The sequence below is a fragment of the Lepidochelys kempii genome, chromosome 5, assembly GCF_965140285.1.
Source record: "Lepidochelys kempii isolate rLepKem1 chromosome 5, rLepKem1.hap1, whole genome shotgun sequence".
Taxonomy (NCBI): domain Eukaryota; kingdom Metazoa; phylum Chordata; order Testudines; family Cheloniidae; genus Lepidochelys; species Lepidochelys kempii.
This window is the reverse complement of record NC_136384.1, coordinates 22,244,609-22,316,697: the sequence shown is the minus strand read 5'-3', so window position 1 is coordinate 22,316,697 and position 72,089 is coordinate 22,244,609. Positions and strand designations below refer to the sequence as shown.

The window sequence follows — 72,089 nt, the reverse complement described above, 5'->3', positions numbered from 1 at the left end:
TTCACCCTTCAGTGCAGTCATTTGTCCTCTGATACACAGGCATGCAGTGTCTTAGAATCCCAAGAGATTATTGCTACTCCCACGCAGCCAGGACATGTCCCTTACTATGTGTATGCACAATAGGGCTCTCATCTCCGTTTGGATCTCTAGCTGCTACTGTAACAAACAATATTTTCAATTTTGGTTGGCCTGCTCCCTAGTCATGGCATAGTGAATTGTAGAAGTGCATCTCTTTGATGATCTTCACTCTCTAGTAGCTCCCTGTCTGATTTCACATCTGTTACAAGCTGTTGATCTCAAACAGCTTGTAGCTGACCAGGCCAAAGCTCTCAGAAAACTACCCTGAGATCTTTAATATCCTGAGCAGAGAGGACGTTCATTGTTAACGTCTCATACAAGAGACCCTACCTATCGTAAACTCCAGAGAAAATCTACAGAAGGAAGCGGTCTAATCATCTCTGCTAGAACTGGAACCTTTCGTTCTAGAGAATCTTGGTATTTTAACACTGACACAGACTGGGATGAAGGAGGGTCAGAGAGTAGTGGAGGACTGGTACTGCTGAACCTCTATGCAAGTGCTTACAGCACCCATGAAACACAGCACATTCTATGCATATTATGAGTCTAGGGGGTTTTTTATGCACAAATTTGCACAGATTTAATTAAAACAATGCAAACCCTGTGTGGACACTATTCCAGTTAAAGAGCAGCTTCTTTCAGTTTGGTTTAGACATGTTCCAAAGTGACACTCTAAACCCAAATAAACCTGGTTTAAACCAAATAAGAGAGCCTCCTCGGCCTTTTGCACCGGTTTAACTAAAATCAGTTTAAAAACTGATGCAACTCTGTACATAGACAAGCTCTGGAAATCATTTGAGGGCTAGACCCAAAGCTGAGCACAGATGCTTGGGCGAAAGCATCTTCTAGCTCCCTTATCAGTTGGTCACTACAATAAGCAAGGGTCAACATGGGCTTGGAATCACTGGGTGGTGGAACATGGGTTTGGAAAAAGATGAGATGGACTGAAGACATCGGTTCCCTGATATTACCTGAGAGAAGTGAGCATTTAGGGCTTCTCCAATCTACCCCAAAACAGTCTGTGCATCTTCCCCTTTGAAGGATCAGTGTAACATTGTAGACAGTGTTTGAGATAGGCATATTTATTTTTAATGACCTGTACTATACATGCTATACTCTTCCTACAAAACAGGTGTACAAATCCACTGTATTATCCCACCATTCATACTCAGCCATCATGAGCATCACATTATAAACTAGCCTTACTTCCCGTCCCCCTCACTTTGTGACTGGTGACTGTAGTTGAGATGAACTTGAGACTCCATACAATTGGATCTACACAGAAGGATCAGGGAGACACTTCACTTACTGCAATTTGAAATCTGTCACTATCATACAGCTAACAACGTTGCTCAGGGGTGTTGATTTTTCACACCCATGGGTGATGCTGTTATACTGAAGTAAGAGTGTAGTGTAGACCTGGCCTCAGTGTCGAAATACAGTTTATGGCACTATCAGATAGTACTAGAACCCTGCTCTGACAGCTCTCAGTCCAGGAAAGGATTTTCCATCCTGCTACTTAACTTTGTGGCTATATTTCCCCCTCTTTTTAAGTCTGTAGTACAAGGGACAAAATCTTCCCAAAAGCAACAATTTTCAGACTATGGCTCATAAGTAATTGCTATAACATCTACTAATTACTAACAAAACATAAAATTTAATATTTTCAAAGTAAATGTGATAAATGGGACCTTATTGCTAGCAGGGAAAAACCTCTAACATTCAGCCACTAAGTATTCTCAATAGCAAAGAGTACCCTCTCTACTGCAAGTATTAAATGATATTAAATAGACATTAAATATAAAATGATTTAGTCACAGCAGCAAGAAAACATTCTCCTAATGTGAGTTTCAAGATTATTTTGGTATGAAAACCAGCTAACATATACTTAATTTACCTCTGTTACCAAGTCAACATTCGGGGGATGCAGAAAATCTAAGAAAGAATTTAAATCTATGCCGTGCCCTGGGAGAAAAACAAGTGCACACAAGACCTGAATTTCTAATGGGTGGAGAAAAAACAAACAAACCAAAAAAACCCTTTCAAACTTCTTTTTACAGCAGAATGAAACAGCAACAACAATCAAAAGGGCACAAGCTCATTGTTACCCTTGCACTTCACTTTTAAGGGATGACTAAAAATGTAGGACATTAGGGTGCAATCCTTATTCAAACAAGACAGACTTCTATAGAAAATTTATGTAAGGGCTGCATCATCAGGCCTAAATCTTTCAAAATGTCACATTTTGAGGTCTGTCTATAAATGTGATCAAATCTGGTAATGCCTCATTTTCCCATTTATGGGATTTTGACCTATTTTACTTGCCCTGATAAGTCACTCAGTATTAACAAGTGTGATTTTGTGAATACAACTGGAGCACATATCCAGAGATAATATAAAACGTAAACACACAGTACTAAATTGATCTTGATGAAGGTGGAGCATAGAATCTTTAAGATAAACATTATACTGATTGTGACAAAATTATAACTGATAGATATAGTTGCAGTTTGTGTGCAAATATTTTCCTTGCCTTTTTTTCTCTCCACAGAAGGCCATCAGTTACCAGTTTTAGGATTAATATATAAAAAAAGACGGTACTGTATTTCCTGTGAAAAACTGAATGAAATGGTTTCACTGTTATTTTTGAGGAAACAAATCAAACTTAAATTGTTTTGATTTGATTTTTTGGGTTACCCCTACCAAGTTTTTCAGTGGGGGAAGGGGAGAAATAAAAAAAGGATTTTTATTCAAACTGAAATTTTTTTTATTACAACTGGATAGATTGAAGGAAACAAAATGAATATTTTTGGATCTTTTGAAAAGCCATTTTTCATTAAAAAATTCTAATCAGCTCTATTATTAACCCACCTTAGTTCTGCCTCCCTCCTTAATACAGAAATCCAGTAGCTTCATAACATTCATACATTACTGTGTCAAAGTTTGCTCCAACTTACAACCTGGAACCCAAACTAAAATCTACCCAAGGTGTCAGTGTCCAAACGGATCTGGAACTGAAGATCAATTATTTGTATTGGGGTAGGACTTACAGGTCCCAGTCCCGTTGTTTCATGTGCTGTATAGACCTAATGGAAAGATGGCCCCTGCCTCAACAAGAAACAATAGTGGATAAAAACAAATGGAATAGCTGCAGCTTTCTCAATCAAGTGGACAGTAGTTGCCAAGAGGCATAGAGGAAGGCGCTTCTCTATGCCCTGGTCTACACTAGGACTTTAGGTCAATTTAGCAGCGTTAAATCAATGTAAACCTGCATCCGTACACACGATGAAGCCCTTTATTTCGACTTAAAGGGCTCTTAAAATCGATTTCCTTACTCCACCCCTGACAAGTGGATTAGCGCTTAAATCGGCCTTGCCGGCTCGAATTTGGGGTACTGTGGACACAATTCGACGGTATTGGCCTCCGGGAGCTATCCCAGAGTGCTCCATTGTGACCGCTCTGGACAGCGCTCTCAACTCAGATGCACTGGCCAGGTAGACAGGAAAAGAACCACGAACTTTTGAATTTCATTTCCTGTTTGGCCAGCGTGGCAAGCTGCAGGTGACCATGCAGAGCTCATCAGCAGAGGTGACCATGATGGAGTCCCAGAATCGCAAAAGAGCTCCAGCATGGACCGAACGGGAGGTACGGGATCTGATCGCTGTTTGGGGAGAGGAATCCGTGCTATCAGAACTCCATTCCAGTTTTCGAAATGCCAAAACCTTTGTCAAAATCTCCCAGGGCATGAAGGACAGAGGCCATAACAGGGACCCGAAGCAGTGCTGCGTGAAACTTAAAGGAGCTGAGGCAAGCCTACCAGAAAACCAGAGAGGCGAACGGCCGCTCCGGGTCAGAGCCCCAAACATGCCGCTTCTATGATGAGCTGCATGCCATTTTAGTGGGTTCAGCCACCACTACCCCAGCCGTGTTGTTTGACTCCTTCAATGGAGATGGAGGCAACACGGAAACAGGTTTTGGGGACGAAGAAGATGATGATGAGGTTGTAGATAGCTCACAGCAAGCAAGCGGAGAAACCAGTTTTCCCGACAGCCAGGCACTGTTTCTCACCCTGGACCTGGAGCCAGTACCCCCGAACCCACCCAAAGCTGCTTCCTGGACCCGGCAGGCAGAGAAGGGACCTCCGGTGAGTGTACCTTTTAAAATACTATACATGGTTTAAAAGCAAACATGTGAAAGGATTACTTTGCCCTGGCATTCGCGGCTCTCTTGGATGTACTCCCAAAGCCTTTGCAAAAGGTTTCTGGGGAGGGCAGCCTTATTGCGTCCTTCATGGTAGGACACTTTACCACTCCAGGCCAGTAACACGTACTCGGGAATCATTGTACAACAAAGCATTGCAGTGTATGTTTGCTGGTGTTCAAACAATATCCGTTCTTTATCTCTCTGTGTTATCCTCAGGAGAGTGAGATATCATTCATGGTCACCTGGTTGAAATAGGGTGCTTTCCTTCAGGGGACACTCAGAGGAGCCCATTCCTGCTGGGCTGTTTACCTGTGGCTAAACAGAAATGTTCCCCCCTGTTAGCCACGGAGAGGGGGGAGGGTTGAGGGGGTAGCCACGCGGTGGGGGGAGGCAAAATGCGACCTCGTAACGAAAGCACATGTGCTATGTATGTAATGTTAACAGCAAGGTTTACCCTGAAAGAGTGTAGCCTCTGTTTTATAAAATGTGTCTTTTTAAATACCACTGTCCCTTTTTTTCTCTCCACCAGCTGCATGTGTTTCAATGATCACAGGATGTTCTCCTTCCCAGAGGCTAGTGAAGATTAGAAAGAAAAAAAAAAACGCACTCGAGATGAAATGTTCTCCGAGCTCATGCTGTCCTCCCGCACTGACAGAGCACAGACGAATGCGTGGAGGCAAATAATGTCAGAATGCAGGAAAGCACAAAATGACCGGGAGGAGAGGTGGCGGGCTGAAGACAGGGCTGAAGCTCAAATGTGGCGGCAGCGTGATGAGAGGAGGCAGGATTCAATGCTGAGGCTGCTGGAGGACCAAACCAGTATGCTTCAGTGTATGGTTGAGCTGCAGCAAAGGCAGCTGGAGCACAGACTGCCACTACAGCCCCTGTGTAACCAACCGCCCTCCTCCCCAAGTTCCATAGCCTCCACACCCAGACGCCCAAGAACGCGGTGCAGGGGCCACCGGCCAACCAGCCACTCTGCCACAGAGGATTGCCCCAAAAAAAAAAGAAGGATGGCATTCAATAAATTTTAAAGTTGTAAACTTTTAAAGTGCTGTGCTTAAAGTGCTGTGTGGCATTTTCCTTCCCTCCTCCACCATCCCTCCTGGGCTACCTTGGTAGTCATCCCCCTATTTGTGTGATGAATGAATAAAGAATGCATGAATGTGAAGCAACAATGACTTTATTGCCTCTGCAAGCGGTGATCGAAGGGAGGAGGGGAGGGTGGTTAGCTTACAGGGAAGTAGAGTGAACCAAGGGGTGGCGGGTTTCATCAAGGAGAAACAAACAGAACTTTCACACCGTAGCCTGGCCAGTCATGAAACTGGTTTTCAAAGCTTCTCTGATGCGTACCGCGCCCTCCTGTGCTCTTCTAACCGCCCTGGTGTCTGGCTGTGCGTAACCAGCAGCCAGGCGATTTGCCTCAACCTCCCACCCCGCCATAAACGTCTCCGCCTTACTCTCACAGATACTGGGGAGCACACAGCAAGCAGTAATAACAGTGGGAATATTGGTTTCGCTGCGGTCTAAGCGAGTCAGTAAACTGCGCCAGCGCGCCTTTAAACGTCCAAATGCACATTCTACCACCATTCTGCACTTGCTCAGCCTATAGTTGAACAGCTCCTGACTACTGTCCAGGCTGCCTGTGTACGGCTTCATGAGCCACGGCATTAAGGGGTAGGCTGGGTCCCCAAGGATACATATAGGCATTTCAACATCCCCAACAGTTATTTTCTGGTCTGGGAATAAAGTCCCTTCCTGCAGCTTTTGAAACAGACCAGAGTTCCTGAAGATGCGAGCATCATGTACCTTTCCCGGCCATCCCACGTTGATGTTGGTGAAACGTCCCTTGTGATCCACCAGAGCTTGCAGCACTATTGAAAAGTACCCCTTGCGGTTTATGTACTCGACGGCTTGGTGCTCCGGTGCCAAGTTAGGGATATGGGTTCCGTCTATGGCCCCACCACAGTTAGGGAATCCCATTGCAGCGAAGCCATCTACTATGACCTGCACATTTCCCAGGGTCACTACCCTTGATATCAGCAGATCTTTGATTGCGTGGGCTACTTGTATCACAGCAGCTCCAACAGTAGATTTGCCCACTCCAAATTGATTCCCAACTGACCGGTAGCTGTCTGGCGTTGCAAGCTTCCACAGGGCTATCGCCACTCGCTTCTCAACTGTGAGGGCTGCTCTCATCTTGGTATTCATGTGCTTCAGGGCAGGGGAAAGCAAGTCACAAAGTTCCATGAAAGTGCCCTTACGCATGCGAAAGTTTCGCAGCCACTGGGAATCGTCCCAGACCTGCAACACTATGTGGTCCCACCAGTCTGTGCTTGTTTCCCGAGCCCAGAATCGGCGTTCCACAGCATGAACCTGCCCCATTAGCACCACAATGCATGCATTGGCAGGGCCCATGCTTTCAGAGAAATCTGTGTCCATGTCCTGATCACTCACGTGACCGCGCTGACGTTGCCTCCTCGCCCGGTATCGCTTTGCCAGGTTCTGGTGCTGCATATACTGCTGGATAATGCGTGTGGTGTTTAATGTGCTTCTAATTGCCAAAGTGAGCTGAGCGGCCTACATGCTTTCCTTGGTATGGCGTCCGCACAGAAAAAAGGCGCGGAACAATTGTCTGCCGTTGCTCTGACAGAGGGAGGGGCGACTGACGACATGGCTTACAGGGTTGGCTTCAGGGAGCTAAAATCAACAAAGGGGGTGGCTTTACATCAAGGAGTATTTCAGGCAGGACTTCACGGAGGGTTCCAATAAGAAATGGTGCACCTAAGTTATTGTTCTTATTGGAACAAGGAGGTCAGTCTGGCCTCTGATTGATACATGGCTAAATTTACCTCGCTGCACCTTCCCTGTGAGTGACTGCAGTGTGACTTAGAGGAATGAGTCCCCTAGACAGGGGAGGAGGCAAATGAGTACAAAACAAATCTGGTCTATTTCTTGTTTTGATCCACTCCATCTATCTTTTACATCTTTGGCTGGCAGCAGACGGTGCAGAAGGACTGCATGCCATCCACATCTCATGGCTGCTCGGCAGAAGATGGTACAATACGACTGCTAGCCATCCTCATCTCTTGCCTGCCCGGCAGAAGATGGTACAGTACGACTGCTAGCAATCCGTATTGCCTGCCTGCTCACCATAAGACGGTTCAATAGGACTGACTGCAGGACTAAAGAGAATGACCTGGTCAAGTCACTCCAAATTTAGTCCCTGCGCCCACGTCTGCCCAGGCGCTCCCAGCCGACGTGGCCAGGAGCACCTCGGACACGATGATGACGGCTACCAGTCGTATTGCACCGTCTGCTGCCAGAAGGCAATGGGTTGCTGCTACTGTGTAGCAATGCCGTACCGCGTCTGCCAGCACCCAGGAGACATACGGTGACGGTTACCTGAGCGGGCTCCATACTTGCCGTGGTATGGCATCTGCACAGGTAACTCAGGAAAAAAGGTGCGAAACGAGTGTCTGCCCTTGCTTTCACGGAGGGAGTTAGGGAATGGGGGCCTGACGATATGTACCCAGAACCACCCGCGACAATGTTTTAGCCCCATCAGGCATTGGGATCTCAACCCAGAATTCCAATGGGCAGCGGAGACTGCAGGAACTGTGGGATAGCTACCCACGTGCAACGCTCCGGAAGTCTACTCTAGCCTCGGTACTGTGGAAGCACTCCACCGAGTTAATGCACTTAGAGCATTTTCTGTGGGGACACAAACACTCGAATATATAAAACCGATTTCTAAAAAACCGACTTCTATAAATTCGACCTTATTCCGTAGTGTAGACATACCCTATGATTAAGGATAGGAAGCATCCTCTCCTCACTAAGTGAGGCATTAATAAGGCCTATCAATAGTGGCACTTATGCAAAACCACTTGCTTTAAGCAGTCAAGGTATGTAAGGATCAGAAATGCAGGTGGCTGGCCTGAAGTAACTCAGATGACTATGGGCATCCACACTAGAAACACTCTAAAGCAACCAGGGCAGACAGCTCATTAATAATCTATACAATAGGTCTGAGCACACCAGCCACATGCCAGTGTGGATCACCCATAGAGAACATAGATTTGCCAGTGTGGTTAACCAACAAAATTATAAACCAACCTAACAGCATGAGGCAGTCTGGATCAAACAGAACTGTACACCACCTAAAGAGGCCAACCTGGCCTAAGGCCATGTCTACACTTACTGGTAGATCAGCGCTGCTGCGATCAACGCAGCAATGTCAACTTAGTGGGTGTAGTGAAGACCCACTAAGTTGATGGCAAAGTCTAGCACTCCAGCCTCCCCACCCCGAGAAGGGTAAGGTAAGTTGGCAGGAGAGCGTCTCCTGTCGACACAGTACGGTGTAGACACTGCGGTAAGTTGACCGAAGCTATATCAATTTCAGTTATGTTATTTACTTAACTGAAGTGGAACTGAAGTGGCGTAACTTAGGTCAACTTACTGAGGTACTGTAGATCGGCTCTTAGTCATAATTCTTTGTAAGTCTAAATAGGTGTATTGTACAGAAGATCAGACTTCATGCTGCTCCCCAGCTGCCATCTCTCCCGTCTGTACTCCATCTACTAGAAATCACTGTTCAGTATTACAGTGCTCTCCAGACCAAAGAAACAATGGGGTCCGATGAGTGGTCAGTATGTCAAGAGCCCCTTCTAATAGCTCACCTTCTCATCGTACACTATCAACAACCTGATTGACAGTCAGACTAGATTGCATCTTTTTTCCTCCTGTTTAAAAATTACGAGTATAGAGATCCGAGAAAAATATTATTTTTCAATATTTCTCAAGGTACAATGTTAACCTCAGCACAATAAAAGAAACAGAAGGTGCAATAGGATTTATTAATGTTGGAGTCTATACTGAAACAGATTAACTCTGGTGCTGATATAGCAGTGGGTTATTCCCTGCATTGAAACACAGTGAGGAGATGATAGGCCTATCCAAAACGGTGACCCAAGAATCCAAAATATCTAAACCAGATACAAAGACAAGGTCAAGCAAATGGCCAGTTTTATGGGGGATCCTCCTTGACCTTCCGAATACAGTTCAGAGAGACCATCACCTCCAGTGAGACACACGCAGGCTCTTTCAAGCTCACATCCATATGCATATAGCCCTGGGGGATTTTTCAACAATTTGTGTGGATTCCAACAGAAGTGCTCACAGCAGTTCAGATAACTTACCTGTTAAATCATCCCTAAAACTTGGTGGTCTATATACAAGCAGAATGATAATTTTTACCCCTGCCATAGCAGTACGGTTAACAGCCATATGCTTGGGTTAACATATATGGTAGACCAACTGTCACGGTTCCTCCCCCACTCTGAACTCTAGGGTACAGATGTGGGGACCTGCATGAAAAACCTCCTAAGCTTATCTTTACCAGCTTAGGTCAAAACTTCCCCAAGGTACAAAATATTACCCCCGTTATCCTTGGACTGGCCACTACCACCACCAAACTAATACTGGTTACTGGGGAAGAGCTGTTTGGACGCGTCCTTCCCCCCAAAATACTTCCCAAAACCTTGCACCCCACTTCCTGGACAAGGTTTGGTAAAAAGCCTCACCAATTTGCTTAGGCGACTACAGATCCAGACCCTTGGATCTTAAGAACAATGAACAATCCTCCCAACACTTGCACCCCCCCTTTCCTGGGAAATGTTGGATAAAAAGCCTCACCAATTTGCATAGGTGACCACAGACCCAAACCCTTGGATCTGAGAACAATGAAAAAGCATTCAGTGTTTTACAAGAAGACTTTTAATAAAAAATAGAAATAAAGAAATCCCTCCTGTAAAATCAGGATGGTAGATATCTTACAAGGTAATTAGATTCAAAAACATAGAGAACCCCTCTAGGCAAAACCTTAAGTTACAAAAAAGATACACAGACAGAAATAGTTATTCTATTCAGCACAATTCTTTTCTCAGCCATTTAAAGAAATCATAATCTAACACATACCTAGCTAGATTACTTACTAAAAGTTCTAAGACTCCATTCCTGTTCTATCCCTGGCAAAGACGACCAACAGACAGACACAGACCCTTTGTTTCTCTCCCTCCTCCCAGCTTTTGAAAGTATCTTGTCTCCTCATTGGTCATTTTGGTCAGGTGCCAGCGAGGTTACCTTTAGCTTCTTAACCCTTTACAGGTGAGAGGAGCTTTCCCCTGGCCAGGAGGGATTTCAAAGGGGTTTACCCTTCCCTTTATATTTATGACACCAACTGTTGCACTGGAAACTGGGTGCAGCTAATGGATCACCAAGTACCCAAATGAAAGCATTGTGGAAAATTGGACATGCAGCATCACCCAGAAAAATATCACTAATATGCACATATTAGATGGTGACACTCCCTGAAATATCACAGAATGTTCCATTCCAGCGGAAGATGATTTGAAGAGCTCTGTGTAGCTCAAAGCTTGTCTCTTTCACCAGCTTCAGTTGGTCCAATAAAAAAAAATTGCCTCACCCACCTTGACTCTCCCATTCCATCTAAGCCATTTCAGTACTTCTCAATGAAGGATTTGTTTGAAAAGCTCAAAATAGGCACCTGCTACCAAACCCAAAAATTACGAATTCCCTTATGGAGTGTCAGCTAATGAATAATCTTCAAATCCATTATATCACAGCTCCCTTTCCAATCCAGTTCATCCATCTTGTAATGTCCCTACATGGACTTACTTGCCATTCCCCGTTAACACAAACAAAAAAACCATGACAACAAAACTCCCCTATATCAAAAACAACTCAGAAAACCAGACGTTAGCACTGAAGACAATTACATAAAGTTTATGGAGAGGCAAATAAATCCCAAGTGTCAGCAATAAACTGAAAAATGAAACTCCTCAATAACTACACTGCTTGCCGCCCTCAAACACCGAGTCCTCCTAACCCTTCGAAGACTATGTGCCATTTGTTATATTTCTACATCATTATATTGTATATTAGATGTATTGTATATTGTATATATAGATGTATATTTCTACATCATTATATTTCTACACCATGATCACAATAAGAAAGCTATATTTTAATCATTCTAATTGTTGAGAAAACAGCTCAGTGGTTTAAGGGACACGAAAGAAATAATGCTACTAAGTATTCAGTCGTAGGCTGCTTTTTAGCACTGCTGATTTTAACAGAAGGAGGGCCATTATTGTTTTAATACCGTACTTTTGTAGAGGCAAGGGATTAAAGCAGAAGTAAAAAACTCCTGATCGGGGCGGGGTGACAACCTCATGCTGTTTTTTAATTTCCCTGGCATTCTTTCTGCAGTTTAATAATTGCTGGTTTATTGAAGATACAACATTAACGTTATCAAGCAAGGAAAGAAAAACCCAGAAGTTTCACAGTACAAGACAGGTATTAGAGGAAATGTTAGAGTGGCACGTTGGTCTTTTTGTAATATTCTTATGATATAACATGATAGGAAGAGAACAATACACTAGAACAGGAATATGTAATCACTCTCTTTGTACTGTATTAGTAGTATCACCCAAGTACATACAATGCTTTTAATTTAGCAATTTACAAATATTAATAAATCCTCAAAAGGCCTTTGTGAGGCTTGAAAGTGTTAGCTCCATTTTACAAATAGGAACACTGAAGCAGAGAGTTAATGGCCTGATTTTCAGATAGGGGATGCTCAGTATCTCTGAAAAATCAGACCGTGTCTTGTTCAAGGCCACAATGAGAGTCCATTTTAGAGCCAGGAATAGACTCATAAGCTCCTGGCTTTCAGTCCTTTACTTAGGCAACTAGGCTTTTCCTCCCATAAACCAGGAATGGGAAGAATTGCTAGCAGAGAGGTCACAAAGTAATATCTTTTCCCTCTTCAATACTGCTCAGGGCACAACTATATTAAGTTGCTAGATTAGACATTTAACCATTGTTTTTAAGTCAGGTTCTGTAAATAAAGCCTATAATTTGGATAAGTTCGGACCAAAGAATTTTTACCACCGAGTTCCTTAATTGGCCAGTTTTACAGTTAAGTTAGCCAGTCTCCTCAGTTTATAAGTAACTGCCTAAGAGCATATAAAATAAGTAAATTTAAATTATATAATTAAACAGCCAACAAGTTTACTCATTACTCAATTTATTTGGATGAAACAAAAATAAGTTTGCACATCTTTGCGTAACCTGATAAAGATTTTGGAACATTTGAAATATATTAGTTTTTCCAATAGTTTTAACTTCAATCTTGGGCAAGGCCTTTTTCTTCTTGTTTTAGGATTCACGTTTCAGTAATACATATGCTCCCATTACTGCCAAAAGAGCATACTGTGAAGAAAACACACAAAGAATTATTACAGTCTGCCTTCTAAAAGATTTGAAACAGTTAGATGCTATTTCAGAGTAAGTCTCTGTTCAGTAAAAAGAAAAGGAGTACTTGTGGCACCTTAGAGACTAACCAATTTATTTGAGCATAAGCTTTCGTGAGCTACAGCTCACTTCATCGGATGCATACTGTGGAAAGTGTAGAAGATCTTTTTATACACACAAAGCATGAAAAAATTCTGTTCAGTGTTAACAACTCTTGGATTGGCTTACAACTGTAAGAATTAAACATATTTGAGATGCTATTGGCACATGAAAAAGAGCTTCAGCTGATGAATAGTTTATTCTTATTTTTATTTCTATAATTATTTAAATTATAAATTCAAATCTTAGATCATAACACTAAATATGCATTGTAATCGCATGCTTAATTACACATAAATGTGAGGCGACGGGCTAATTGATTAAATGTTACTTAATTAACTGAAAACAAGAAGTCTACATGAAAATATGCCATATGGCTAATTTTCCCTGTGGTAACCAAATCCATATATACAAATCTATTATCAGTTAACTAGGTATTTTACATAGGTGTAGAAATTGCTCCTTTATCATGTAAATACCAAATTACAAGCCCTAACAAGTTAATGTTCAAAATAATGTTGACTTACCTTAAATTTTGGGTAGTCATTCATTATTATGGTAACCATCCCAACATAAGGCAAAAAGCTAATTGACAAAAGTTAAAGCAGACAAATGTGAAATAATTTCAGAGTTAGAGATACCTAAATATTTTCCAAAATATACATGTTAGAGCTAGACATTTAATTGAAAATGTATGTTCCATACAGCAAGAGCTTTAAATTAGGATAGCTCCAAAGAGCATGTATTTGAAATACAACCTAGGAAACGTGGACCTCCCTCTCCCTTAATCAAATAAAGGCTTCATCCTTCTGCATGTTACTTAAAACTTGGTAAGGTAGTCAAAAAAGAAAATAAGATTGACAAGGTTTACACATCCACCTTCTTATACAGCTGCATAAGCAACATAAGTTACATCACTCACCAATGGTGGACTAAGTTCTAGTAGTTCACTTTTCATATATATATTTCATATAACTTAAAAACAGTTGATTTTGAATGCTGAGATAATGACTGAAAACCTCCAGCAATACCAAAGATTTTTCTCAAAAGAGGCATTATCTATAAAGTCAGGAAAAAAACCTCTATGGCAATGGCAAGCCAGTTTCTGGCCATTCTGAATAAGGCAAATCAATTCAGGACAGTGGGTGACACTTGACATGAGAACTCTACTTCCACCAAGAGTTTTCTTGATGGCCCAAAACACAGCCAGGACTCTTGAGCTGGCAGACACTTAGGTGACTGATCCAAAGTCCACTGAAGTCAATGGAAGATCTCCCGTTGACTTCAGTGGACTTTAAGTCAGGTCCTTATGTAGCTTTAAGCAAGGTTCCAAATAAGAATAGTGAAATAACCATAGACCTTAACACTCTCCACCACTACATATTTTTGACTGAATACGTTGGGGGTCTTTTAGAGACGTTCTCAGGCAGTTAGTATTCTGACAAAGAGCTAATGTGATTCACCTGAAAGATAACTAATTCTCGAGGTGGGTTTGTCTCTTTATGATCAGAGGATTTGATACAGTATTAATCCCTGTGCTTCTACCAACACTGATCCCAACCTAGAACTCAAAATACTTTCTAGCATGTACTTTCTATATTACTGAGGCAGGAAAAACATAGAAAAGTACTGCTTACCCTCTCGCTCTTCCAACAACATCCTTCTTTTCTAGCCAGTTCTGACCTTCTTTGTACAAGCCTCTATCATCAACTTCATTATTATCACCCTTAGTCAGAAATTTGATGTTTCCATTTTCTCTGGAAGGCAACAGGGTGACAAATTAATTTCTACTTCATTTAGAACCTCACTAATTAATATTTGCAAAGCATATTGAAGATGAAAAGTAAAATACTGTAAGATTAGATACCAATCTGTACACGCAGTCCTACTTGTTTAATAAATATCATCAAGGCATTTATGGTTTTCACTGACACATTTAGTAGATATAACAAAGTTTTTACATCAACCATTCAACATTAGAGAGATGTTTTCCACCAGGTACAAGTATGTATTTGATAGCAGCCTTCAACTACCTGAAGGGGTGTTCCAAAGAGGATGGAGCTACGCTGTTCTCACTGGTGGCAGATGACAAAACAAGGAGCAACAGTCTCAAGTTGCAGTGGGGGGAGGTCTAGGTTGGATATTAGGAAAAACTATTTCACTAGGAGAGTGGTGAACCACTGGAATAGGTTACCTAGGGAGGTGGTGAAATCTCCATCCTTAGAGATTTTTAAGGCCCGAATTGACAAAGCCCTGGCTGGGATGATTTAGTTGGGGTTGGTCCTGCTTTGAGCAGAGGATTGGACTAGATGACGTCCTGAGGTCTCTTCCAACCCTAATCTTTTATGATTCAATGTAACTTTTATTAGCATCAACAGCACTTATATGCATGTGAAGCCCTACATATTTACAGTAAAGTATACAGTTCTAAAATACCAAAAGTGGCCCTACCAAGAAAAATGCACTACTGATTTTGAAAAGGTCTAGGGTATGTGTATGTGAGAAGGATAAAGAATGCAACAACATCCAGTGAAGTATCAGATATATTGTCTGTCAGGGGATTAGAGGATTGATCTTACTCCCAATGAAGTTAACAGAAGTTTAATCACGTGTTCCATTGAAGGGAGGGTCAGACCTTGTATCCTGCCTCTTGGTAGCAGAATGGGCTTGATAGACTAATGCACTAGGTAATTTCCATCTTTAGCTTCCATGGTCTTGTTCAACTCACAACCATGATTAACACAGATATTATATGTTATTTCAAAGAAAAATATGATAAAATGGCTCTTTTTGATTAAAAGAAATATTGATGCGCTTTTAAATCTGGAGAAAAGATACAGCTACATAAAAATCAAAAACACTGTTAATAAAATAGCAAGACTGCACTGGAAACAGCAGTTAACTTTTACGTGGCTTTGTATGTGCTACAATTCTTTTCATCCAGGCTGAATCAGTTATGTTAGATCTGTATCATTTTGCACATGATAAAAGAGTGGTATATTACAATTATGTTTTGTTAAAAAAAAAAGCATCTGAAGCACTATCAAGCCAAAAGGGGCTTTCACTGGGTTTCATGGAGATACTGCTCAGATGCAAGACCTTTAAGGAACACCCAGGAGCTACAGAAGTTATATTGGTGATTCAGTAGGTGGCACTCTTCCCTCCCAGATAGAAATGAACAATGCCAAGCATAATATTACAGAGGACCATAGTGCTACAGATGCCAACTTTCAGAAAAGACACAAAAATGAAGTCCTGACCACTTCTGAGCATCAAAAAGCCCTTGATTCTTTTTGTAAGAGCAGGAGTCTTAAGCCCAGTGACTTGGCCAAATTCTATTGTGGATCATTACATTCTGCCTATCTAAATGTTACCTGTAGTTTCAAAGGGAAAAGATATTCTTCGCTTTGTCCTGAATGTTGCATATTTGTTGTCTGTTGTTAAACAGTTGCCATGTTTCACCCTAGAGATGGCTTCATTTCAGCAGTGGGTGAAGTGATATCATGTATAGTAGAAGCGTATATAAAGCACTTTGGATCAGGATTAAAACAAATGTAAAATGATTAACTTTACAACATTCACAATGGCATGGAATTGCTCACCCTGCTTCCACATGGATTTATAGAGATATTAAGACTGAAAAGAAAAGAAAATATACTGCTTTATCTGATGAACTCTGTGGTCTTCCAGAAAACTGTCTAATCACAGAATCGTAGAAATGTAGGACTGGAAGAGATCGTAAGAGGTCATCTAGTCAAGCCCCCCGTAATAAGGGAGGACCAATTAAACCTAGAACATCCCTGACAGGTGTTTGTCCAACCTATTCTTAAAATTTCCAATAATGGGGATTTCAGAACCTCTGCAGGTAACCTATGCCAGAGCTTAACCTATACAAGAGCTTATAAAAAGCTTTTCTTAATATCTAACCTACATTTCCCTTGCTGCAAACTAAGACGATTCCTTCTTGTCCCATCTTCAGTGGACGTGGAGAACAATTTATCATCCTCTTTATAACAACCTTTTACATATTTGAAGACTTATCACGCCCCCTTCAGCTCTCTCTTTCCTAGACTACGAAGCCCAATTCTTTCAACCTCTTCTCTGGAGAATTGAAATCTGACCTGCCCCAGCACCAAACTACGATCTGAAAACCATCCGGCTGCACCGGAAAACAGATCATACCTTAGCGTAAAGGGGTAAACCTCAATCTCTGCCTGTGCATTGCTTCCTCCCAGTCATTAAAACCTCTTCCAACCCCACAGCACAATCCTACCAAACTGACTTTCACCTCCATCATACAGGCACAAATCCTCCCACATCTGAGACAAAGAGAAAGCCTTTCGATTTTTGTCAGAAGCACAAGGCATGCTGGCACTTGAGCCCTGTTGTGTATTAAAGACCTGCTCTACTTTGAGGCAGTGGATTAAGCAGTCTGTTTGCAGCTCCTCAGACCTAGGGAAAGTTACCCGCACAGGTACAGGGCATGCACATCAGCTGCCCTGCAGCAGCTAGGCACGCAGTACAGCTTTCATACTTCCACAGCCTAAAACAGCAAAAGGCTTCTGTGTCTACACTGATACTTTTGTTGGTAAAACTTTTGTTGGTCAGAAGTATGAAAAGAAAACCCACCTCGACAGACAAAAGTTTCACTGACAAAAGCACTAGTGTGGAAAACACTATGTCGGCAGGAGACACTCTCCTGCTGACATAGCTAACACCGCTCATTAGGGGTGGTTTAATTATGCCAACAGGAGAGCTCTCTCCTGCCAGTATAGAGTGGCTACACAGGAGACCTTAGAGCGACACAGTTGGTCCGTAGTGTAGACATAGCCTAATTGTGCTTAGAGATGTGTGGAATCAGTGCCTCCACTGCCCCACCCCCTTTCCAGCTAGCATCACCCACACCTAGAAAGGGGGGAGGAGAGAGGTGATGGTGCTGTGACTTGTTTTGCCTTACAGAAAACTTTCTCTTATTCTTCCCACTACCAGGGTGCCCTCCAGAAGGCCATGCTGAATTTTAAGCAGTTCTTCAAATTAAAGAAGGTACTTGGATATATGAATATGCATTAAAAAAGACTAAAGAATGGACCTTTCATCTGGAATCATAAGTTAAATAGATATGATGTGGGGGGAAGAACCACCAACATCTTTAGTTCACCACGTATCAACTCACAGACGGACAACTGGATCAACACCTGCAGCATCAGTGGAAGATTTCTGCTGTTATGGAGTGAGGATATAAACCACTTACATTCTTTTTGGAAGAAGTTGTCCATCATATACAAGGATATGGTGTCTGCTTTTTTACACATCACTCTTCAGTTATTCCCTTTAAATGTGTCAGATAACATTCAAAGGTAAAACATATCCACCTGTCAGTAGCTCTATTATTGTTTTTAATAATGAATCATCTTTGGGATTGTCTAATCTGTATTCTGACAAACTCCATTTATCGTTTGGGATGGATTTGACAGAATTGTAAATTAATTCTTTATACTGCTGCCTTCACTCTACCATTTTTAAAGATTAAGACTTCTGAAGGCTCATGCGGTAAAAGTCACTCTCCTAGTAACAAAAGCCCCAATTTTGCAACAAACACTATGCGGGTGGGCTCCTAGCCCCACAGAGAGACCCAGGACTTCAAGGATCAGGGCCTTTGTTATCAGAATAGTCTTTGGGTGTGTACATGTACCTACACTGAAGTCAGTGGAGCTTCACACAGGTACAGGGGTCTGCCTGCAAGGAGCCTACTGCAGGATTAGAGCCAAAAATGTTTCTTTAAATAGTGGAAATAAGGTTTCTCTTCCAGCGTACCATATTTGCCATTTTCAGGAGACAGTATTAAATTAGAACATATCTGAAAATACAGAAAAGCAAAAGCATACTTAAAAATAAAAAAAAAAGTTTAATTACTTTTCATGGATTTTGATTACTCTGTGAACTATTGGGATATCTCTGCCCTCAACTTTAAAAACAACTATTTCACCAGCTCTAATAGGGTCTTCTTGGAAATTTGTTAAAAACAACAGGTCTCCTCTATGAAATGCTGGTTCCATACTGCCACTACAAACAAACAGAGAAAGATTATACTGGAGGTAAAATGATGTATGCAAGATGAACTAAAAAGAAAAGTAAAAACAGTATTTAATACCTATACACAAATCTGTGATTTTAATTGTTGCCCGAGTTTTGCACTTTCATTAACAACACTACATTTAAAACTATAAAAAGCTATTTAAACTTGACCTGCCTCTGAAAGATCCAAGTGACTGATCCTGTGAGACCCCAGTCTCAAAGAACAAGCTAACAGATTGATTTCATTAAATAGGTTCTATAGTGCTGTCTGTTATAATGAAGAACAAAGGTTTTACCGTAGTGGATCAGACTTTTGGTCCATCAAATCTAGTAAATGTGCCACCAGCCTTATATTTCAATACCTTATGTTTCAATGACAGGCCAAAAAATATCATAATATATTATGAAACAAAGCTGTACATAGAAAGGGATAATTCCTGCAGGTAAGTCTCATGCTTATGGAAGCAGGATATCTGATTATTAATCTTCAATTGCATAATTACACATCAGAAAAGTTTGCAGCCATTTTTCAAAGCCAGACACAGTTTTTGACTCAGTGGCAGCAACCTATATAGGAGATAAAGACTCCGAATCCCATTACCAATCACTTGAACAATGTAGAAACATACCTTTGCCAGTGTCACTCTAACATTTACTACAAAAACATGAAGCTCACTGGCTTGATATGAAAATATTTTGTTTTAAAATTTGGAATCAGTTTGTTTTGACTGAAGTGCTACAAAAGCAGGGTCATCTCTCGAATGTTTTGGGTGGGCACCCCAGAAGCAATGAAGGATTCCAACATATATTTACATGGTTCGTAAATTAATATGCTGCTTTACAGCTGTATTGCTCCACTGCTCATGGAAATAAGTTTACCATGTCGGTTGGTCAAAAGCTAAGAAGAGATATATGTACAATAAAGTAGCACAGGAGCTGATCATGGAGAAAACAGATTTCTCCCGTAAACATAGCATCCTTTGCAAAATAGCTTAATCGAAATTGGATCTTAAAACAGATATACAAAAAGTGTTATTTAAGGATTTGCTAAAAGCTAACACAGAACTTTGGCTGTACCCTAAAGCCTCAAATATTCCCTAATAAAAGTTCTGCTATTACATAGTATCCTTATTGATGCAATTTCGTAGGACCCAATCCCTTGTGTGCTTAACTTTACACATTTGACCAAACCTAATAGGTTTGCAGAAAGGGGCCCTTATACAGTAAAATATTACATTAAATGTAGTCATTACTGAGGGAGGTGGAAGCTGCGCAGACTTTTATAAATAGTTGTCCAGAAAAGGAGTTTTGCCACAATTACTGCCCAATCTTATATCAATATAACGTGATCATAAAAAAATCTGAGTGAGAAAGATGCAAAACATTTTGATGGTGAAAAATGTAGAGAGGCAGTTGACAACTCTGAATATTTATAGCTAATATATATAATCTTTAAATATCTTTTCAGTAGGCAAAATATGCCATAATTTAATTAGCTTCATAATTCTCCACTGGAACTAACATTTTCACACCTGGTCCCTACATTGGGCTTCTGCTCCATGACTAGACTTCCTAGGCATTCTGGGAAAATAATAATAAAGTTAGGCACCTTTTCCGCATTCAGGCATATAACAAAAACATCTGGACTTTTGAAGGTGCTAAGCACCCAGAGCAGTCACTGACTGCAAGAATTTGGCAGCCCTAAAAACCAGACTATGTTTTATTTAGATACCAAAATATGGATTGAGAAGCCTAACTTTAGGCACCCCAGTTTGAAAATGTTGGTCTGGGTGCTTATTTACCCCTTGTGATAAAATTTTACTATTGGATAAGAAATAATTTGAGGAATATTTGCACCAGAAAAAGTTATGTTCTACTGTTATAACAAAACAAGTAGTGATTTAGACAGACATACCTGAGTACCACAACAATAGGGCTTTCACTTCCCGTGATGACAATCAGACCTTTCCATATCATAAGTGCAGAAGACACAATCATGGCAAAATTTAATACTTGGTAATATAGCTGCAAAGACACAAACAAACCAAGCCCCCCCCATAAAATAAAAAAGTGTCTAGTTAACAAGTACAGACTAGAGGTACAAAAGTAGAACTGCCTGATACAAACAGGTTTTCATTAACTTCACCGTTTTAATGTGGATTTCCTTCGCCAAAGTCACAGCTGGACACTATGAAAGTTTAACCAACTCTTAAACCTATTTTATTTTGCAAAACAGAGCTATGTGATGTATGAAACATAGATGTTTTAGGGGATACAACGTAAATGCATAGGGTAATTTCCGATATTTGGAACACCTCTGAAACCAGAAAGCAGAACTGGCTTTTCTTTTTAAAAAAACGTTGTGCATTAACAGTCATGATAGTGGTACAATGGTCTTGATGCTGGCATGCTAAAGTAGACTACGGTGAAATCTTGGCCCCATTGAAGTCAATGGGAATTTTACCACTGACTTCCATGGAGCCAGGATTGCACCCTGGGATGACATCCTCACTCCTACTCTGGTCTCTTTATACCACCGGAAAAGGCCAGAGCAGCATAAAGGGGCCCTAAAACCCCCCATAAGCAACTGGGGGAGGATTCTCCGGGCACAGACAAGGTGGAAGACAGCAGCAATGTAGCCTCCTGAGGACCCCTTGCAAGCCCTGGAGTAGGGGAGCATATGGTGGGCAGGGATGAGGGTATGTCAGGGAAGGGCCTGCAGCACAGTGAAAATTCGAGCAGCAAAGTGGTCCTTAGAGCAGCCTGGGGAGGCTCCTGTAACTCAGACAAGCCCCAGGGATAATAAAGGATCAGGAAGGCAAGATGATGGCTTAAAACCATCTTAACCCCTACCTTGCCTGTGGCTGCAAATTTTGTGCTGCACTGTAGAGAAGCAACAAGTTCTCAGACCTTGTGATTAAAGCCTCAGTTCTGCACTGTGACCTGCACGGGTGGACTTCTGAAGCCACACAGAGCCCCAGTGAGATCAATGGGACTCCATTCAAGTACTACTCCTGGGGGAAATCTGCACCAAAAAACTAGAAATTCTGCACACAATATTTTAAAATTCTGCATATTTTGTCAAAAATAACACAATATAAATCAGGCCAGTTTCAATTATTTTGGTAATTTATTTCAAAATACCTGCCAAAAAATACGGCTGTAACAATACAGACAACATAAAATATTCAAGAAATGTTTTTTGACAATAGATTCCTTACTAGGCATATTAATACAGAATTTTGAGTAAGTGGGTTGCTGGGTGTGGGTGGGAAAAGTATGGAACAGGTTGGGTTTTTTCCCCTGGGGGCGGGGGGAGGGGGGAATTATTAGGGAGCCTCCTCCTTCCAGACCCTGGCTGACCCCTAGCCTCCCTCATTCAGTCAGGCACATCTGCCACTGTCCCCATGTGTCCCTGTGCCCTCACTCAGCCACCTCCTAACACCATATAGCCCTGCACCCCCACTCCCATTCCACCCCCCGTTTGTCCCCCGCCCCCATTAGCCCTTCTGAACTCGGTCTGTGTGACCTCTCAGCAGTCCCATGTGCTCCACGCTGTCCATCTCCCAACCCCCTCCCCCCAATATCCTGTGCCTCCTTACCAGGCCACAGGGGCAGGGCACTGTGAGAAACGTAGCCTCTTCTCTCTAACCCCACTCTGCAGCTGGCTGCTCTTGCCTGGCAGCAGCTGCCCTCTGTTCTGGTACCACAGCTGGCCCTGGTGGGCAAAAGGTGTAACTGCAGCGCCTTTCAGGCAGAATGTATTTTCTGCAGAGAAAAAAAATTTCTGCAGGGGGACATGAATCCTGCTAGTGCGCAGAGGTGCAGAATTCTCCCAGGAGTAAAGTACAGCTGCTCCATGATTATGGAGATCATAATGCAAGATCAGGCTTAAGTTTCCCCATATCTGTGCCAGTGCACTTCAGTTGTGGCTTACAACACCTCTCCTGGATCTCTTTTTTGTCAACACTTCCACTGACAAACCATGAGGTGGTTTTGTAATGAGGAGAAACAGAAAAGAGAAAGATATGCTCTTTAGGAAAGTGCTAATTCTCTCCTTGATTGCACTTATATCACTCCTGTTACTGTTCATGAGAGCTCCTTGCACACGTACAAAAGAAATTAGGCCCTTTACTGTGAACCTATCAGCATTCAGAGCCACTGTACTGTAAGCAAGTGGTACTTTTGTTCAGCTAGAATATTTGCGAGTTGTGTATATCATTCTCTGTTAACCTCATGTGTGAAACTCACAGTTGCAAAATATTGCAGACATTTAGGTTTAATCTTGGTGGGAAAAAAAAGCAATCCTGATTTGGTATTCTTGGTAGGATACTTTATTTTTTGGGAGGGTGGGGATTGGAAGGGGGAATACCTCACCAGGCAATTTTTACTTAGGGATACTCTAATTAGAAATCAGCAGTGACCAGACGCAACTCTCTATATCTATTGGCTTACTACAAGAGACAGAGTGGTCTAAGACTAGGCACAGGACTCAGAGTCAAGAAGTCTGAAATTTCTGACAGGAAGCTACAAAAACAAAGCTTGAACTTTGAGATACATACTAGAAAAAGCATCGATGTTCATGTGTATTAGCTGTTTCACCACAGTAAATACGTGCAGGGGTCCTGTATTAGTAACAAGAATAGCAACATGATGGACTCTCACAAAGTAGAGCAACCAGGAAGGAAACATCGAAAGATAGGGCACATTGCCAATCTACCACATAACAAGCACAAAGTAGATTGGCTGGTTGAGAACTTGGCATCTAGTTATGCTACATGTGTTGACTGTATATCTGAAAGCCAAGGATGTCCTAGTTTTGGGGGCCTGTTCCAATGCCTTAGGCAGCTTTAAAAGAAAACAGGGCTTTGGCCTGATTTTGGAACCCTCCTTGATCCCTAAATAATTGAACCGGTAATATTGACAGCAAGTTGGCCATGGGCCCATGTGACATGAGGACTACCCCATATTAATAACCAGACTGCCACATTTGCCCCCTTACCTTCCCCATCCATAAAGGCCCCGATAAGCCCATCAACTTTGTCTAGAACTTATTCACTCCTGAGTGGCAGGGGAAGGAGACAGAGGTGAGTAACTCTGTAAAAGAGGAGGCATAGGCACTCTTCTTCCACCAGTGGCCAAGTTGTGGTGCAACCCTCCCAGTCCTCAAACAAGGGTACTTCTCAGGATTTATATTTTTAGGGTGAAACTCTGAGAATCCTATACCTGTAATAACCATGCCTGAGATACCCACAAAACAACTCGGTCTGACACTCCGTAGTACGCTAGCTACAAACCACAGGCATGAACTGCACACTCACAACGCTAGACCTGTAGACTGAATGCAGCACAGCACAAAAAACTGAGCGGCCCACACATGCAACATGCACAACAGCTGCTCCATACACAGCAGGGTAGCTGGGGGCCTGGCATCGCTAGTAACGCGGGTGGCACCACACATACACTTGCATGCAACCCGCAGCCTCAACGTGCCACGAAACCAGGCGCATGCAACACGGCCCACGCACACCGGACACCACCACAGCTGCAGACACACGGAGCACCCCACCCCCTTTACCTGGCGCTTGTTCATTCGCCGCAAGTCCTCGAAGACGTCCATCGCCAGCTCCTTGCGCGGCGCCAGTCCCAAGGGAAAGGAAGAGAGAGGGGATGGGGGAGGCTGCAGCAAACCAGAGCGAGGGGGGACCCCACCACTCGTTCCTGCCTAGCAGCTGCGGGGCTGGGCCAGGACTAAGCCCGTCGGGTCGCACCCCAAGAAACAGGGGAGCAGGGCTAAGCCACTCACGTCCCCCCCCCCCCCCGGCAGGAGCAGAGTGGGCGAGGCAGGCAGGGCTAAGCCCCCAGGCTACAGTGCGTGGGGCAGGGTTAAGTCCCCCACGTCCCCCCTAGAGGCAAAGGCAGGACGGCTGCAGTAGCACCCCAGGCCCAGCCGAGGGTTGCCGAGAGACCCGCTCCCGCCCCCCAAAAAGCCTGATTGGCTTAAAAAACCGCCAACAGCGCCCAAAAAAAAAGCGAGGGACGGAATTTGGGGGTCCTTTCGTCATGACGCTGGGCGGGGTTTGCGGCAAGCGTCATGACGCTGGGCGGGGTTGTAGTGTGGGGAAGCCTGCGGGCCATTACAAAAAAAGTGACCCAAAGCGGCAAAACGTCGTGGGCCGTGACGACTATAGGGCAGCCCCCCCCCGCCCCCCATCCCTCCGGCCGCAGAGCTCTCCCACCGCTAGAGCAGGCTGTCCAGCTGGGACAGTCATCTGTGACTCGCTTCGACCCCTGGGAATTGTAGTCCAGCTCGTTCCCCTCCTCCAGTGCCGCGCAAGGAACAGCGGAGTGGCGGGACTACAACTCCCAGAATGCCACCGTCGCAAGCGGCCCGCGGAGTGAGGCCCTCTGGGAAGGGTGCGTAAAGCTGCCTCGCCGTTTGTTGTCAGACGCGCGCAAAGCGGGAATCGACCTCTCAGGGGACCCCGCCGCGACCCCGCGAGCAACAGCGTGACAGCTCAGGGCGTCCAACCCTGCCTCTTGGATCAGGCAGCGTGTCGGGCAGCTGCGTGTCTGAGCGGCTGCCCCGTGGACACAGCTCATTGGCGGGGCTCGCGGATGTGGCGGGGGAGGCGGGAGGCGGCGCTGAGGGGCGTGGGGCGAAGCGGAGCGGAGCAGTGTGGGGCTGGTGGTGGGGAGGCCCCGCTCGCTCCCCCCCCCCTTAGTGGCAGGGGAGCTCTGGGGTAACTGGGAGCGGCAGGGGGACGAGGCGGCTTCGGAGCAGCGGGTGGGGCGTGGCTCAGTCACCGCCGCCCAGGTCCTGCCTGTGGGGGTCCCCGCCAGCGGGAATGCGGTGGAGCCGCCAGGCACGGTATCCTGCTTGGCCAGGCCAGTGCCCGGAGCAGGACGACGTAGGGCTTGGTAACCCGCTCCCGGCGGCGCGGTGGGGAGGCGCTACCCCAGGGGTAGCGGATGGGGTCGGGGGTGGAGGACCAGCTTTCTGGACTTCAAAAGGCGGAGGTCCGGCCTTTTTGTACCTCAGAATTGGCAACCATGGTTGGGAATGGGGGCTGGAGGAGTGCGGGACGGGAGTCCTGTGGGGAAGGGAAGGGTGGGACTATTAGGGTCCAGGGGAACTTGGTGGCTGTTTGTACTGATCAGGGCAAACCCGCAATAGAAACTCTGCTGCCGTTTGTGCAAGCACTGCACATACAGGGCCCTCTTACCCTGGGGACAGAATGCTGCATCTCCTGCTACCCTCTCAGCCAAAGCTGTAAGCGCGCCTTTCTCCATAAAGTACTGAAACTAAAAAGTGGATTGCAATGAAAACGTACGCCATTTCTATGTGATATCACTTGCCGGACTCAGCCACAAATTTCTAGGTCAATAGAACAAACAATCCCACCCAAACTGTACAGCTTTTGTCCAAATGGATCCCACTTCAGGTGCTCATATGTATGAGATTGAAATCTTTTAAATAGCAGTGTCCACTGGACTGCGTTTGCACCATGCAGTCCTTGCACCATGCAGTCCTTGCACATCTTTTTCCTCCCCTTCTGTCCCCCACATAGTATAGGACAAGAAAGTGGGTTAGAGATACTTGCAATAAGCCATAAATCCCATGTCTTTATTAAGACCATGATTTTTATTGTCTAGCTTCCATGTGAGTGGTATCGTCATTGTGAAATAATTCTCTTTAACAGCAATGATGATACCACTCACAGTTACTATGTCCCTGCCAACAATCACAAGAAAAAAGAATCATCTGACACCACAGAGTGAATGAAACCACACTCTTGATCATTACATTGATTGCTTCTGAAAAAGAATTGATAGTGAAATCCTTAACAAACATCACATCCACCATGATTTCTCTTTCCACTGCAAAGAGGACAGCTATACAGTTCCTGAAATCACCATATAGTGTCAAACCAGCAGACAAAGGGGGCTCCACCATAGTCTCAACCATGATGAGTACATTAAGGCCAACTGACAACTCTGAGTCTATAAAGAACTCAAGACCCCACACTACAATTTACCCAGGAATTTAAGGATGTTATCAAATCCTTCCCCAAAGAACTCCAAGAGAAACTCTATAAACTCATTCATCCACAAAACCACCACAGAGACCTTCTACATGCTTCCCAAGATAAACAAAAGAGCCCAGGCATACCCATCTTGTCTGCCCATGGCACTCTTAGTGAAGGAATATCGGGACTCATAGAAACCATCCTCAAACCACTCACCGCACAAAGGGCCAGTTTCCTCCAGGACCCAATGAACTTCACAATATTAACAACCTCCCTCAAAACACCATCCCTGCCACCGTGGATGTCACTTCCCTGTACACGAACATCGTTCATGATGATGGCATAGCTGTCTGCCTCAAATATTTACAGGGCAATGGACAACCCTCAGATATTGACCCTAACCACATCACCAAACTCATCCATTTCATCCTCATAGCAATTTTATATTCAATAACACACACTTTGTCCAACTCATGGGAACAGCCAGGGATACTAGGATGGCTCCCCAATATGCCAGCCTCTTCATGGGCCACCTCAAAGAACAATTTCTGGACAAATGCACCACAAAACCAATGATATACCTGAGATATATTGATTGATATTTTCATCGCCTGGACAGATGATTTAAAGTCCCTCAGATTTTCACCACAACTTCAACAGCCACCACCTGTCCATTAAACTCTCTCTGGAACTCTCACACTAATATCAACTTCCTGAACACCATGATTAACTTCAACAATGGAATCCTATAAACAACTACGTACAAGAAACCCACAGACCATCACCTCTACTTTTGTAGATCCAGTTACCACATCAAACATGCCACAAGATGCCTCAGAATATGCTCCAAGGAAATAGTCTGCGATATGTACCTTAACACAGTTGAAACCACCTTCACCAAACAAGGACATGCCACCAGAGAAGAAGATTGCACCATGAAATGGAACATCCAAATACCTGAAGAGAATCTGCTTCAATACAGAAATAAAACCCCCTCTGACTGCACACCTCTAGTTGTCATCACCACAGCACACTGGAACCCACATTGGGTATCATCAAACAACTACAACCCATATTCCAGGGGGACCCCATCCTGAAATAAATTTTTCCTAAACCCCTTCTTCTGGCCTCAAACAACCCTCAACCTCTCCAAGCTCATCATCAGGAACAAGCTCCCCACAGATCAGGAGACACCAATTCAAAGCAGCACCAGACCCTCCTAGAACAACAGATGCAAAATCTGCAGACATATCTCCATTGCTACAATGATAACCACCCCTACAAGACACCTTTGAAGATCCATGGGTCATACACATATCTGTCACAACATGTGGTGTAATATCCACTGCAGTACATGCCCCAATAATAACTATGTGGGTGAAATCTGACAATTGCTACACTCTCAAATGAATTCATGCAGGAAATGATAAAAGACAAAAACACCCTATCGCCCGGGGGATGAGCACTTTTCACAGAGAAATCACTCTATATCTGACTTATCAGTCCTCATCCTCACAGGAAACCTGCATAACATTTTCAAAAGACAAGCCTGGGAGCTTAAATTTATAACTGCTAGACACTAAAAATCGTGGTCTTAATAAAGACACTGAATTTATAGCTTATTATAACAATATGTAACCCACTAATCCTCCGCCCCTTCTTGTTCTATAACTACACATGTGTTAACAGAGGTAACATCTTGAATGGCCTTCTTCAAGTGCTTAATCTGTTCCAGGTCCTGGGCCAGAACACCTGCCTCCTGCAGCCTCTATGAAATGTCCCAGTATGGGTGAACGTTTCTACTGCTCTGGCCAAAAAATCAAGGAGGATAGAGTATTCCTCTCAGACATTGATAGTTGCCAAGTGGCTGCTGTCAGAGCTGTGACCATTGTCACCTGTATTGATCTGTATAGATGTGGACAATGCAGCATGCTTCCACTGGTGAAAACAAGGGGACAGAGATCTTTATAGATTGGGTAAGGGTCAAAGAGAAAAGGATTCAGTAAATTGTGGTTATGGGGGTGGAGGACTATTAATACTTGAGACCTGCCTCTTACCCACCATCTAAACTGCAAACTGACTGGTACAGGACTTGCCCTTTACTCACCTTGAGACATGCTTCAGGGGTTTACATATGGATAATGGCACAAGTTCACATATGGACATATTTACAATTGCTAGTGTAGACGTACCATTAGTGTATTAACCAAAACCCAGAGACTTCACACTGGTATTTACTGTATCTGCTAGATGTAAAACAGATTTGTACAGGATCACAAAGACTGCTCCTTCCCTAATCTTCCAGGAGCACACAGGAGGACCGGTGTATGTTGGGAGGACAGGGTTGGAGCAGGCTGCACTGATAAACAGATGTAGTAGTCACTCAATATTTTACAAGTGTTAATAAGCAAAGGGGACATAGGAGTAAACAAGGAGATGTGGGAGGACAAAGTCAAGACTCCAAGATTACCAGATTTAGGAAGCATACTTAAGATCTGAGTTAAGGAGAGGAATATACAACCATGGAAATGTTACTCTTAATGAGGGCTTTACCATTTGAAGCTGTAAAGGAATAAAGAATCCAAATCTGTCACTTCCTTTGTGAAGGCTGACTGCAATTTTGTGAAACAGGTTTTCTTACTGTACTGTTTAGGCTTCAAAAGGGTTTTTCCTCCCTTCATTGGGAGGAAATCTGTTATTCATCTACTTGAAGAAGTGACAAAATAAAGATTAAAAATAGTGTTTGTGGCAACTTGATCAGGGAAAACAATCCATAGAAGAGAAGCTGACATATCATAGTGTCTGTGTTGAATGTGTTATCAAAATAGTTTGTAGCCTCAGCTTGTTTTTCATACATCTTCCAAGATATATGGAGTCTTTTTACAGAGTTTAGAGAGGGCACCAAGCAAAACAGAAAAAAAGAGAAGAGTAATAGGGAAAGTTAGGCAAAGATGTGGGATAAGTCCAGTGTCCAGACACTCCACTGGCATATTCTGTTCACAATATTGTGATGAATTGTTAATGAGAGGTTCATGAGTGATTCAGGTTTCTGAATTTCATCCATTACTGTATGAGTAGCTGCTTTTGATTTTAATTCTGCAGAATTTCTTGTAAAAGAAAGAATAATTTCTCATATATTCCTCTGTTTCCAATTAATCTCCTTATATTGAATCAGTTCTCAATTATTGCCTAACTGAATGGCTGTTAGACTTCCACAACAATGATTATTTAGAGCCCATTGGTTTATAAGCTGTAAGCCTTTTACAGTTGTTTTCGGTGCTAGCAAACTGATACTAGCTAAGGCCATGTCTACAGTACACAGTTTTGTTGACAAAAGTCAGCTCTCATCAACAAAACAGTGGAGGTGTACACACTGCAATGCTCATCCCACTGATTTAACTCTTCTGCTACGCCATTGTAATAAAACTACCTGGATAAGAGTCATAGAGCTTTTTGTGACAAAGTTAGAGTGACACAGTGTCCGTGTAGACACTGCGTTGCTTATGTCACCCTAAGTGGCCTCCAGGAGGTGTCCCACAATGTCCATCATGACCACTCTGGTCACCAATTTAAACTTTGCTGACCTACAGCTAGGTACACATGCATGTGCCCCTCCCCCTTTAAAGCCCCAGGAATTTTTGGAATTCCTCTTTCTGTTTGCTGAGCCTCCAGAGCTCACATCCTATATCCAGTTGACAATGCCAGCTCCCCCACAGCAAACATGTTCCTGCCTGGAGTACACCGGAGTTGTTGGATCTGCTGGGTCTGTGGAACTTTCTTACCTATCATGCCTTTCATGCCACTTCTACAAGCAGCTGCACACCACCCTTGGTGGCAAGCACACCTCCACTGCCAAGAGCACCATAGATACTTTTGGGGGGAAGGAGGTAGCATCCAGTGGAGTGAACCTCAAGGACGAAGTGGTGGATGAGGAAGAGGCGCTGGAGGAGGATGGAGGACAAGCAACAGGGTCATCCATTGGCATGGCAAGCCAGGACCTCTTTTCAACTCTGGAGGGGTCTAGCCAGTCCCAGCAGTCCAACTCTTGTGCTCCTGATGCAGGAAAGGGGAGCTCCTGTAACTACTCATTGTGCTTTGATACTGCAGGGAGACATGAGATAGAGGTCTTTTTTCTCCCTCAGGGTAGAAGAGGGATAGAAATAACCAACAGTAGCACTGTTTGCATCTACTTCTCATTCCCCTGTGCAGCTAGGCAGAGGGGGCCCTGTGGAAAAGTTTGTTGATGCATACAGGGATGTCTTGGGAATCATCCATAGAGATCTCTAGGAAACAGTCCTGGAAATACTTCACAATCCTCTGCTGAAGGTTCGTTGGGAGGGCTGCCTTGTTTCTTTCCCTGTCGTAGCAAACTTTGCCCCACCAATTGGCAGTTACTTCTGCAGGCACCAAAGCAGCACACAGGTTAGCAGCACACAGTCTGCAGCCACATGCATGCAGGTTATCCTCAAGAGTGAGATATCAGCTTTTCTCATCCCTGCCTGTTGAAAATGGGGCCAGTATTCAGAATAGGGTCCTGTTGCAGGTCAGGCCCACAGTCACGCCTACGCACCCCCAGGCTTGGGGCTGTGTGGCCTAGCGGCTGGAGTCCATGGCTTCCCCCAGGCTCGGGGCTGTGCGGCCTATCGGCCGGAGTCAGTCACTGTCAGAAGGGGCTGCCACCTCACGGGAGGCGGGGGCCAGGATAGGGGGACACGGGCCCTCCTTCTCCACCAGGTCCAAAGCCAGGGCTCTGTTGGTGGTGGGTTGCCTGCCACCAGCTTGGCAGGGATCTGGCCGAAACACGCAACGCTAGCCTCTGGCTGTCCAACCAACTCCCCGTAAAGTCTCCCTGGGTTACTTCCTTCCCGCTTCTCTGCATCTCGTGGCTTCCTAGTTCCCTTGGTTCCTTCTCCCTCAGTTGCATCCAGCACCTAGGGGTTTAGGGTTGCTGTCAGCTGGCTGGCCTCCGCGTCATGGAGTGCCTGCAGCCCTTCAGCAGGGGCCAGCAGCACACCTTCTTCCCCTACAGCAGTCCACCCAGACTGAGCCGGGTGCTCCCTCTTATACTGGTGTTGCACTTTGAGCATACCCAGTAGGACCGTTCCTTCCTCATCCCACAGTGAGGGGTTAACCCCCGCAGTCCCAGTGCAGGGCATGCATGCTCCGTCACAGGTCCCTAGGCATTTGTAGTGATCCCCCTCTGAACAGCCTCAACCTTTTGTCCCATCTTGCCCCTTCCCCCTGGGCCAAACTCACAATGGTTAGGACTCTCGCTGAGCTGTGTGCCTGCCAAGAGAAAGTGAGAAAGTGGTGTGTGTAACTTGTATGAATCAAAGCTATGAGTGCAGTCACAATAGTTTCTCTTTCTTTAGCTTCTGTAGATTTGCCCTTAAGGGTCTCATCCTGCACACTGGCTGAACAGCTCTGTCTGACAAGGAGATGAACCAGGAGGAGTAAGGAAGACATGTTCAGGGAGGTGCTGCAATCATCTGATGCTGCTGATAGCGAGCAGAGAGCATGGAGAGAGGCTGTCAATGAAAAACTGAGAATGGATAGCCAGGAGAAGAAACAGGCAGGAGCGGAAGATACAGCTGCTTGAGGACCAAACAGACATACTGAGGTCCCTGATTGTGCTGCAGATCCATGTTCGCCTCCCCTGCAGCCCATACAGAACTGCCTTCCATGCCCTCCCCACACACATTCCTCATGTGTTCCCAGGCTGTCACATTACCCCATGCACTCCAACCCTAGGGACATGTTTCACGATGACACCTGAACATACATCCTGTTGGAAGACCTCATTTCAAAGAGTGCTCTTCATTGTCATGTCCCTGGTAGGAAATAGAAATGTTTGTATAGCTGTATACGTAAAAATGTATGTTTAGAAAGAAAATGAATTTTTATTTGTCTCCTACATACAATGGTTGCTGCTGAAATTCATACACAGTGGCAATCTGTACATTTGCAGAGTACAATTAACACAAACACAGCAATCATTACAGGGGTCATGCTACAATGCAAGACAGAAGTGCCTGCTCAGTGTATTACAGAAAGGCATATTAGTGGGGCTCTTTGTCAAAATGTTCCTTCAAAACCTCCCTGATATGAATAGCTCCCTGTTGAAGCTCCCTAACAGCCCTGCTATCTGGCTGCTCAAAAGCAGCTGCCAGCGGATCCACTGTAATGCTCCACCCTTGCAGAAACGTCTCTCCCTTAGTTTCACAAATGTTATGCAGAGCACAGAAGGCTGCTATGACCATGGGAATATTTTCCTCATTGAGGTCTAACGTGGCAAAAAGGCAGCACCAGCAACCCTTTAATCTGCCAAAGGCACATTCAACAGTCATTCTGCACCTGCTGAACCTGTTGTTGAAGCGCTCCTTGCTGCAGTTAAGGTTTCTGGTGTGAGGCTTCATGAGCAATGGGAGCAAGGGGTAGGCTGGGTCTCCCAGGATCACAATTGGCATAGAAAAGAAGTCCTTTCTGTTCATGTACTCAATTGCAAGGTGGTCTGGGGCCAAAATGGGGGGATATGCATGCCGTCAATCATCCAGCTGCAGTTAGGGAATCCCATTGCCACAAATTCATCCGCTATTTCCTGCACATTGCCCAGAGTCACAGTCCTTTGCAGCAGGAGGTTAATGGCTCTGCACACTTGCATCACTGCAGCTGACACAGTAGACTTCCCAACTCCAAACTGATTCTTGACTGATCGGTAGCCGTCTGGAGTTGCCAGCTTTCACAAAGCAATCACCACTCCCTTCTCCACCATGAGGGCAGCTTTTATTTCAGTGTCCTTGTGCTGGAGGGCAGTGGCAATCTCTGCACACAGTTCCCAGAGGTGGATTTGTGCATCTGAAAGTTCTACAGCCACTTCTCGTCATCCCAAACCTGCATCATGATGTGATCCTGTTACTGCTAGTTTCCCAATCTCCATACCAATGGTCCACCGTGTGCAGCTGCTCCATGAATGCCAATAGCAATCCTGAATTGTTTCTTTCCATGGCACACAGCAGGGCAGACACCATGGTGTCATTATCAGATTCACCGCTCATGAAATACTGCAAGATCAGCCACTCTGTGTTCATAACGCTCATCAGAAGATTGGAGAGCAGTTCAGGATCCATGCTTTCTGACTGAGATGGCAAGTGCACAGGTTACAGGGACTGTTGAAAATGTAGTCGGAATGATGGGACAGAGGAAACTGCATCATGGGATGGTGAGCCCGCCCCCATGAAGCACTACAATCCCTTCCCAGAGCACCCAGTGACAGATGGTGGTGAGTTGCACAGAGGAAGAGCTACCCACAGTGCACTGCTTTCTCTGTCGATGCAATAGCACCCACTGTGTACGCCAGAGGTGGGCAAACTACGGCCTGTGGGCCACATCTGGCCCGCAGGACCATCCTGCCTGGCCTTTGAACTCCCCGCCAGGGAGCCTAGCCCCCCAGCCCCTCTCCTGCTGTCCTCCATTCCCCACAGCCATGCCACCGCGTGGGCAGCACTTTGGGCAGTGGGGCTGCAAACTCCTTCAGGGCAGCGCAGCAGCATGTCTGGCTCTGGCCGGGCGGCATGGCTGCCAGACATGCTGCTCAGAGCAGCTTGGTAAGGGGGCCAGGGGCCAGGGCTGTCAGGTCCCGGGGGGCAGTCAGGGGACAGGGGTGGTTGGATAGGTGTTGGAGTCCCGGGGGGCCTGTCAGGGGGTGGTTGGATGGGGCAGAGGTTCTGGGGTGGTGGTCAAGGGATGGGGAATGGAAGGGTTGGAAAGGCATGAGAGTCCCAGGGGCCTGGCAGGGGGCGGGGGTGTGGATAGGGGGCGAGGCAGTCAGGGACAGGGAGCGGGGGGGGTGTCCGAAGGGATGGGGGGTCCTGGGAGGGGGTGGTCAGGGGACAAGGAGCAGGGGGGTTGGATGTGTCGGAACTTCTGAGGGAGGCAGTCAGGGGGTGGGAAGTGGGAGGGGTCGGATAGGGGATGGGGCCAGACTTTTTGGGGAGGTACAGCCTTCCCTACCCGGCCCTCCATACAGTTTTGCAACCCCAATGTGGCCCTCAGGCCAAAAAGTTTGCCCACCTGTGATGTATGCATTCTGCCGTCACAAGGACCGTCGTGTGGACATGCAAAAGAGGTTTAATTACAGCGGTGAATGATCATCTATTTAACTGAAATCAACTTATCTTTGTCGTGTAGAAATAGCTGAAATCCTATTTCCTGACTGGCTGACTGTTCCCACAAATACATTTCCCCCCTTGCCCGATGTGGAAATGAGGATAAGACAACTACTAAAGTACCTGCACTCCACCCTGAGGCCCCGCCTGCTCACTGGTGTCTCTCCACCCCCAGCCCCCTGATCAGCTGACTGAGGGCTCCTCTCCACCCCCGGCCCCCAACCCCTGCCCACTGGGACTGTGGGTGCGAGGGAGGAATCCCTGCAGCAGGCACGACTGGACTCTCCACATATAGCCCTGCGAGCAGCCAGGGGGCACCCCATCCACACGAGCCTGGCCCCTCTGCAGCCTGGGAGCAGGCAGACGCCTGCTCACTGCCCCCTCAGCTGATGAGGCAGTGGATCACATGACAGGCGAAATCCAACAAGGCAACATGGTTATGGCTGAGGGGTAAACGGCAGCTCTCTGGTAGTCGGTGGACAGCCCCTGGCCACTGCCTGGGTAGCATATGTTAGCTCTGGCTTTGAAGGGGAGGGGAGGATCCCTCTGTGGGGATTCAGATATGCCCCTCCTGGGAAGGGAAGGTGAGGTCCCTCCTAGCCCCTTTTCAGACTGACCAGCTGAGTTATAACCTCCTTCAAGTCTGAGCCAGGTGTTTCAGGAGAGTGCCTATGATATTGGCCATGCACAGACATGAAAAGTCCCTGTGGTGTATCTTGTAAGAGGTGGGGGTGGTTCCTGTGTCTGTGGTCAAAATTGCCCTCTCCCCTGTTGTACTGGGGGTGGCCTTCTGCCCTGGCGGCTTCACTCCAGTGGTGCTTTGGGCAGCTAGAGTGTGTATGTAGCAGCACTTTTCCTGAGAGACTGATAGCCATTCGACTGTGTGTCATAGGCCCTATATTGCTGTCAGATAAATGAGTTTCTTCTGTAACTCAATTGTTAAAGTCTTATGTTTTGGAGCAGGGCGGGTCTGAGTTCTACCCTGGCCATCACCATGAAATTCTGGTTTGCCTGATGTGTGGCATAGTAATAGCCTTGAATTTTCTAAGTGGCCCCCAGATTTGTGTGTATATAGTTATACATAACCTTAACTGTACCAGAGCTTTGGCTCTGGCATAATAAATGTGTGTACATTTGAAATCCTGAAGGCTTAAAGGGTCTCTCTAAATATTACTTATTCACAGAAGAAGTCTATGCAAGATGGATATTAAGTACATTTTGAACATGCCTGCCTTGATAACAGTTAGTTTTAACTATTTCTGTAGTGCCCATCACAGTTATGCCAAGAATCATTTTCATCAGATGAAATACAGGGGCAAAGTCTCAAGTTGGAAAAAGAGAGAATTAAAGTTAATTAGATATTAAATGTCTCACTGAAATACCCAAGGAAAATGTGTCATTCAAGAAGGGGAAACTGTAAAATGGGTTAATCATTTGTACAGTATATCATGTGATTTCCCTCAACTTAGGTGGATTAGTACCAATTACATTTAACGTTAACGAGAGCTCCATTAGGCTGCAGGAAGTGTGATGAATTGCACTTAGAAATAGATTTGTGCTGACTAGGCAATCTGATTATAGCTCAATTTTTATAACAAAATGAAACCATTTTACAGTTTTGGTTTTTTTTTTAAAAAAATCCATTAAATGTATCAAAATGAGGGAACCTCCCTCTGAAAAACAAGAAGAGGCAGCTCCGGAAATGTATTCATGAATCTTGTATCTTTAGATGAAAATCAACATCTTGTGAATTCCCCTCCCCCCCCCAGTTAAGATAATTAGTTCCTTTTTTAAAGGCTCTCTCATACTGCTATTGATGTCAGTGGCAGACTCCAAAGTTGCATGAAAGAGTGTAGGTTGCAGGCAGGAAGATTAAAAGAACATCAATTTAAAATGGATGAAGTTTTCGACTACTATAATTACAAGCAACATTTAGGATTACAGCGCTTACAAAATTAGCAGTGAGAAAAATATTTGTTTCAATTGTTTGGTTTACTCTGTATATTTGACAGTACATTGTGCATGGATAAAGCTGCTTTTTATGGCTTCCCCTGTATAGTCACAAAATGTACTCCACAGAGGATTAACATCAAAAAATGTTGACTAGAATACAAGTTAATGGTGTCCCTTTAAATATCTCTTTAGAAAAGGTGTTGTTTATTAATGAAAGGAAAGAGTTATCCTTTCAAAACTTTCAGCATAGTTGCAGCTTTAGGGCAAGGTTAATTAAGCCTCAATCTACACTACTTAATTGGGACAGAGGTGGTATTACATATTTTATGTATATGTGCCTCAGGGGTTAACTGAGGCACGGGGACGTTCATGCTCTCACACTGGGATACAGTGGAAGAGTCAGAAATACATAGTTCAGGCTCTGAATGTGTATTGATCACTATACCATAGTTCCCTACAAAGTTTGACACCAGGCCCACAAAAGGTTAATCCAGCCCTGGATGCAATCTTATGCACAAGGAATACAATGTTCTATTTCTCTGAAAACAAGGGGACTCAGCAGCAGAAGTAGCAGTTTCTTAGCTTATAGCCCAAAGCCTCTTTAGCCAACAGAACCAAAAGCTCTCTTACTAGCTTTTTCCTAACTCACACTGTACTGACAGACTTTGCTTGGCTTTCTTGCTGTTTGCCTCTGTCTCTCTCAGTTCTTGTCTGTTCTCAGTTTCTGTGTATTCGCTCACACTCCCCCGTGGTCACAATACCCAGTGGAACCTCTGCCAAAATAGTGCTAATATCTAGGCAGATTCTAGTAGGCCTTGTTTTAGATGTGGCACCTTACTCATCTCTTATAACAATTTGAAATGAAGGGTGTGTTCACACCTCAGTTTGAAAGAGATGTTAACATAGTAATAGTCAAACGTAAAAGAGACCCCCCCCCCAAATATAATACATCGAAGCAAGCAACTGAATATTGACAAAATGTACAAGTGTTTATATAGAAATGCTAGAAGTCTAAGTACTAAGATGGGTGAACCAGAGTGCCATTAAAATGAGGCTGTTGATGTAATAGGCATCATGGAAACTTGGTGGAATGAGTATAATCAATGGGAGGTGGTAGTACCAGGGTACAAAATATATAGAAATGACAGAGTACGTTGTGCTGGTCGGGGGAGTGACCTATGGATCAAAGAAAGCATAGAGTCAAACATAGTACAAATCTTAAATGAATCAAACTGTCCCACAGAATCTTTATGGGTAGAAATTCCATGCTTGAACCATTAGAGTAAAGCAGTAGGAGCATAGTACCGATGACTGGACCAAGATGGTGACAGTGATTGTGAAATGCTCAGGGAGATTAGAGAGGCTACAAACACAGGAAACACAATAATAATGGGGGATTTCAACTATCCTCATATTGACATGTCATCTCAGGATGGGATGAAGAGATAACATTTCTATATACATTAAATGACAGCTTCTTGGATCAGCACGTCCTGGAATCCACAGGAGAAGAGGCAATTCTTGATTTAATCCTAAATGAAACACAGGATGTGGTCAAAAACATGACTATAACTTAACCGCTTGGTAAGAACAACCATAAATGTAATTAAATTTAACATCCCTGTAGGGGGAAATGCTAAAGAAACCCACCACAGTAGCATTTAACTTAAAAAAAGGGAACATCACAAAAATGAAGAAGCTAGTAAAATGGAAGTTAAAAGGAGCAGTCATAGAGGTGAAATACCTGCAAACATCATGGAAACTATTTAAAAACCATAATAGAGGCTCAAACTAAATGTACCCCCCAAATTTTAAAAAAATCCACCTACCCACCCAATAGTAAGAGGACTAAAAAATGCCACCTTGGCTAAACAGCAAAGTAAAAGAGGTGGTTAAAGGCAAAAAGGCCTCTTTTACAAATTGGAAGTCAAATCCAAGTGAGGAAAAGAGAGGAGCATAAACTCTGGCAAGTCAAGTGTAAGAACATAATAAGGCAAGCTAAGAAAGAATTTGAAGAGCAACAAGCTAAAGACACAAAAACTAACAAAATAAATTGTTAAGTACATCAGAAGTAGGAAGCCTACCAAACCATCAGTGAGGCCACCGGCCAAAAAAAAAGACAAGGCCGTTTCAGAGAAGCTAAATTAATTTTTTTTGCTTTGGTCATCACTACAGAGCATATGGGGAAATCCCCATACACGAGTCATTCTTTTTAGGGGACAAATTTGAGGAATTGTTCCAGATTGAGATATCAATAAAGGAGATTTTGGAACAAATTGATAAATTAAACATTAATAAATCACTAGGACCAGATAGTATTCACCCAAGAGTTCTGAAGGAACTCAGATGTGAAACTGCAGAACTACTAACTGTGGTATGTAATCTATTGCTTAAATCAGCCTGTTTTTCAGATCATTAATATAACACCTATTTTTAAAAAGACTCCAGAGGCAATCCTGGCAATTACAGGACTGTAAACCAAACTTCAGTAGCAGGCAAACTGGTTGAAACTATACTAAAGAACAAAATGATCAGATACATAGATGAACGCAATATGTTGGAGAAGAGTCAACACAGCTTTTGTAAAGGGAAATCATGCTTATTAGAATTCTTTGAGGGGGGTCAACAAGCATGTGGACAAGGATGATCCAGTGCATACTGTGTACTTAGACTTTCAGAAAGCTTTTGACAAGGTCTCTGACTAAAAGCTCTTAAGCAAACTAAGCAGCCATGGGGTAAGAGGGAAGGTCCTCTCATGGATCAGTAACTGGTTAAAAGATAGGAAACAAAGGGTAGGAATAAGTGGTCAGTTTTCACAATGGAAAGTGGTAAAGACCGGGGTCCCACAAGGATCTGCACTGGGACCCGTGCTCTTCAACATATTCATACAGGTTTTGGAAAAAGGGGTAAACTGCAAGGTGGCAAAATTTGCAGATGATAAAAAAAATTGCTCGGGATAGTTAAGTCCAAAGCTCACTGCAAAGAGCTACAAAGCAATCTTGAGAACTGGGTGACTGGGCAACAAAATGGCAAATGAAATGCAGTATCGGTAAGCGCAAAGTAATGCACATTGGAAAAAATAATGCCAACTATACATATAAAATATTGGATTCTAAATTAGCTGTTACCACTCAAAAAAGAGTGGTAACAGCTAATTTAGAATCGTGGGTAGTTTTCTGAAAACATCTGCTCAATATGCAGCAGCACTCAAAAAAGCTAATAATGTTAGGAACCATTAGAAAGGGGATAGATAATAATAATAAAAATCATAATGCCACTATATAAACCCCTGGTACACCCACACCTTGAATACTGTGTGCCATTCTGGTTGCCCCATCTCAAAAAAGATATATATGAATTGGAAAAGGTATAGAGAAGGGCATCAAACATGATTAGGGGTATGGAACAGCTTCCATATTAGGAGAGATTAAAAAGACTCTTAGTTTTCATCTTGGAAAAAGAGAAAACTAAGTGGGAATCTGATAGAGGTCTATGTAATCATGAATGGTGTGGAGAAAGTGAAAAAGAAAGTATTATTTATGCTTTCTCATAACATGAGAACAATGGGTCACCCGATGAAATTCAGCAGGTTTAAAACCAACATAAGGAAGTACTTTGTCACACAACGCACAGTCAACATATGGAACTCATTGCCAGGGGACATTGTAAAGGCCAAAAGTATAACTGGGCTCAAAAAAGAATTAGGTAATTTAAACCTATATAAATTCTATAGGTCCATCAATGGCTAATACCCAAGACATTTAGGAATACAACCATGCTCCGGGTGTCCCTAAGCATCTCACTTCCAGATGCTGGGAGTGGACAACAGGATGGATCACTCAATAATTGCCCTGTTCTGTTCATTCCGTGTGAAGCATCTGGCACTGGCCATTGTCACAGATAGGATGCTGGGCTAGGTGGACCATTGTTCTGACCCACTATGACCATTCTTATGTTCTTAACAAGGTTCCACTCAGCTCATAATATTTATCTGAAAAAAAGGCGACCATGGATAGAGTGTTGCAATGTACTGTATGACGCTGAATGCAGTACCTGAATAGATCATTTAGATCGCTATCACTGACCATTATTATTCAGATGAAATTTTTTAATTTACCAAGTCAGAAAACATGAAAATGTTCCTTATGTGAGACACAGTAGGCCACTTCCCCTTACATGTTGGTCAGGAATACACAGCCTTGTTTTAAGAAAAGAATTTTGAAGAGGAAGTGATAGTGGCTTGGAGGAAGTAAATGACAAACAGTGTGAGAAGCATAACTAAAGGGCAACTCCCTTCAGGGGTTCAAGGGAGGAAAATAAAGAAAAGGCTCAAACAGGGTGAGCTACTGAGCTGGCAGGTCAGAGAGATGAAGCAAAGAAAGTCTGTACAGAATTTTGAGAAATTGGAGGGTAACTTTGAATTGGAGACAGAGAAGGATTGAGTCAGCTGCTTAGTTTAGCCTCACAAAGGTGTAGTGTGTGTTCTCTTTTGGGATGCAAAACACACACTTAACTCTGAGACCAGGTTTTCGGTAGTGTATTGCCAGATCACCAGCTGCAAGTTAGAGTGCTAGAGTCCTTTTCCAAAATTACATTTGCTTACGTGTGACAGACTGAGAATATCCTGAAAAACCTTATGGGATTAAGGTAAAGTTTACTGAATTAAATTAAACCTTGTTGAATTAGCATTAATACCTTTGGAGTGGCATTGTATTAACAATGCAAATGTTTATGTACTATGCTGAGATTATATGAAATTTCTTTAGCAGGAAGACAAGATTAATGCAATCCCTGGAAGGTATTAGGAACTTTAGAGATCTTTTTGGAACAATGTGTGCAAAGTGGATTTCCTAGAAAGTACCTTGGGGTTAGGAGAATGCAAATTTTACCCTTTGAAGGCAACCTGTTGAAGATATGCCCCGGGGAGGGGTGGGGAGGGGAGAGAGAGAGAGAGACCAGGTATGTACTAATTACCTGCTTCTGGAAACTCCAGATCAAAGACTCCTGAAATATATAAAGAGTTATGAATGAGCTTGTTCTAAGCTGCAGCTGTAAACTGATAACCAAAAGGACTCACTTTTCGTGAGGGGCGGGGTGGGGGGGAGGAGGGATTTGAAGGACTTCTCCTGCCAGAATCCATGTTAGGATTCAGGTTAATTCTGGTAAACTTATTAGCATGCTGGGGGGCATGGATCAGTATTCACGTCATGCTCCCTGTCAGTACCCAGCCCGGGCCGGGAAAGCGAATGATCCAACCAGTGGACCAAATCCAGTGATGAATCCTGGTCATGTGCAACTTGAAGAACATTGCGCATATGCTAAGAAGATTAGCATGCATATAGGTCCTTTAATTGTTTTTAATGTGTTTTCTCTGTAACACTGTTTACCTTAAGAATAAAGTGCTGTGTGGTACCGTATAACTGTAGCACTTACACCTGTTAACCATCTCTGCAGAGAAAGCAATCAGATGTCCTAGGGCAACCGGTCTGTGCTGGGAAATATGTAGTGAAGACAAGGAACTGTGCAGGCTGGAAGAAGGGAAAGGGATGCTGTCCACGAGAGGCAATAGCTGGGGAGCTGGAAGCCTGAGGGTGGGTGCTCTTGCTGGCCCAATGAGGGGATATACAGGTTTAGTTGCCCTGAACTGTGACATCATGTTATTTTCAGCAAATCAAAATGACCATGTTATGAAAGTTTTTTCTACCTGTCACAAAAGGTACGACGAAGCTCTCAGGTTTCTGTCTGTGGGTTTATTATTTACTGTCTAGGGGCTCATGTTTTTGCATTGTTAAAGGTTACATGTATTTTGAGCAGGGACACATTCACTAGTTATTAGACTTCAATATTTGTACAGTAGATCTTTCTCAGCACCACAGCTGACAAATTATGCTGTGTTTTTTTTTTAATACACTAAATTATAGCTTCTGCTATTCGGTCCTTCTTGGCATGTAGTGGTCTTTGTACACATCCAGGCATTATTGCTTTCTATAAATCAAATAAAGCAATATTTGTAGTAGGGCTATTTGCTTTCAAGAAAGCTGTTCAAGTTCTATTAGCTACCAGCTTGCCTGTAAGATAAAAAGAGTAGGTTAGTAGAGAGAGATATACAAATGCCATTTACAGCCTTTTGGCAGCAAAGCAAAGAAAAACAACATTCAAAATCACTGATTTCTCCACCAAGCATCCTTCAAATGCATTGTGAACAATTCTGCTTTAAAGTCACTCTACAGCCCTTCATAGCAGCCAGTAATGTACATAGCACAGTCCACAGGAAACAGCTTTTACTAACAATACACTATGTTCTTGGTCTCACAAGTCCTTGGAGGGCCAGGTTTCAAATGTAAGCAGACATTATACCTGGGTGCAAATAAGGTTAAATAGTAGGTATAGTCCTCCACCCTGAATAAAAGTTGCACCTACACTCTCAGAGGAGCAGAGTTAAAAGGGGTGAGGAGTGAATGTGTCAGAGAATAGATATATTTTAGGAGAGAGGGACTTAAGTGTGATCCTTAGAATACAAACAGAGGAAAATTTTTATGATCTTCCCGCCTAGCCCTTGCTTTGTCTAGTAGAAAGAAGGAACTAGGTGGCTGCACAGCAGCACTCATTAACACAGGATCAGGTCTCCCTGTCTTCTAGTCCATCACTTTTACCTTAAGAACATAAGAATATAAGAATGGCCATACTGGGTCAGACCAAAGGTCCATCCAGCCCAGTATCCTGTCTACTGCCAGTGGCCAATGCCAGGTTCGCTCCCTCTGGGGCACCTAACAGGAACCTTATGCAGGTTCATGCAACACTGTACCCCTGAGTCATTCAGGAACAAGTCCCTCATGACCCCAAAAGCAGAGTCAGATTTAGCATTCATGTTTACAGGCCCACAACCTCCTACTCCAAAAGACACCAGACTTCTGTACACCATTAGCATGCCATGGTGCACAGAGCTGACCTAAGGATTTGGGGATGGGTTAGCCCGATGATTCTTTGGGAAACATCCCAGACTCAACTTATTCATTCTACATAAAATGGTATGTTGGGTGGGGAAGATATTAAGGGCTCCCCACTTCAGCCTCATTTTGCAGACCTGAAGCCTAGTCTGTTCCTTTGAGGTCTAGTGACTGAGTAGTATCGTTTTACATTCATTAACTTTTAACAGCTGTATCTTAGCCACATCCACTGATGTCCAACGTGGAATGTCCATTGATGTGTCAAGGGGAGTTTTGTACAAAAACATAGGCTAGAATTTGCCTCTAGCTGTAGACCTACATGTTCAAAAAAGTGACTAGTTATTTTGGAGGCCTCAATTTTTTGATGCCCAACAGGAGACATCTTAAAGGGGTCCAAGCCTCAGGAAGTGCTGAGCACCTGCCCTCTGAAAAATCAGGCCCTTTTAAGGTCTCCAGCTGGGCACCCAAAAATTGAGCAATTGAAAATGACACGTCACTTTTGAAAATGTAGGCCATATTGGTTGGGATTTTTAATTGGCCTTTCTGGGACAGCACTGTCTGGTTTAAGTCTTCCAAGAGATCATAGAATCATAGGGTTGGAAGGGACCTCAGGAGGTCATCTAGTCCAACCCCCTGCTCAAAGCAGGACCAAACCCCAATTTTTGCCCCAGATCCCTAAATGGCCCCCTCAAGGATTGAACTCTCAACCCTGGGTTTAGTAGGCCAATGCTCAAACCACTGAGCTATCCCTCCCCCAGATATCGCTGTCTCTTTCAGAGGCTTGTCCCTCAATCACTGAAAACTGAAATACTGACATTCCCCCGTAGGCCATGATTTATTTAGTACTTACAGTATATGCTGCCATTCGGCATACTTTATTGCCATGGTGCGTCATTTCAGTTTTATGCTGCATTCAGATTTACCTACCTTCCATCTGAATAAACTTCCTTTCTTTGCCTTCAGGATGTTAAACACTAGGTGGACAGCAACATTTTTGCAATTTAAAGCATCTAATTGAAAATTCCTTTGTAACTAGTATTTGAGGACTCACTACTGCCTTGAATCAGGTACTTGTTTTCACCCCTTAATTTTGATGGGGTCACCATTCCTTCACAATTTAAGTGTTCTCTTTGAGTCTCATTTATCTTTCAAAACTTGCATTAATCTGATAGAGGGCTCGAAAAGCCAACATGTTATCATTTAGAGAGCAGTCCTCACTCCCTGAATTGTTTGACCTTCTGTGTCAGAGGCTCTGCTTTTTTGTGTACAGCTAGCTAAATTTTGCAATTCCCTTAGCACAAACCTGCTCTAATTCTAGTTTTGAGATTGCATCATGTTCTGACTACTGCTGTTAGAGATTTTACTCATTTACCACCTGTTCAGATATGACAGAGGTCAGCAGTGATACAAAATTGCTGACAATTCTTCAGCAGCATATAGATGATTATAGTTTGGGGTCTCAGTCCAAGTTCTAGTGGATAAGTGTTCACATCACAGAATTTACCTTCTGAATTTTTCCTAATTCACACCCTGGTTGACAGTCTCAAAGAGGACTTAATAAGGCTTCAGTTCTGAAATACCTACGCATCCCTGCTGCTCCTGGCTGTCCAAGGAGACGGGATCCTTTGTGCTCTCAGGGCTCAGAAGGGCAGGCTCCATTGCAGGAACTTCTTCCTCTCCAAGGTCACATGGTTGGGAGGGCTACAAGGGACAGCATACTCCAGAGGATCCCCCTTTTAATCCTGGCTCCTGCCAAGAGACAGGGATCTTGGTGCTCTCAAGACAGGCTCAGAAACAAGAGCTTCCTCCTACCCAAGCTCACACAGCAGGAGAAGTTGGGGGACGCGGTAGAGACCAGATGCATTAAGTGGGAGCCATTTGAAAGGAGGTTCTCTGCCTGTCCATGTCTGTGGGGTGTCCTGGTTGGGCTTCACCTTCACCCCTGCTGCTGCCTTGGCTTCTGGCTCTGCTGGAGGGGAATCTTTAGACAGCAGTGAGTATCAGCATATAGGAGCAGAGTTTAAAATAGGAAGCATTCCCAGCTAAACACTTTCATTTCCCCAGTGCTGTAGCATGGAGCCCTACTAAATTAGGGTCAAAGCTGTTCAGAACAAAAAGATTGTATTTCTAGCCGCACTAACACAAAAGAGATATTTCTCCAGGGCCAGTTTCTATAGCCAGAGAATCTGTCCAGCATAAATTCCATTTGTCTTACAGATCTTCTCCCTAGAATTGTATAAATCGCGTAAATACTAGCTATAAAGGCTTTGTTTATGAACACAGTTTTGATGCAATGAACCAAGATTGTGCAGAAAATTGCTTTGCATGGTGGTAATTCTAAATGTATGATTGAATATTTTTAGTGTTCTCTGCAGCCCAAGTAATGGGATAGCTGCCATAACAGCCCTTGAGGAATTCCACCATGATTTCAACAATTTCCATCCCACCATCAACCTCAGCCTGGACCAGTCCACACAAGAGATCCACTTCCTGCACACTGTGGTGCTAATAAGTGATGGTCACATAAACACCACTCTATACCGGAAACCTACTGACTGCTATTCCTACCTACATGCCTCCAGCTTTCATCCAGACCACACCACACGATCCATTGCCTACAGCCAAGCTCTACGATACAACCGCATTTACTCCAACCCCTCAGACAGAGACAAACACCTACAAGATCTCTATCAAGCATTCTTACAACTACAATACCCACCTGCTGAAGTGAAGAAACAGATTGACAGAGCCAGAAGAGTACCCAGAAGTCACCTACTACAGGACAGGCCCAACAAAGAAAATAACAGAATGCCCCTTCACCTTCAGCCCCCAACTAAAACCTCTCCAGTGCATCATCAAGGATCTACAACCTATCCTGAAGGATGACCCATCACTCTCACAGATCTTGGGAGACAGGCCAGTCCTTGCTTACAGACAGCCCCCCAACCTGAAGCAAATACTCACCAGCAACCACATACCACACAACAGAACCACTAACCCAGGAACCTATCCTTGCAACAAAGCCCGTTGCCAACTGTGTCCACATATCTATTCAGGGGCCTAATCACATCAGCCACACTATCAGAGGCTCGTTCACTTGCACATCTACCAATGTGATATATGCCATCATGTGCCAGCAATGCCCCTCTGCCATGTACATTGGTCAAACTGGACAGTCTCTACGTAAAAGAATAAATGGACACAAATCAGACGTCAAGAATTATAACATTCAAAAACCAGTTGGAGAACACTTCAATCTCTTTGGTCACTCGATTACAGACCTAAAAGTTGCAATTCTTCAAAAAAAACCTTCAAAAACAGACTCCAACGAGAGACTGCTGAATTGGAATTAATTTGCAAACTGGATACATTTAACTTAGGCTTGAATAGAGACTGGGAGTGGATGGGTCATTACACATAGTAAAACTATTTCCCCTTGTTTATTCCGCCCCCCACCCCCTACTGTTCCTCAGAGGTTCTTGTCAACTGCTGTAAATGGCCCACCTTGATTATCACTACAAAAGGTTCCCCCCTCTGCCCCCAGGCTCTCCTGCTGGTAATAGCTCACCTTAAGTGATCACTCTTGTTAAAGTGAGCTGTAGCTCACGAAAGCTCATGCTCAAATAAATTGGTTAGTCTCTAAGGTGCCACAAGTCCTCCTTTTCTTTCTGTGAATACAGACTAACACGGCTGCTACTCTAAAAGCAGTCACGCAGTGATTCTCTGAGTATGTCTGAATTCTAAGGATTCAGGGTGCTAGTAAAACACCTTGGAATGGTCCTCAAATGTTTTGCTAGTTGAGGAAGTAACTTACAGCTTGGGTGAAATGGATTAAAAAATAATGCGCTACACCCTATGTTGCAACCCATACACTATTTAAAATCCATGGTATAGTCATTGCCTTGGGCTTGGAAAGACTGTTCTGATCATTCCTTTGCCCAGGCATATAGCCTTGGAAACCTTCACATGCCCACCAATGTCTGTTCTCCCACTAAATTCTCCCTCTGTAAATCAATCTGAAGTCTTGGCTAATCGTACTTCATTATATGACCTAGCAGAGTTCAAATGCATAAAACTGAAATTCAGTTCCCCAGATATGCCCTGCTTGTCAAGCAATGATTTGAGTGAATCAGTATTTAGTAAAACCTGTAACCACAAACAGTAAGAAAAAAAGATTAAAAAAAAAAGAAGAGGCCACTATTTTCAAAAAACGATGCCTGAATTAGGCTTCTAGATCCTTAGTGAAGCACCTACCTATGTGGCCTGACTTTCGGACGTGCTGAACACCAACTCCTTTGTGTAGAGGTTGCTGTGCCTTATGCCCATTGACTGGGGCCATCTGCCAGCCAGGAATGGGTGGAGGGCGATGCACTCCAGCTACACTACCTCCATACACCTGGCATGCACCCATGCAATGTGCTGCAAGGGTATAGTAGGAGACAGCTTTGACATCTCTATGCCCACTAGCTGGCAGTAGGCATAGAGCCAGTGGCAGACCAAACAGGATAGAGCAGGTCAGGGAATCTGGTCCTATAAATTATTAGCTAAGTGGTTAGCCAATATTCAAGGTCTTGCAGTTTGTTTCCATTAGGAGAATTGATGCAGTCAGGTATTTCTTTATTAATAAACAGGATTGCACGAATGTACCCAAAGTCATGTTTCCCTGAACGTTGTAGGAAACAAACAGGAAGGAGTTGCTTTTCCCACAGTTTGAATCCTCTTTCCAGCCAGCACTCTGCCCAAAAAGCACGCTCTCTCAGGGCCACACTCCCAGTACTTTTCTGTCTCCTTGGATTTTTGCTGTTTCTGTTCACATACACAGCTCCACCCAACAAAACCCATCCACCCACATAGCAAGTCTGGTCAGGAGATGTGCTATGTGCCCTGTATTTTGGGCAATGGCTCCCATTGTTTTAGCTATCTTACCCCAAAGCGATGCCTAACTGCTTCTTCCATTTATCCCAGACAAAGGGCCGCTATCATGCTCACCAACATCAAGAAGGTTTCACTCAAAACCTATGCACAACAAATGTTTTTATTTCATTGATAAGCTGTTTGGTTCTGTTGTAATATTTTCTTCTTTTTAGGAGGGAAAAAAGGCACTTTACCTAATTAAAACTGGGTAATAATTAAAAGATCTAAAGTTTAATTAAAGTCCTTTATTTACATAGGTCTGTATTGTCCCTTCATTTCCAGGTCAGTGCACCACCAGGGTGGCTTTTGCCTTTTGAAGGACAATTGTGTTACATCAAAAGATATTGCTGCTTCTTTGACAAAGCAGATAATCCTGCTAGAATGAGAGAGAGACGAGAAGGGGCTCTTGGATTATCTACTCCAACCGCACACTTCGTTCAGAACATTTCCTCAAAAAATACATTAAATAAAATCAGCTCTTAACCAATTGCTCAGTCTCTACTAATTGTCCTTTGCACGTGTTTATGTCAGATCCTCCTTTATCATGTCCTTTTTCTTAAAAGCTGGAAGTAGCTATTACGGATCTCATCCCTTTCTAAATCCTCAGTTACTGGATCTCTTCTCTCACTTAATAGCCTTTATTTATAGACATTTGTATTCAAAGTACATGAGTAAACTTTACTGAGCAGCTCTGTGCTATGAGCCTGGAGAAGAGAGAGCTAATGTGCTAGGGAAAGTTCACTTGTATGATCTTGATCAGAAGACACAAAAGATTAAAGTCTTTCTGGTCAAACCAAAAATTCATCACTCAAGTTAGTCCATTAACTGCACCACTTGCAAATCCATCCAAAATATTTGCACAGTCTAATTGTTTTCCTTTCCGTTCCTAGCAAATAAAGCCCAATAAATCTCTTACACTCTCATCTGTTATTCTGCCTTCTCACTTAATGTGTCCTACAGCTAGTGTCAAAGCACTCTGAGCACACCTCAGTGTATTGGGAAAGGTTTCAAGTCACAGCAAGTTCATCCTGGAGTCTAGGTGGTGGGATTGATATTTGAAAATGAGCAAAGAGTCACTGCCGATGCAGAAGTGAAGCCTTCTTTTAGGAGGGCATTGTTGCTTTGACAGTGTTTTGCTATGATGACAAATGAATGGTTCTAAAGCCTTAATATCTGGGAGAAATGTCCATCCTGCTGACAAGAAAGCTTCAGTAGAAATGTCATCCTTTTATCTCAGATAGCATCCAGGCAATAACTGGGAGAAATTTACACAAATTGTACCAGCAGTTTCTAGTGGCATTCAACCCACTGTAAAGCCACAAGAGTCTGACCATTTAGAAATAATTTATCTCTGAAGGCAGACATCTTTTTCTTTCACTCCAGCCTGAGCCCAGTCCTGCAAGGTGCCGAGTGCCTCCTAAGAGGTTGAGTGTGCCCATTATCTTCAATAAGATATGAGAGCACGCAACACCTGCAAGATTGGATTCCCTATGCTGTTGCACAGAAACTTTTACTATCTCCACTAGTGATCTGAACTTTCAGTTCCAGACTGTCCTGGCTAAGCTCCCTCACCATCTTTCTTAAGTCAACAAAAACCACACATTAGTTTCAAGGGCCTTCTATGTCATCCTAAGATTCCTGGTTACACCACAGTGGTAGTGTGAAAAGCAGGAGTCGCAGACTAAGGTTAGTACATCTTGAAAAGGGTAGAGGAGCAGTCAAGATGCTGAATTTTTAATGTTTATAGGTTAAAGTTGTACCTAGAAAAGGTGCATTGAATAATAATGCTTCACACTTTGATAGCACCCGAGGATCAACATGCTTTAGATAGTAATGAACCAGACCTCACAACACCCCATGAGACTGGATATCTCTTTAACTGATGAAGAAACAGACAGTAGATCACAGAGGAAGTCTGTAGCTGAACTGAGAAACAGAAGCTAGATAGTCTGGTTCTCTCACTCTGCTGCCTGAATCCTTCCTTCTCAATAACACCCCTTAAGTTCAGGTATTTGTATCAGTAATAATGCTCCTACTTACACTTACACTTGGATGTGACTTTTGCTCAGCAGCCTTGGAACTTACAAAAGCCTCACCTGCATTGGTTTATTGACGCTCTGGAAAACAGTTTTATGGGTCCCTTGCATCTGTCAAGCAGCTTCCCCTATCTTTCCATTAACAAACACACACATAATGCAAGATCTGGATAAAGCCTGACATGATGGAGTTGTCCTATCAGAACAAGAGTGTTATTTTTGGACCATGTTTTCAAATTCAGCCTCCAAATTTGCCCTTGGGGTTTTGCACCTGTAAATGGTCCTTGCTGCATGTGGTTGCGTACCCTATTTATGAGCACATGCTCCATTTGGACAGGCAAATCCAGGCATGCATATGCATTTCCAAAACGGTGAGTGCCTCAGTGAAAATACAACCCATGAATTCTGGCGTGCACTTACCATATTTAAAAATCTAAGTTCCCTGCAAAGTCAAATGCACAGAGGGTTGATCGGAATTTGGTATCTTACTGAAGCCTGTAATTCAGGTCAGTGCATAGTCAGTGTTGTGTTTATGTTCTAGACTGTTAATGTGAGAAATTAATGAAGCATTGTTCCCTATAAGAGGCCAAGAGGGTTCTGACTGTTTTGAGAGATGGGAGTTTAAGCTAGCAGGCTGTGCAGCTAGGGAGCTGCTAGTTGGGGAAATTGCCTGGATTTCTTGTTGTGAATAAAGACTCCGCCTGAGTTTGTACAAGAAAGGCTTGTGTGTTTACTGCGTTCAACAGTCACCAAAATAATGTGGCTTTCTGTGGGGTAGTAAACTTTTTCTAGTTCACCACATTTTTTTTGACAGCTTCTTTCCTTTGGGGCCAGAAATCAGTGGAAAGACTCCCTGAATAAAATGGGCTCTGGACTGGGCCCTTCGAGGTCTGTGTAGCAGAGGGACATAAGTAAATTTGTGCACTATTCAAATTGTGATGTAGTGACAGATGGACTGTACGAGGTTTCTTGCAAAATCACATAGCCCATCTCTCCTCCTTAATCCCCTTATACTACTTATTCCACTGCCGTGGATCTTTCAAGTTAATAGTTTATCACCTGTACAAAATCCTTCCAATGGACCACTTGCCTTTAATAAGTTGCATCTGGAACACGGAGCAACCCATCAGAATTTACCTCACGGTGAGCTACTTTAGCTTTGTCAAGGCATCCAAACACCTTTGAGGATGCCAAAAATTTGTTCCACAGCTGATCTGAGGGCATAGAGCACACCGCTGCGCGAGCACCTTCTCTACACTAGCCCCCCCACCGCTCCTTAAAATTTTTCCACCAGTGCTAATACTAGTTCAGCTCCACTCATGGAAGAGTGGGCGTAAGCAAGGCAGTAGCAACCCTTTGGGGTTTAACACCTGTGTCACCTTGACCTGCTCTGCAGGTGGCTAATCTACTCCACTTCTCCCAATGTTGCCATGACTGGTAGGAAGTTTCAGGGAAGAAATGTCAAATGTGGACGCAGCCTAGCTCTTCCTTTAACGGGGGTAGAAGCAAAGCACAATTTGCAGATACAGGCTAAGGGATTAAGGACTCAACCCAATACCCTAGTGAAGTCAATGGAAATGCCGCACTGACTTCAGTGAATGCTGGATGAGACCCAAATACACCTACAACATGAGGCTAATGTTTAATTAGACCTGGTCCATTAATCCTGAAGCTTGTCTGTAGTATGGGCAGGGCCCTGCACGCTATGCAGTATATTAGACCTAAATTGTGCATGCATGATCCTGGAATTATGCAAAAAACTTTCCTCTTCCCGCACACTGCCCCCAACCCACCTCCCATTCTCACCAGTGAGCTATCCCTTGTCTTATTCATTTATTTTAAATGGTCCCCACATTTTAAATTTTCACTGTGTTGTAGATTGTTGTATTCAGAAAGAGTAACTGCATGGGGGAAGCAGTCAGGGAAAAGCTGGGGAGGTTGACAACTGGTGTGCGTGTAGGGGTCAGTTGGGCCATTTTGCACCCAGGAAGGCGTGCGGAATAGTTTGGGAGTTTGGTATCAAGGAGGCAGCTGAGGATTTTGAACTTTGTTAAGAGCCAGAAGTGACTGAAATTTGGATGCTCTGCATCCCAGCAACCATGGCAATTGCCCAAATGCTTTCTGTCCCAGCATCTGCCATTGCTCTGCCAGAGTGTTTAAGAGTGAAACAGTTAGCATGAGAATGTTAGCGTGTTATTATTAATCATGTTATTAGAAGGTCATAGAGAGTCAAACAGATTGCCAAAGTAGTTTACATAGTAACAACAGGAATCTCTGAATAGGCTAATTTCTCATATTGGTAAGTCTTGGGCCGCTATTGATTGGTGCCCAAATAACTACATGTGAATATGTTCTTTGTAACTTGGAAGTCTATTATTACTTTAATGTGCGGTGCAGTTTACGTGCAATGCAAAGTCCCTCCTACCTGTTCAAATGCCATTTTCCAAGAAAATCTGGGAATAATTAAAGGTGAATGCAAATATGTTGTCACGATTAGTGGTTGAAGCACTACCTCAGCTAATGGCTTCCTGTGTGAAGTCACAGGCAAACTTGTGGGAACGGCAGTAAAAAACAGAATTACCTGACACACAGATAAATATGATATATTGGGGAAGCGTCAACATGGCTTTTGTAAAGGAAATCATGCCTCACCACTCTATTAGAATTCTTCGAGAGGGTCAACAAACATGTGGACAAGGGTGATACAGTGGATATAGTATCCCTGAACAAGGTCTGACACCAAAGGCTCTTAAGGAAAGTAGGCAGTCATGGGATAAGAGGGAATGTCCTTTTATGGATCAGTAATTGGTTAAAAGATAGGAAAAAAGGGTAGGATTAAACTGTCAGTTTTCACAGTGATAGAGGTAAATAGCAAGATCTCCCAGGTATCTGTACTAAGACCAGTGCTGTTCAGCATTCATCAATTATCTGGAAAAAGGGGTAAACATGAGGTGGAAAAGTTTGCAGATAATACAAAATTATTCAAGATACTTAAGTCTAGAGCCGACTATGAATTTCATCTATCATTTTGATACCCAGTCATTCAGTTTTCTGAGATTCCTTTGTAACTCTTCAACATTGATAAATGCAGAGTAATGCATACTGGAAAACAATCCCAACAATACATACAAAATGATGGGGTCTAAATTAGCTGTTACCATGCAAGAAAGATCTGAGTCATTGTGGATTGTTCTCTGAAAACATCTGCTCAGTGTGCAGCCAAAAAAAGCTGAAAGAATGATAGAAGCCATTAGGAAAGGGATAGATAATAATACAGAAAACATAATGCCACTATATAAATCCATGGTATGGCCAGACCTTGAAAACTGTAAGGTACTGGTCAAACCCAGCCACTCATCTAAAAAGAAATATACTAGCATTGGAAAAGGTAGAGAGAGAGGCAAGAAAAATTATTAGGTGTATGGAACAGGTTCTATAGGAGGACAGATTAAAAACATTGGGAGTATTCAGTTTAGAAGAGACACAACTAATGGGTGGATGTGATAGAGGTCTATAAAATCATGAATGGTATGGAGAAAGTGAATAGGGATGTGTTATTTACCCTGTCACAGAACAGAAGGTCCAGGGATCAGCCGACGAAGTTAATAGGCAGCAGGTTTAAAACCAACAAAAGGAAGTGTGTCTTCACACAATGCACAGTCAACCTGTAGAACTCATTGCTAGGAAATGTTGTGAAGGCCAAAAGTATAACTGGGTTCAAAAAAGAATTAGATAACTTCGTGGAGAATAGGTCTATCAATGGCTATTCGCCATGATGGTCAGGGATGCAACCCCATGCTCTAGGTGTCCCTAAACCTCCGACTGCCAGAAGCTGGGACTCGATGACGGGATGGATCACTTGATAATTGCCCTGTTCTGCTTATTCCCTCTGAAGCATCTGACATCAGCCACTGTCAGAAGACAGGATCCTGAGCTAGATGGATCAATGGTCTGACCCAGTGCGGTCATTCATATATTCTTACTTACCTTTTGCATTGTCCAGTTTACTTATTTGTAAAAACACCACTTACCCCACCGGGGATTTGAGAAGGTGTAAATTCACAAAGATTTGTACAGAGCTTTCAGATTCTTAGATGTAAGGTTCTATAAAATCCTTAAGCCTAATCCTTCTGCCTTGACTATACTTATGCTACAGGGCAGAATTAACATTATTTGGGTGCTTTACCAGTGTATTTCCATACCTTAATTGTTGCATGTTTGGCTTTCTTTAACTTAAGGTTAACTCCGAGTTTCCTGAGTTTGTAAGCTTTGTTTTTACAATAATTACAACTTTAACTTTCACCAGGGAGTATTTTCTCTGAGAATTTCAATGGTATTACACCAGCAGAGAACTTGGCCCATAGGCATGCAGATTTGCACTTTTATTTTGCTATTTGCTCAACTCACTTTGAAGATCTTGGGTTAAATCAGTTATTAAAACAAGACAACAAAAACCAATGTATTACAGTAATCCTCTAAGATCTCAATCAGAATTGGAGCCCCATTGCAGTAGGTGGTGTACAAACACAGAAGATAACTCTGTTGACCTTAATGGGAGGGACCACGTCACAACAGAGATGTACTTGGCGTCTGGTCTTAGGTTTTCCAGTTTGATGCTGCTTACTCCCCAAATTTTATGAGGATATGCAGATAAATCTAAAATTTTAAAAAGGTAGAAAGCTGTACCTCTGCATCATGTAGGGAAAAAGATCACATTGATGCAAAATGCTTCTGGATTCACTTGATGAAGATGTTTCTTTGCATAGAAACAAAGGCATTGTTTATTCCCTAACAGCAATGGGAGGGAAAAGTAGCAAACAAGTGATATTTTGAGAAAGCAGCTCCAATTATGGGTGAATTGCATTCATCTGAAGCTCCTCTGCATTTTAAAGGTGGAGAAAGTGACAATCACACAAAACGGAAAGTCTTGTTGGGCTTGACCTTGAATACTAATCTGTCATGTACCATGGTGCTGTTAGGCAGTCATTAAGCAGAGTTCCAAGCAGAGCTCTGCTTATAATGTAGTGCATCTATATAAGTAGAATAATATTTGAATCAGTGAATATAAAATATTTGGACTGGAGACTATAAAATAAGCACACTGGATAAGGCTACTGAATAAGGCTACACTGGATAAGGCTACTGAAGAAAAAAAAATCACATTAAAGGATACATTTGAGGATACAAAGCTCAATTTTTTCTAATAGACACATTATTACTCAAAATTTACCTACTTTTCTCTTTCTAAGTACAAACCGGAGGTTGGGTAAGAAAGATGAAAAGAAGGGAATTAAGACTATTCTCCATGCCTGGGCTTTCCAGTTCTTAAAATTGTGCCGCTAAAATCAAGAGTGCTCGGGCACAGTTAGCCCATTTGCTCTCACTCCATCACACAAGAGGGCTTCCCCTAGGCCTCAGTCTCATAAGGGACTAGAGCAGGGGCTCTCAAACTGGGGGTCGGGACCCCTCAGGGGGTCACGAGGTTATTACAGGGGGGGTCGCGAGCTGTCAACCTCCACCCCAAACCCCACTTTGCCTCCAGCATTTATAATGGTGTTAAATATATTTTTTAAAAGTTCTGGATTTATAAGCGGGGGGGTGGGGTCGCACTCAGAGGTTTGCTCTGTGAAAGGGGTCACCAGTAAAAAAGTTTGAGAGACACTGGACTAGAGTCAATGAGCTTTTCTCTCTCTGCCAGTGTGCACTGCCTGAGCAAAGAGACTGAGATCACAATCAAAGAGATCTGAATCACAATCGGAAAGATTTCAGAGAATAGGGGAAGAGACATCTTGTTGCTTCCTGCTGTGGGGTGGGGCAGAGCTGTCCTGCTCTGGGAGCTCAGCGGATACAATCCTGCTGAGCTCCCTAGAGTGAAGTGGGAGGATAAGTGTCAGCAGAAGGGTAGAGACATGACCTCTTTTGGGATGTCTGCATCCCTGGGAATGCAAAGAGGGAACAGCATCCCTGTGCTGCCCTGAACATAGGTACTGCTGATACACCTGCTCTTTTTTTTGGCAGGAGTCTATTTGCACCATCTTCCTCTGCAGGCCCACGAGTGTCCGGGATAATCTAGCCCTAAGTAAATACTTTAGGTTTGGACCCAAGAAGCTATTTTGGAGATGCTGGGTTAAGTTTTCTAGTCAGTTGCCAATATTTTCTAAGTACTTTCCCACACTACAGAAGCATCCCTACAGGAGAGGTACAGTATCCCTGAAGGGGAGATATTTAGTAAGAGAAATAAATGTTTGACACTTCAGAAGCTGGGATCTGAAGAGAATATGAAAGGGATCACAGTTTCTCCCTCTGGCTCTTCACTGTAAAGTATTCCAATTGTTCATTCCAAAAGGGGGAGCAGGCTCCCACCTCCATCAACCTCCTTTATACCCAAGCATTTCCAGGGAGAAGTTCCTGTAGTGCATAATAACTGAGTAGTATCCTTTTAAATAGTTTGTGAGTGCTCTATAGACCCTCACTGTTTTCTGTTTCATAAACTACCAGAATTGTGCTGGAGTAGCAGTGTAAATATATAGCTAGGCCTTGCATGTTATATGTTTAGTAATACAGTTATTTGTTCCTCACGGTGTCTGTGTCATTCCTTCATACTATATATATGCGGTGTAAAAAGCAATACACAATTGGCTATGAAAATGGGATCCTGATCCAGAATCCAGTGAAATAGCAAATGCCTGCATGCCATAGACAGCGGCTATAATTGGCCAGGGCAGGCTAAGCCTCCTCGGGCAGAGCTGTGCTCGCTGGTTGCAGGGAAGTTTTTGCTTATTATTATACTCCTGGACTCCAGGGAGATTTCGGATGAACCCAGGAAGCTGACAGGTTTCAGAGTAGCAGCCGTGTTAGTCTGTATTCACAAAAAGAAAAAGGAATACTAGTGGCACCTTAGAGACTAACAAATTTATTTGAGCATAAGCTTTCGTGAGCCAGAGCTCACTTCATCGGATGCATTCAGTGCATTCAGGAAGCTGAGTAACTCATACCACCTCCTCAGATGCCCCAGAACCTGGATGGTGCATATCAAAAGCTCAGGTTCTTCAAGAAGATACGAGCTTTTCCCACAGGGTGGCTTGGGGTCTCAGGAGGGGAGGCGCGGCATGGCTGGGGGACTGGCTGTGGCTGCCAGGAGAGGGCTCGGGCCACCAGCTGTCCTCTAACTGTGGGGGGGGGGAAGGAGGCTTGGGGTTCTTGTGGGGGGAGCCTCCGCAAAGGGGGTCTCCACTCGCCACCCATGCTGCATGATCACCTCTGTTCTAGGACTGATGTCTATGTGTAAATAAAGTAAGTTACGCAAGTATACCCAGACTTTGTGTGTCACTGATTTCTCCTCTAGTGGGAAGCTGACCTGAAAGGCCCAGGACATCTGCTACCTTTTGTCAGAGGGACAATGCTGATGTCAGAATGGAGCACCTGGTATTTTCACTTTGGGAAAGGTTTTAGTATATAATGTGCATATTTCCTCCTTCTCCCAACCCTCTGCCTCCTTCTTAGTATATTTCTGTGCATCAATTCTCATTCACTTGTGCTGAAATTCACCTTTGTGTAGAGGACCTGCACAAAGTGCATGCACCACCTTACATTCCAGCTACATCCTCAAAATACAGTTTGGTTGGGACAAGAACGGTACATAGCCCTTGCACAGACCCTCTCCAAAGGGATGAATTTCATCCTTGTAGCATATGCTTGTGCCTACATTCCTGTTGCTTAACCCCAATTCCTGCTTTAGGAGAGACAGAGGGTATGTCACAGGTTTCAGAGTAGCAGCCGTGTTAGTCTGTATTCGTAAAAAGAAAAGGAGGACTTGTGGCACCTTGGAGACTAACCAATTTATTTGAGCATAAGCTTTTGTGAGCCACAGCTCACTTCATCGGATGCACGATGAAGAGGGTATGTGGACACTGCGATTAAAAACCCGCGGCTGACCCATGCCAACTGATTCAGGCTCGCAGGGCTCAGACTAACGGACTGTTTAACTGCAGTTTAGATGTTTGTGCTTCAGCTGCAGACCAAGCTCTGGGACCTTCCCACTACCTAGGGTCCTAGAGCCCAGGCTACACAGCCTGAGCCAGAATGTCTACACCACAGTTAAACAACCCCTTAGCCCAAGTCCAAGTCAGCTAGCATGGGCCAGCCAGGGGGTCTAATTGCAGTGTAGACATACCCTGAAGTCACAAACCTGATCTTTGTTATTGTAAGAGAAACGGTAATAAATGACCAATTCCGATATGGAAGCAAAAGGGGGTTCAGCAAGGTCAGTTCTAGCAATATTTTAGAGAGGGGAGGTGGGGAATTAAGCTTTTCACGTTCTTTCCCCCTCTTCCCAACTGGTAGCCAGAGCTTGCAGCAGACACCCCAGGGGTGTAGGTGCACAGTGTGTTTGCTACACTATATTCTTATTTCTCTTTCCACTCCATTATCCCTTCTTGTTCCTTGTGGGAGCTCAGACAGATAACCTTTTAATAATCATCTGAAATTCAAATAGAGAGAAATTCACTCCTAACATGCCCTCATGTTTGAGAAAGGTTTTAGAATAAAGTAGGTGTTTAAGCGTCCCATTATTGCCCTGGCATCTGCGTGTGTGCTCTAGGTGTACCAAGGAAAGTAATATTAACAGAATGAAAAGGTCACTGTTATATAAAAATCCTTTTTAAACTAAGCAGGCCTGACATACTGAATTCCCCACAGACACTCCTGGAAGCGTTTAAGAGCAGATAACATTTGGACCTTTTGGGGGGGGGGGGGTCAAGTTGTGCATGCGAAATGCCCTCAAAAATAAAAGTCTAGAAGTAAATAGCTATGAGTCAGATTCTTGCTGAATAGAACCTTACTCCACAAAAGGACTTGGATGAGGCTACTCACTGGTCAAGGTGCTACTCAACACAAGTAAGGGTGGCAGAATCTGGCTCTTTAGCCACATCATGAGGCAAGTCGGCAAAGAGTGACTTTTATGCTGTCTTTCTTGGTGTTTCTATTTTCTCTTTCATTTTTGTTCTTAAATTTATCCCATTATGTTCTTCTGTCTCCTCTCAGACAACTGGCCACCACCACACTTCCTCACCTGAAGCTGGAAGGTCAACTACCAATGCCTGTTCATATGACAGCCCCAGTGAGGGGGATAACAGCAATGCTCAGGCTTCTATCTCTATCGGTTGAACGACAGCTCAACAACTTCTAAATACGCTCAGAGGCTGGGGTCCTGGGTTCCCCACCTGGGCTTGTGATAGTCTTGCAGGCTGGGGATGTTCAAATGAGCCTAAATCTTATGGACTTTCAATGGGATTTGGATGCATAACTTCCTTCAGCTCCTTTGAAACTCCCAGCCCCAGTTAGTCACTAGTATCGCAATAGGGTGCAAGGTTTTTAAAGCATTTTTCTCCCTTTTTAAAATGCTAAGTATCATCATCATAAATAGGTGAATCGGTATCAGTACATTGTGTAAGGGGTTCTCAAACGAATAACCTGCTTTAAAATTAATTAATATTTGCAAGCGTTATAAAAGCTGAGAAATTAACAAAAAAAGATATCACACATATATTTAACAAAACAAGGTACCTCCGCAATGAGTGTCTGGGACACAACTTTGCTTTTTAGTTAAAAATACAAGTAACTGTAAAAAGTATCTCTGCATATATTACATCACCACAGCTTCCACTATCTGCTGTTTTGGGCCAGAACCTCAGAGGTGCTGAGCACCTGCAACTTCGTATTCGCACTAGAATGGAAGAGATACTAGACATGTAAATAATTCCGTGTAGAAGAGTGGATTCACGACTGGCACGCCACGTTGTGGCAGGCTCCCCTAATCCAGCATCCCCTCCCAACAGCTGCTTTGGCCCTGCCTCTTCTCATGACTCGGCCAACCAGCCATTTCACATTTAGTCCCACTCCTTCCAGGTGAAGAGTTTAACAGCCTCACACCGACTCTGGGATTTGAGTCCAGAATCGGTAGCCTTTCCATCCCTGGTCTCCAGCAGTCTTTGCAACGACTGTTTTAGTGGGCCTGTAAGGAAACCCAGGCCTTCCCTCTCCTCTGGGTTTCAGCCCAGGGACCCTGCAGTAAGCAGGCAAAATCTGTCTATTCAGACTCCAACCCCCACTTCCTTGCTACACTTCTTCCTACCTCAGCCTATCTGCAAGCCTCTTCCTCAGCCCCTTCCTGGGCCCACTGTGTACCTGCATTCTTCTCAGGCTCCACACCCCCATGGGGCTCCACCTGTCATTCAGAGCCGGGGCTCCCAGGGACTCCCCCCAAAAATCCCAAATGAAAATATAAACTTAAATCACTTTGGTCCTCTTTTGCCTTGAGCTTTCATCCCTCTTAAGTTTCCCCTGCTCAGTTTCTCAGCTGAACACCTCCCAGGGCTTTCTCCCTGGAAGTGCCAACCCTGCCCTTTTATCAGGATTCACCCACAAGAGCTTTCTGCACCCCAGTGGCTTCTTTCTGTCCTCTTGCCAGAGTTCTCTCCTCAGGGGTGGATCTCAAGGCCAACTCTTCCCCTGGGCTTCCACTACTCTGAAGTCCTTTGTTACTCTACCGGTGATTTTAAAGGCCCCAGCAGAGAATGAAATACATGCTTAAGTCTAAGAACGTACCTCACTCCACTTATATAAAGGGTATCGTAAGGTGAACATAGACACCTGATGTGTCATTTATCCTGGTGGGTGGGGATGAAACCAGAAAAGCATAGTGGTGCAGCCATATTTGGAATTGGATGTTTTAAAATCAAATCAGACTATAATCGGATTGAAATCCATCTGTTTACTTAAACCACCAGGTGCTGAACAGATGTCTTTTATTACCAACTGCAGTATGTGGTTAAGTTTAATCCCAAACCAAGATGTAATCATGGTTATTAGAGGCCTCAAGATGTTGCTAGAGCAAAAGCGCAAGATGAGCCATAAAAATCATTGGGCACATATTGCACAGTGATTATAAGCTTTCAGAGCTCATCACAGGAAAATAAGCCAATTATTGCTGTCATCCTGGTGATCAGGAGAAGTCCCGGACGACTGGAAAAAGGCTAATGTAGTGCCCATCTTTAAAAAAGGGAAGGAGGAGGATCCTGGGAACTACAGGCCAGTCAGCCTCACCTCAGTCCCTGGAAAAATCATGGAGCAGGTCCTCAAGGAATCAATTCTGAAGCACTTAGAGGAGAGGAAAGTGATCAGGAACAGTCAGCATGGATTCACCAAGGGAAAGTCATGCTTGACTAATCTAATTGCCTTCTATGACAAGATAACTGGCTCTGTGGATGAAGGGAAAGCAGTGGACGTGTTGTTCCTTGACTTTAGCAAAGCTTTTGACACGGTCTCCCACAGTATTCTTGCCAGCAAGTTAAAGAAGTATGGGCTGGATGAATGGACTATAAGATGGATAGAAGCTGGCTAGAGTGTCAGGCTCAACGGGTAGTGATCAATGGTTCCATGTCTCGTTGGCAGCCGGTATCAAGTGGAGTACCCCAAGGGTCGGTCCTGGGGCCAGTTTTGTTCAATATCTTCATAAATGATCTGGAGGATGGTGTGGATTGCACCCTCAGAAAGTTTGCAGATGACACTAAACTGGGAGGAGAGGTAGATACGCTGGAGGGTAGGGATAGGATAGAGAGGGACCTAGACAAATTGGAAGATTGGGCCGAAAGAAATCTGATGAGGTTCAACAAGGACAAGTGCAGAGTCCTGCACTTAGGACGGAAGAATCCAATGCACTGCTACAGACTAGGGACTGAATGGCTCAGCAGCAGTTCTGCAGAAAAGGACCTAGGGGTTACAGTGGACGAGAAGCTGGATATGAGTCAACAGTGTGCCCTTGTTGCCAAGAAGGCCAATGGCATTTTGGGGTGTATAAGTAGGGGCATTGCCAGCAGATCGAGGGATGTGATCGTTCCCCTCTATTCGATATTGGTGAGGCCTCATCTGGAGTACTGTGTCCAGTTTTGGGCCCCACGCTACAAGAAGGATGTGGAAAAATTGGAAAGAGTCCAGCGGAGGGCAACAAAAATGATTAGGAGACTGGAACACATGACTTATGAGGAGAGGCTGAGTGAACTGGGGATGTTTAGTCTGCGGAAGAGAACAATGAGGGGGGATTTGATAGCTGCTTTCAACTACCTGAAAGGGGGTTCCAAAGAGGATGGATCTAGACTGTTCTCAGTGGTAGCAGATGACAGAACAAGGAGTAATGGTCTCAAGTTGCAGTGGGGGAGATTTAGGTTGGATATTAGGAAAAACTTTTTCACTAGGAGGGTGGTGAAACACTGGAATGCGTTACCTAGGGAGGTGGTGGAATCTCCTTCCTTAGAAGTTTTTAAGGTCAGGCTTGACAAAGCCCTGGCTGGGATGATTTAATTGGGAATTGGTCCTGCTTTGAGCAGGGGGTTGGACTAGATGGCCTCCTGAGTCCCTTCCAACCCTGATATTCTATGATTCTATGATCCTTATTCAAAAGTAAGAAACAACAAAAAATAGAGTTTCCCTGGATCTCCTCAAACCAGTACAACAACATACAGATCCAGCTAGTAACAGATATATAGGGCTCTCATTCACACGGGTTCACACCCAGATAACCACTGATTTCAGTGTGGTTAGTTCTTATTTACACCAATTTATAGGAGACTGAATTAGTAAGTGCAAAGATAAGGCTGTCTCAGACAGCTCAGAGCTGGAATGTCAGAGAAGGAAGGAACTTTGAGATGAAGGAGAAGGATGCATTGGGGCTCTGGGAATTCAAAACATAAGACACTTGGTGAACCAGGAGCTGTTTGCACTCAAAGGGGCAGGGTGGAAAACAGCAAGATCAGGGGAACTGCAGGAGGACGACAATAAGGAGAAGGATTTTGTTGACTAGAGAGAACTGCAAAGAGGGTCTTACAATGAGAAGCGCCTTCTCAACCATAATGAGAACACTGCTAGTGCGACTCTGTAATACAGTAACTCCTCAATTAAAGTAATCCCGGTTAACGTCGTTATGTTGCTGATCAATTAGGGAACATGCTCGTTTAAAGTTGTGCAATGCTCCCTTATAATGTAGTTTGGCAGCCGCTTGCTTTGTCCACTGCTTGCAGGAAGAGCAGCCCGTTGGAGCTAGCTGGTGGGGGCTTGGAACCAGGGTGGACCAGCAGCCCCCCTGTCAGCTCCCCTAAGTTCCCTGTGCAGCAGCTTCCCAGCAGGATATCAATTGCCTGGCAGTTCAGCTGTCCCTCCCCCCACTGCCATGTGCTGCTCCTGCCCTCTGCCTTGGAGGTGCTCCCCGGAGCCTCCTGCTTGTTGTGCGGGGCGGGGGGGGGAGTGGGGGACTAATGTCAGGGTATCCCCTCCCCCCTACTCCTGCCCCCCGCTTACCCCTTCTCCATATAGGAGAGGGGGAAGAGACAACAGGGCTCAGGACGGAGAGAGCTGGCCACAGCTGCTGTCTCAACTTCCTGATCTTTTTAAAGGCAATGTACTTGGAGTGTGGTGTCAGCCTACTTACAGGGGAAATGCGCATCTCTCTCTCTCTCACACACAAACGCAGACACACACACAGAGGGTGTGTCTCTCTGTCTGCCATGCTGTCTCCCCTCCCTCCATTCATGCGGTCTTGTAGAGTGGGAGGCTACATTAACAACGTGTTAACTCTTGAGGGCTCAATTGAGTGCTAGTTCATCGTTTAGCAGCAAGGCATTCCCTGGGAAATATCCCACCCTCTGACTCCACCACTTCAACCGAGCTTCACAATCATCATTGCTGTGTACAGTATTCAATTGTTTGTTTAAAATTATATACTCTGTGTGTGTGTGTATATGTACACACACACACAGAGTAATATAGTTTTTTTGTCTGGTGGAAAAAAAAATTTCCCTGGAACCTAATCCCCCCCCCATTTACATTAATTCTTATGGAGAAATTGGATTCACTTAACATTGTTTCGCTTAAAGTCGCATTTTTCAGGAACATAGTTACAACAATAAGTGAGGAGTTACTGTACACTTTGGTTTTGATCAATGCGGTGTATGGTTTACCCCCATTTTTTTTTTTAGACAGCTTAGTTAAGACTTCTGCTTGATGCAGAACTGCAGCCAAAAGAGCTAACATGATATTAGGATGCATAAGGAACAAAACAAAAAATTCCAGCTGAGGCCACCCCGTTATCATAATGCCTTTATATAATTCACCACCCTCAATTACCAGTTCAGTTTGAGCTGGTTCTTATTTTTCCCAGTTGATTCAACCCATTCCTATTCCTGACACATACAACAATATGTGACACCAAAATGGAAAGAGAACCTGTCAGCTGTATCAATAACCATAGAGCCAATCACTACAGGCCAACAGCTATCAGCAAAGGAGGAGTAATCTCTGGGGCAAGCATGGTTTGACTTTTTCTGCATGGCATGGCATGACATTAGTGAGGATGACTGTAGCAACCTTCTTCGAACTAGTCCCTGGCTCCCTTGTGCTTTGTCCTATATTAATGTCTAAATCATGCAATCTGTCAGCTCAGTAGGAGGAGCAGATTGAGAACTAAATGCCTCTCCAAGTCAGAACACCTGTTATTGTATTGTAGTTCTTTTTGCTAAGAGTTTTGCTTCCTATAGAGCTAAATGGCAGATTTCATTAAACAAGGCAACTTTGGATTCTCTAGTGTCCCACTTCTATTCTTTCATTGTTCCTTCCTGCAGTTCATGAAGCCTTCCTTTTCCATGGGTACTTTCATTACCTGCAAATTGAATGTTTTGGAAAGTAAATTAATAAATCCATCTGTGAAATGGAAATGGGATTTTGTATTGTTTTCTTGCTGTGCTATTCTAATTCCACACACTGTCATTTCACATGATCCTGCATGTGTGTTCTCTCACCAATAAGAGTGCCTCCCAATAAAAGTGTGTATTCAGTGTGTTATGAAAGTCTCCGTTATAGTCTTCCTGACCACACTAGGCTTGTTTTACATGGACAGTGTTCTCCATTATCCCTCTACTTCTGTGTCATATGATGAGCCATCTGTATTTATACAATGCTTTCAGGATAGCCTCTAAAAATCAATTAATGTGCTTGAATGTAGCAGTCTGGCTAATACAATATTTATGGTAACAAACTATGCCACATAACAGCCTGGAGTCAGGTGGATACTTTCTTTGTTGAAAGTGGTCCAGCCAATATATGACACATCCCAAACAAAAGGACATGCTAGAAACACAAGAGGTAAGGAAAGTTCACATACTCTCTGGAGACGATATTTTAAAGACTAGAACACAAAGACCTTATGCACATTATGTGAGACTCTAAGTTAGGGACAAAGAACATTTTATCATTTGTCACCTTTCTTTTAGCAGAAAACTATTTTAACCAATGAAAATGGGTGAATCGTGAGATATTCACTCAATTTTTATTAATAGAATAGTAGAAATCTAGGATTGGAAGGGATCTCAAGAGGTCATCTAGTCTAGTCCCCTATGCAGAGGCAAAACAAAGTATACTAGACCATCCCTGCCAGTCGTTTATCTAATCTGTTCTTAAACCTCCAATCACAGGCATTCCACAACCTCCCTGGGAAGCTTATTCCAGTGCTTAAATATCCTTATAGTTCGACAGTTTTTCCTAATGTCTAACCATAATCTCCATTGCTGCAGATTAAGCAGTGGATATTGAGAATAATTGATCAACATCCTCTTTATAAAAGCCCTTAACGTATTTGAAGACTATTATGAGGTCCCCCCAGACTTCTTTTTTAAGACTAAATATGCCTAGTTTTTTAACCTTTCCTCATAGGTCAGATTTTTCTAAAGCTTTTATCATTTTTGTTGCTCTCCTTCGGACTCCAATTTCTCCACTCACTTTCCTAATGTGTGGTGCCCAGAAATGGACATATTACTCCAGCAGAAGCCTCACTAATACTGAGAAAAACAGGAAAAATTAACTCCCATGTCTTACGTACTCCTGTTAAAACACCTCAGAATAATACTCGCCTTTCACAACTGCACCATGTTGTTGGAACATATTCAATTTGTGATCCACTATCATCCCAAGATCCTTTTCAGAAGTACTACCACGGAGCCAGTGATTCCCCATTTTGTAGTTGCACATTTGATTTTTCCTCCCTAAATGCAATTCTTTGCACTTGTCTTTATTGAACTTCATCTTGTTAATTTCAGACCATTTCTCCAATTTATCAAGGTTGTTTGGAATTCTAATCCTGTCCTCCAAAGTCCTTGTGATCTCTTCCAGTTTAATGTCATCTGCAAATTTTATAAACACAGTCTCCATTCCATTATCCAAGTAAAAAAATGAACATATTGACTACTACCAGGCAGTGTTCCCTCTAATTTTTCCCACTCATGTGCAGAACAAATTTTGTTATGTGCACCAATATGGAGGGGATGTATGGGGGCTGGGTTGGGGCTGTGGAAGAGGCTCCTCTCCCTCACCTCCAACCCAGCCCCAGCATAGACCTGCTGCAGCTGTGGGAGAAGCGCTCTTCCCCCGACCTAATACCGCTGCAGTCCGGAGCGTACCCAGCGCTCGCTCCGCATTAGGTGACCCTCTGGCTATTGCCTGGGGGAGCATGCTGAGCTGCTGTGTAGGGTATAATGGCAAAGAGCCACTCCTCCTGTTTCATGCACAGTGCGTTTGAGTCTGCCGCTGTGCCAGAGCCTTGGTGTGAGCGGGGCTTGGAAACACATATTCCAGCTGAAGGAGGAGCTCCACAGCAGCTCCAGGCCAGGCTGGGTTGGGGTTGCGGGAGAGATGCTGCTCCCCTGGACACAGAAGATCTGGGCCAGGCTGGGTTGGGTTGGGTCTGGGGGCGGGGAAAGAAATCTCTCCCTGATGCAGCCCTGAGCACCTGCGCAGGGCTTAATAGGCTGCTTCAAGGGAAGTTAGGTACGAGGCCCAGAACAACCCCTGTGGGAACCCTCTAGATACACCCTCCCAGTCTGACAGCGAACTATTGATAACTACTTTTTGAGTATTGTCTTTCAACGAGTTGTGCATCCACCTTTAGTCATTTCATCTAAATCACATTTCCCTAGTTTGCTTTTGAGAATGTCATGGGGGACTGTGTCAGCAGCCTTACTAAAAATCAAGATATGTCATGTCTACAGCTTCTACTCATACGCTAGACTAGTAACCCTGTCAAAGAAGGAAATTATGTTGGTTTGCATGATTTGTTCTTAAATCCCTGTTGGCTGTTCCTTATTTTCCTATGATCCTCTAGGTGTGTACAGATTTATTATTTAATAATTTTTCCAGTACCTTTCCAGGCAGACTGGTTTATAATCCCTGATGTCCTCTTTATTCCCCATTTTGAAAACAGGTTTGTCCTTCTCCACTCCTCTGGGACTTCATGCTTCCATGAGTTCTCAAAGATAATTGCTAACAGTTCCATAATTGCTTCAGCTAGTTCCTTAAGGATCCTAGGATAATTTCCTCAGGCCCTGCTGACTTGAAGACATCTAACTTATTTAAATATTCTTTAACCTGTTCTTTCCCTATTCTGGCTTGTGTTCCCTCCCCCTTGTTAATATTAATTATGTTAAGCAGCTGGCCACATTTAACCTTTTTACTGAAGACTGACGCAATATAGGCATTAAACCCCTCAGCCTTCTTGAGGTCATCCTTTATTAGCTCTCTTTCCTCACCGAGTAGTGGGCTTACACTTTCCTTCATCTTCCTTCTCACACCTAATTCAGTCCTTACTCAGGCCAAACTCCCATTAACTTCAGTGAGCCAGCCCATGCCTTTCTGATCAGTGTGATGAAGGGTAGGCTAGCCATCTCTGCAGCAACATCAACCCCTGGACCCTGTGGAGGGCTCTCTGTGTGCATGAGAATCAGTGCAGGGGCCATGAGAAAAGTTAGGTGAGAAGAAGCAAGGGTGATGGGTATAAACTCACTCCCTGCACCCAGTGATGATTTCTCCCCCTGCCCAACGTGATACAGCCAGATGCTAAGTAACATTTCCACATCCTCCTTCCTGGGAAGCCTGCAGCCACGCATGGCACTGCTAGGGGGCAGGGGCAGAGCCTGAGCTGCTGCAGAACCATAGGGTCTCCATGGATCTTGGACGATTCATAGGGTTGCCAACTGTCAAATCACACAAACCCCCACCACCCTTGCCCTGCTCCTGCCCCGAGGCCCCGCCCTTGCCCCACCGCTTCTCTGCAGCCCCACCCCATTCATGCCATCCCTCTTCCCTCGGTTGCTCACTCTCCCCCACCCTCACTCACTTTCACCAGGCTGGGGCAGGGGCAGAGGTGAGAGAGAGGGTGCAAGCTCTGGGCTGGGGCCAAGGGATTCGAACTGTGGGAGGGGGCTCTGGGCTGGGGGAGGGAGGGGAGGGCTCCAGCCAGGCAGCGCTTACCTCAGGCAGCTCCCAGTCAGTGGCGCAGCGGGCTAAGGCAGGCTCCCTGCATGTCCTGTGCCCACACAGTTCCTAGAAGCAGCAGGCACATCTCCATGCACTGCTCGCGCATCTCCTCCGCAGCTCCCATTGGCCAGGAACTGAGGCCAATGGGAGCTGCAGGGCAGAGCCTGCCGTAGCCCCACTGCACCGGCAACTGGGAGCCGCCCGAGGTAAGCAGGGCCAGGGGGCTTCATGCACTACCCCCTCTGTGCACTGTTCCCAGAAGCGGACAGCATATCCCTGCGGCCAGCATATCCTTGGGGGACAGGGGGCGCCACACGCTGCCCACGCCTGCCGGCACCACCCTCACAGCTTCCATTGGCCACAGTTCCCTTCCAATGGGAGCTGCAGAGTCAGCACCCCAGGGACATACCAGCCACTTCCAGGAGTGGCGTAGGGCCAGGGCAGGCAGGGAGCTTGCCTTAGCCCTGCTGCACCGCTGGACTTTTAGTAGTCTAAAGTCTTCCAGTTTGGCTTCAGCAGCCTCCGGGAGATAGAGCCTGATTCTGGGAGACTCACAGCACAACCAGGAGGGTTGGCAACCCTAGCAATTCATGCTGTTTATGAGCCAGACTTTCGCTTTCTTTCAAGGGGGCATGAGGAAACCTGCACCCCTGAAGAAAAATGAAGAAATGCCTCAAGATACCTCGCAGAATGTCCTGCTCACTACATGACTATTTCCATACAAAGACCCAGGATGTGGCCCACAGTGCAGTGCCGCCAAGCATTTGGCCTTATATAGCTCTACACCACACAAAAACAGCAGAAACACAGCACTAAGGTTGTGAACTCAAGCACTCAAAAATTAGAACATGCTGGAATTTCAGGTGTGCAATAAAATGAAATTTACCACCGGTATTCTTGTTGAAATCCTGAGTTCAGCACTTTTACTTAAAAAAACAAAACAAACCAACCAACCAAAACAAAAACAAAACAAAAAAAACACGACTCATGCACTGGTTGAGGCCAGCAGAGGACTTCTGGCTAGGGTTGGGGTTGGAGCCTGCAAGGGTCCAGGACTAGGGCTGGAGCCAGCAGAGGGCCACAGGCTAGATTAGGGGATGGGCTGGCAGAGAACCCTTGGCTGTAGTTAGGGGCTGTAGTTAGGCTGGCAGAGGGCCCCTGGCTGGGGTTAGGCTTGGGGGCTATCAGGGGGCAGCCAGGCTAGAGTTAGGCTCAGGGGCCAGCAGGGGGCCCCAGGCTAGGGAAAGGTTGGGACTGGGGCCAGCAGAGTGCTCTAGGTAAGAACAGGGATTGGGGCAGCAAGAATGCCCTGGGGTATGATTAGATTGGGGGGGGGCGGCCTCCCCAAGGCAGGATGATGCGCTACTAGCACTAAAATGGGGGCTGTAGGAGGGGAGTTCTCTTTGCAGCAGCCACCATTGGCAATCGTGGATATATTAGAAGCTTAGCAGCCCCCATATCTGGCCCAGCATCAGAATAGACTCATTATGTTATCAAGCAGAGTTTGCCTTTGGATTTTCATGAAGGCCTGTGAAACAATTTCACTCTCCCTGTCCCTCATATGATTGTGGGATACACCTGATTAAATCCAAATGTAATGGACTTAATTTACATAGAAAATGTGGGGGAAGAGGAGCTGCAGGGAAGGCAATTTCAGGTTCCACTGTCTTCTCCTGCTGCAGGAGTAGAACCCAGCTGTTTGTTCCGGTCAACTCTTCGGATCACATTAGTTTTTAGGGCTTCCTAGCTCTCGTCACACTTACAAGGCACCTGCTAGCTCCAGGAGTGACATATACAGGTGCTGTGTGAGAGTGTGATCAGCTGCCCATGGCTGATCTTGAAAAGACAAGAGGCCTGTTACTAACAGCCTTCACCTCAAGGGGGGGAGGCTTGTGTTTTTGGAGGTAAAGAACCAGGGTTCATGTCCCAGCTCCGTGTGTAGGTGAAAGACATTTCTCTCGGCTGTGTGACTGTTGTCTACAGTCCAGAGGAGTTACACCATGGCTAGGAATTAAGTTCTAGTTTTATATGCTAGCAGGAAGCACTAGTACTTTGACACTGAGACAGACTGTTGAATATTGTGTATTGCATCAACTTTTTTCACCCTCTCCCCCCCCGTTAAAGAAAAATAATTAGGTGGAAAGACAGTATCTACCCCCTCATAAGATGCTTCAGATAATTATATTGCATTGTAAATGGAAACAATCCCTACAAGAATTCCAGTCCCCTGCCTTCATTGCTTAAAACTGGGTCCACTTAACTAAAGTAATCTATTCTCACATCCCTCAGGGAAATCACAGAGATAGCTCCCATTAATACTAATAGGAGATGCCTTCTAAGCACAGCACATGTTGAATGTACCATAGAATCATAGAATCATAGAATATCAGGGTTGGAAGGGACCCCAGAAGGTCATCTAGTCCAACCCCCTGCTCGAAGCAGGACCAATTCCCAGTTAAATCATCCCAGCCAGGGCTTTGTCAAGCCTGACCTTAAAAACCTCTAAGGAAGGAGATTCTACCACCTCCCTAAGTAACGCATTCCAGTGTTTCACCACCCTCTTAGTGAAAAAGTTTTTCCTAATATCCAATCTAAACCCCTACCCTCACTACCCTCCCAACCCTGAGCCCTGGTCTACACTAGGAGTTTAGGTCGAATTAAGCAGCGTTAAATCGATGTAAACCTGCACCCGTCCACACGATGAAGCCCTTTTTTTCGACTTAAAGGGCTCTTAAAATTGATTTCCTTAATCCACCTCTGACAAGTGGATTAGCGCTTAAATCGGCCTTGCCGGGTCGAATTTGGGGTACTGCGGTGCAATTAGATGGTATTGGCCTCCGGGAGCTATCCCAGAGTCCTCTATTGTGACCGCTCTGGACAGCACTCTCAACTCAGATG

General features: G+C 44.2%; 1 protein-coding gene and 1 long non-coding RNA gene across 3 annotated transcripts; one reads left to right on the top strand and one right to left on the bottom strand.

Moving 5' to 3' along the window:
• Positions 1–12,377: 12,377 nt before the first annotated feature.
• SEC11C (SEC11 homolog C, signal peptidase complex subunit) lies at positions 12,378–24,843 on the bottom strand. 2 transcript variants are annotated; one of them, XM_073343641.2, is made up of 6 exons: positions 24,374–24,822; positions 20,711–20,820; positions 18,634–18,783; positions 14,358–14,477; positions 13,248–13,305; positions 12,378–12,579 (listed from the first exon to the last, which is right to left on the bottom strand). In XM_073343641.2, exons 1-6 carry the CDS (start codon positions 24,413–24,415, stop codon positions 12,526–12,528), a joined length of 534 nt encoding a protein of 177 aa, XP_073199742.1. In that variant the 5' UTR covers positions 24,416–24,822; the 3' UTR covers positions 12,378–12,525. The 2 variants fall into 2 exon arrangements, with proteins under 2 accessions (XP_073199742.1, XP_073199743.1); XM_073343642.2 differs by lacking the exon at positions 18,634–18,783 and having other exon boundaries at positions 24,374–24,843.
• Positions 24,844–25,531: 688 nt separating this feature from the next.
• On the top strand, positions 25,532–32,718 carry LOC140912015 (uncharacterized). The gene is made up of 2 exons (XR_012159205.2): positions 25,532–25,706; positions 32,198–32,718. It is a non-coding gene; the product is annotated as an uncharacterized LOC140912015 (long non-coding RNA).
• The last annotated feature ends 39,371 nt before the right edge of the window (positions 32,719–72,089 follow it).

Excerpts from the sequence above, each read along its gene's own strand:
- SEC11C (XM_073343641.2), bottom strand. The coding sequence starts at position 24,415 with ATGGACGTCTTCGAGGACTTGCGGCGAATGAACAAGCGCCAG. Across the intron at positions 20,821-24,373 it reads GGCGAATGAACAAGCGCCAG|CTATATTACCAAGTATTAAA; the intron begins GTAAAGGGGGTG and ends GTGTCTTTGCAG. Across the intron at positions 13,306-14,357 it reads GTTGTTGGAAGAGCGAGAGG|CTTTTTGCCTTATGTTGGGA; the intron begins GTAAGCAGTACT and ends TTTGTCAATTAG.